Source organism: Salvia miltiorrhiza, chromosome 1 (genome assembly GCF_028751815.1).
Source record: "Salvia miltiorrhiza cultivar Shanhuang (shh) chromosome 1, IMPLAD_Smil_shh, whole genome shotgun sequence".
In the NCBI taxonomy this organism is placed as follows: domain Eukaryota; kingdom Viridiplantae; phylum Streptophyta; class Magnoliopsida; order Lamiales; family Lamiaceae; genus Salvia; species Salvia miltiorrhiza.
The window spans coordinates 40,122,000-40,177,525 of NC_080387.1; the positions used below are offsets into that span (position 1 = coordinate 40,122,000).

At 35.0% G+C, this 55,526-nt stretch overlaps 4 protein-coding genes across 12 annotated transcripts; all 4 read right to left on the reverse strand.

Annotated features, from left to right (window-relative positions):
* Positions 1–1,925: 1,925 nt before the first annotated feature.
* LOC131015278 (putative RING-H2 finger protein ATL21A) lies at positions 1,926–3,466 on the reverse strand. 2 transcript variants are annotated; one of them, XM_057943617.1, is made up of 2 exons: positions 2,636–3,466; positions 1,926–2,253 (listed from the first exon to the last, which is right to left on the reverse strand). In XM_057943617.1, exons 1-2 carry the CDS (start codon positions 3,213–3,215, stop codon positions 2,126–2,128), a joined length of 708 nt encoding a protein of 235 aa, XP_057799600.1. In that variant the 5' UTR covers positions 3,216–3,466; the 3' UTR covers positions 1,926–2,125. The 2 variants fall into 2 exon arrangements, with proteins under 2 accessions (XP_057799600.1, XP_057799610.1); XM_057943627.1 differs by having other exon boundaries at positions 1,926–2,250; positions 2,636–3,412.
* Positions 3,467–15,832: 12,366 nt separating this feature from the next.
* LOC131015286 (deSI-like protein At4g17486) lies at positions 15,833–21,523 on the reverse strand. 8 transcript variants are annotated; one of them, XM_057943686.1, is made up of 6 exons: positions 21,175–21,523; positions 20,848–20,933; positions 19,999–20,330; positions 17,808–18,095; positions 17,334–17,429; positions 15,833–16,171 (listed from the first exon to the last, which is right to left on the reverse strand). In XM_057943686.1, exons 3-6 carry the CDS (start codon positions 20,159–20,161, stop codon positions 16,032–16,034), a joined length of 687 nt encoding a protein of 228 aa, XP_057799669.1. In that variant the 5' UTR covers positions 20,162–20,330; positions 20,848–20,933; positions 21,175–21,523; the 3' UTR covers positions 15,833–16,031. The 8 variants fall into 8 exon arrangements, with proteins under 8 accessions (XP_057799669.1, XP_057799661.1, XP_057799644.1 ...); XM_057943678.1 differs by having other exon boundaries at positions 15,833–16,174; positions 19,999–20,261; positions 20,848–20,893; positions 21,175–21,515; XM_057943661.1 differs by having other exon boundaries at positions 15,833–16,174; positions 20,848–20,893; positions 21,175–21,515.
* Positions 21,524–22,918: 1,395 nt separating this feature from the next.
* On the reverse strand, positions 22,919–26,991 carry LOC131015334 (nudix hydrolase 8-like). Its single transcript, XM_057943699.1, has 9 exons — positions 26,582–26,991; positions 25,530–25,798; positions 25,318–25,383; positions 24,915–25,052; positions 24,361–24,438; positions 24,230–24,280; positions 24,102–24,136; positions 23,439–23,547; positions 22,919–23,222 (listed from the first exon to the last, which is right to left on the reverse strand). Exons 1-9 carry the CDS (start codon positions 26,700–26,702, stop codon positions 23,016–23,018), a joined length of 1,074 nt encoding a protein of 357 aa, XP_057799682.1. The 5' UTR covers positions 26,703–26,991; the 3' UTR covers positions 22,919–23,015.
* Positions 26,992–39,020: 12,029 nt separating this feature from the next.
* On the reverse strand, positions 39,021–45,055 carry LOC131015341 (ATPase 11, plasma membrane-type-like). Its single transcript, XM_057943712.1, has 17 exons — positions 45,014–45,055; positions 44,426–44,514; positions 43,992–44,111; positions 43,806–43,904; positions 43,580–43,717; positions 42,723–43,481; positions 42,493–42,615; positions 42,305–42,409; positions 42,017–42,161; positions 41,717–41,881; positions 41,401–41,639; positions 41,283–41,315; positions 41,119–41,200; positions 40,774–40,934; positions 39,879–40,088; positions 39,617–39,799; positions 39,021–39,546 (listed from the first exon to the last, which is right to left on the reverse strand). Exons 2-17 carry the CDS (start codon positions 44,483–44,485, stop codon positions 39,274–39,276), a joined length of 2,895 nt encoding a protein of 964 aa, XP_057799695.1. The 5' UTR covers positions 44,486–44,514; positions 45,014–45,055; the 3' UTR covers positions 39,021–39,273.
* Between the last annotated feature and the right edge of the window lie 10,471 nt (positions 45,056–55,526).

Consider the following 55,526-nt stretch of genomic DNA (forward strand, 5'->3'; position numbering starts at 1 on the left):
ATTAAAGGCTGCGCTACAGGGAACTCGAACCAAAGATCTTTAATTTTAGGCATTAACCCCTTACCGCTTGACCAACACACGCACATTTTTAGTTTATCATGTGCCATTCAACAACTCATGTTGACGTTGAAGAGTTGGAAAATGATTTTTGAGACACTTTCTTTGTTATTTTTTTTTATGATTTGTTGACTTTAATTGCTATTACATAATGTAGTTTTTAGAAAAAATGGAATTTGATTTAAAATTTAATGTGATATTTTTGGTATATTGTATCTCTTGAAATCATATAACTCATATATATTACTCCCTTCGGAATTACACAGATTTTAATGAAAATTAGTTGTGTATTAAATAAATGGAGAATAGATTCTACAAAAAAACAAAGATTGTAAAAGTAATAATGGGTGAAATTATTTTCAAAAATATATTAGGAAGATATTTTAGGGATGGACCAAAATAAAAAGAGACGAAGATATTTGAAGGTAACGAAAAATGGAACGTTGAAGATAATTTTATTGGACCACTACAAATACTTTTAAACGCTACTCATTTTAATTTTTGGTTTCTTAGGTAAAATATTGATGAAAAAGTACCCATCAATAATTTTGGGTATGAATCATAAACAGAGTTCAATTGTTTTTTAATTTTCTTCTCCACCCATTATAGAAGTGAAAATATTAATTTTGCCCATATTGGTATCTGCGTAATTGACTTCTTTATTGTTCGTCAAGATACACGATTTCACGAAGTTAATTTCATCAATTTCTACTAATCACGTGCTAAAGAGTAAAGAGTATTTTAGTAATAATAGCTTGTTTTCAAAATTATGATCTTTTTAGTTTTACTATATTTAAATGATTAATTTTAAAGTTGTCACTTGTTATATTTTGTAATGGGCCTTCAGTTTTGGGCCATTATTTAATGTTATGTACCAGTAATTTGTTGCATCTAAGTTTGTGCCTTTACGGATGTTACAAACTAACAAACAAAGCACACACAAAAAAAAAAAAAACATACACACACATCAATATGAATGGAACAATTTCCATGATTAATAAGAATAATAATTATTTTTAATTTGAATTTAAAAATATTTTAAATATAATTTATTTATTTTCATTATTTACTCAATAATTAAATTTATAAATTTTGGACAATTTAATAAAGTTTTCGGAGTTTTTAAAAAATTTGACAAAATATTTTAAATTATTTCTAAGCGTATACAAAAGATCGAACTATAATTTAAAAATTACTCTTTCTCATTATTTATGAATGTTTACCACTAGGCTATGTACACTTATTTTGTATTTTATCTCCTTCTATATTTTTTTAATAGAAGAAACAAATAATTTAAAGATCTAAAGCTTTTGGAGTTTCTACACTTTCTTATCACATCTTTGCTCTTTGCCATCTGGTAGTGGAGATATTATTGTAATGTCTATGTTGAGTCAAAAAAACAAGAAAGACAAAAAAGAAGAATTGTGTATTCTTTTTATATTTTTTGCTTTCTGCTTTATTTCATTTATTGATTGGTGCCTTTCCATGTCTGTTCCATTAAATCATTGTGGCTTCATTTTTGCTTGCCATCGAAGAAGCCAGAATGTTTTTGAGACGAAAGGGTGTTTGGCTAAACTTATGATTTTGGAATTTATAAGAAATCACGAAGTATTAATTGTGTTTTTCATCTTTCATATTAAAGTTGATGTAGTTTGAAGGATGCCATAATTTCTTTTAAAATGTTTTTTTTTCCTGTAATTTACACGGAACAAAATAACATCGTTTTGTGCCTGTGCCTAACTAATTGAATATTTGATGATTTTTTTCAATTAGTAAGCGTTATTTTGTGCATGTAAATTTAAAATAAAATAATTCTAAATATACTATAGCATCCGGTGAGCTAAGTCAACTTCAAATGAGGTCGGGTATTTTGGATAATATTTTTATAAGTACTATTAAAGATATACACTCCCCAAAAATAATGCATATACATGTGATTGACTACATCAACTAATGTCATCATCCTAACAACCCTTACTAGATTGACACACCCAAACGACCAATTCCAGTCTTCAAAACTACTCAAAAAACATTAAATTAGAAAAGTACCAAAATTAAATTATGTAACTCAAATCACAACCTTGAGAGCTTCATATTCTCCCAACGTCTCCTCTCCCTTTTGTTGATTAAGTTGGCCACCATATTTTGCATACAACACCATCCCAACAATCAACACCACCGCCATTACGCTTACTACTGCATAAACCATGTAACAAGGATTATATATACACATCAATTCCTTGTCATTTTTCTCTTTCATCAAAATTGGTAGAAAATACTACTTCCTCCGCGAAAAATGGGGACAATTATTTTATTTGTTGTCTACAAAAATGGGGCACTTTTCCTTTTAGTACATGAACTCACCATTTTTCCGTATATTTTATTTTTACAAACACTCTTTAATTAATTCAATTTTAACTAGTCATTTTAAATAATGATGGGACTCTTTCTCTACTAACCATCAATTTTATGCCTTATTTTTTAATGGACGGAGGGAGTATATACTTTCACATGAAAATGATTGTTTTCCAATGCAAAGACAAAATGATTTAATTGGATGTTAAATTGTGATTAATACCTGTGTAGTTATAATACTCCCGAGTGGGAGACCACGTCAAACCAAGGCCAAAGCTGCCGTCAGAGAGATAACGGCTGTAAGAGAAGGGTATGGCGACAGTTTTGACGGCGCTGCAAGAAGGCGGCAGCGGGAAAGACGGCTCCACAACGTAGACGTGATGGTTAGCGCCGCTTAAACATGGAACCTCCTCCTCAATTCCTCCGAGGAGTTTGGAGGAGCAGTTGAGATAGGTGTAGCGATGCAGAGAATGGTAGTAGGTGAAGGGGGTGAGAGAGAGATCGAGATTGAAGAAAACTTGATGAACGCAGTTGTTGGGGTCGGCGAGGGTGAGGCGGCGGGAGTGGTATGAGATGGCCTTCACGACCAGATCTCCGGTGCCGTCAAAACGGATGGTGGTTTGGTTATGAAGGTCGCAGGAGAGAGTGAATTCAGAGAGGCCGCATGGAGACCCCACGATTCGGAAGGGGGGTCGGATTTCGGGAGAGAGAAGGCTGCATTTGGTTGCTTTGCAGGAGGTTGAAGAAGCTGTTGTCAGACTCAATACAAGGAGAGAGCACAAGATTAAAGCATCCATGGCCATGGATGAGATGATGAGTGTGTTACGTTGCAGAGAGAGAGAGAGAGAGAGAGAGAGAGGATTGGAAGGAAAGAATCAGGTAACTGCTGTCTGGAAAATTGCAATGTGCCAACGACTTTGTTTTTTTGTCTCTTTATTACATAAGATAAGACTATCTAAGAAGCTACTCACCAATTGCCTAAGGCGACTTTGGAGAAAAAAGAATACTTTGGGATACCCAATTTAATCCTACTTAACTTATTTTCAGAAATCAGATTACTTTCATTAATGTTTGATTACAATTAAACCGGACATTGAAGTATTAAAATTAAAACTTGAGAATTATAGTAGTATTATTTTTATGGGGAGAATCTGCGCGTGAGATATAGTGTATAACTTTATCATATATTATAGGTTAATTACCTATAAATACACAAACTATACCCAAATTTTGATTTTTAATTAAATTTATCTTTTTGGTCAAAAAATACATAAATTTTTATTTTTTTGGAAATTTGACATGACCCCAAAAATTCGTTGGCCAATAACTTGATTGTCTGAACTCTGATGGCCAATCTGAAGGTGCAATTGGAAAGCTATTGACGTTGTCTTTCTAATGATTTTATATTGTTGGGTTTTGGTAACTGAAAGTGGTTGAAAAAAGGAAAAAATATAGAGTTTCGTGACCTCGACTTTCATGCCATTTTTTTTACTACTTCCGATTATTAAAACTCAACAATATAAGTATCATTAGAAAGATAATATTAAGAGCTTTCCAACGGTACCTTCGGATTGCCCATCAGAATTCAGATAATCAATTTATTAGCCGACGAACTTTCAGCTCCCATCAAATTCCAAAAATATAAAAGTTTATGTATTTTTTGACCAAAAAAATAGATTTGGTCAAAAACCAAATTTTGAGTATAGTTCGTGTATTTATAGGCAATTAACTCTATACTATATGACTCACCATAAATTTCTTATTTTTCTTATGCATAAATTTCTTATTTTTCATTTTCATTATCATAATATTATAATAAAATAAGGTCATTTTTTCCACTCACAACACACTCAACTAATATTTACTAAAATCTGGTCGGCCTAGCTCAAATAGCAAAATTGAAGCACCCAAAGACTCTTCTTTACGAGAGGTCTTAGGTTCAATTCCGCCTGCGTGCAAATAGTTTTTCCATATTTATGTGGTATAAAGGTTCCACCTGCCTGCGAGTTGCTTATTTAATTATATAATAAATATCTCTTGTAATTTTTTAAAAAAATATTTACTAAAACCTGTACTGGTGAAACTTGGTGTGCATATTATTTTGAAAATGAGACAGTAATAAAATAATAAATATAATACAGCGACGTCGCAAAATCTATGCCAAACAAATGGAGCAAAATCTAGATACACAAATATCTAACTTAGGGTGTGTTTGATAGCTGGAATGAGATAAGGGATGATAAATAAAACCTAGATAAATAATATAGGTTGGGTGAAATTGTTAATATTTTATAGGTGTTTGATAAATAAGATATAAATACTATGATAACTAATATTATTATTTGGTACAAAAAATACAACTATAGAATAAAGAGTAAATTACAATTTTAACCTTATATTTAAATAAATAAACTAAGCAAAAGAAAAGAAAAATAAAAAAATTATTATCTCATCGATCCCAACCCCAACACCAGTACCCACACCAGCCGCCCCCCGCCGTCCAAAACTTCTTCCTCTTCCATAACATTCCCCCCTCCCTCCCAACACGGCAGACTGCCTTTCCTTCCCATCAATTTTGCCACCCCTTCGAAAATATTTGTTGCAGTCACAAATCTACAACCAAAGAATGACCCCTCCCCTTCCCCCTGTTGTAGAACCAACGCCAGAATAATTTGTTGCAGTCATAGACAGCGGCGATTTGCCCTTCCCCTCCCAGCAGCGGCGTCCACCCACCCCAACTATTTTTTCAGCCGTTGTTTCCGCCACAATTTTATTCGTCTCCGTTCACCGCCAACTAGCACAATTTTTACTAGCTCTGAAAAGATGGAAGCAAGCTTTACCTTGTTCTTATGTATCAGAGTGAGAGTAGCTCTTCCACTCGAGAATCGATGAATTGAAAACAGAAATAGATTCTTCAAAGAATCTCAATTTTGTTTTGGGAAAAAGATCGAGGGTTAAATTTGTAAAATAAAAATTAATCAAGGTTACTGTTGGTGAGGAGTAGGGATGGCAACGGGCCGAATCTGGATCTGGCCAATACCAGATCCAGATCCGTTTTCATATACTAGATCCAGATCCAGATCCAGATTCAGATCCGTGGATCTGAAAATTTTGGATCCAGATCCAGATCCGTCAGATCCGCGGGTCCACGGGTCCAGATCCATGGATCTACTATTTTTAAATTAAATTAAAAGAAATTCACAAAATCAACAACATCTAATTTCCATCATGAAAAATATAACACAAAATTCTTTTATCTAATTACTTTTAGTTTTTATTCTTTTGAATATAATTTATTTATTATTTTTAATTTAGTTAATATTATTAGTAAACTAAAACATATATATAAAATAAAACGGATCCACGGGTCGGATCTGGGCCGGATCCGGATCTAAAATTTCAAGATCCAGATCCAGATCCGTCGGGTCCAAAAAATTGAGATCCAGATCCGTAAAAATGGATCTGGATCCACGGATCTGGACCGGGTCCAAGATCCACTGCCATCCCTAGTGAGGAGATTATTGAACTGGAGGTCTACATTGCATCATAAATCTAAGTGGAACAGTAGTTTTAGTGCGGACTTTGCATTTGCAGCGGGCCTGGGACATTACCGAATAAGGCTATCAAACAGGGAGAAATAGTGAGAAAGATTATTTATTTCACCTAATAAAGCCTATCAAACATTGCCTTAAGTTAGGTTGGATAACCTAATTAAAGTATTTCTAACTTTCATAGTTTACACAAGATGTATTATTAAAAATACTAGTATTTTTTTAAAAAAATAAATATTCTTTGAAATATTTTTTGAATTTTATCATACACATTAACCGGTAGTCATTAAATGTTAAATAATAGTATACTCCTTCCGATCACCAATTCGTGTCCCAGGAGAACATGACACAAATTTTAAGAAAAAATGTATTGTTTATTTGTTGAGTGGAGAATGAGGCACGACTTTTAAGAACAAAATGATTTATTTGTTAAGTAAATAGTAGTTACTAAAAATGGATAGGACACGAATTGATGGACGAATCAATAATGGTAAATTAGGACACGAATTGGTAGACGAAGGGAGTATTATTTAATATTATGCTTCTTCATTCTCACAAAAGTGTGCATTTTTTAATTTTAGACACTATCCCACGACAAACACCTTATTTTTTTTATCTTTATTTCTCAATTTATTTACAACTTTATAATACATGCTTCACTACAATTATTTTATTTTTTTATTCCCACTATCATAACATTACATAAAATTAGATATATTTATCCCATTCATAACACATTCCACTAACATTTATCAAAACTTGGACCGATAAATACTTCAATTATAATTCAAATAAGGAGTAATGGAAAAAAAATACACAAACTTTTAAAAAAAGTTATAATTTTCACAACTTTCAATTAAGTCAAAAAATAAATAAATTTATATTTTTGTTGCAATTTTCACCTGAGTTTGACTTTCGGTGAAATTAGAGCTAGACAGTCGAAACTTCACCTGATATTGGTTTAACTTTCTAATAATGAGAAGTATTTAGAAGTTCAGAGGTCTAAGAGAATTCACATCCGTTGAGTCCGTTGGAGGCTCATCCACGGATGAGACCACTTATGAGTCAATGCCCTGCATTGGGAGTCTTATCCAACTGACTCATATTCATTAGTTTTAATTTTTACATTTTTCATTTAATTTAAATAACATAATTGTTAAAATTACATAAAATTAAAATTGCATAATTGAAAGACATAATTAAAAATTACATAAACTTAAAACTAGATTAATCTAAATTATTAAAACTAAAGTAGTTAAGAAAATTAAAAATTAAAATAATTAAATGGAACATTTTATTGTTTAGCCAAAGCCCACTGATTTTAAAGCCATTATTTAATTAAATAATTAAATAAATTATTTAAAAGCTCAGCCCAGTAGGGAAACCCTATTTATTTCTCTACTCAACATGAGTTCCGCTTCTTCTTCTTCTTCTCTATTTATCCTCATCTCCTTTGCACGGCTGAGCCACAAGTTTGTATTTTAATTTATTTTTTTCATGTGTGTCTATTGCACGCATAGGGGAAAAAGGGCGGATGAGCCGACCTCGAGTCGACGCAGCCCTACATCGGTTGACAAATCCAACAAACCGACTTGAGTCGGCCGAATGAGCCAGTCGATGCGGGCGCTCTAAGGAGGCAAAAATTAATACTCCCTCTGTCTCACAAAAACATGAACGTTTTTCCATTTTGGGGTGTCTCACAAAAACATGAACCTTTCCATTTTAGTACATCATGGCCCACCACTACTTTTCATTAATTAATTCATTATTCTCACAACACCTTTTAAAATGGGACCCATTTTCCACTTACTTTAACTCTCAACTAACATTTCTTAAAACCCGTGCATTTCTCTTTGTTCATGTTTTTGTGAGACGGATGGAGTATATTTAACTTAATTTTGATTGTCAATTAAGCTCTAATTTCGTTGAAGGTGAAAATTGCAACAAAAATATAAATTCATGTATCTTTTTTGCATAATTGAAAGTTCAGGTGAAAATTGTAATTTTTTTCAAAGATCATGTGTTTTTTTGCCATAACCCCTTCAAATAATTAATAAATAGTTACTATAACATCTTTTTAACAAAATAGTAGTAATTAAAAAAGAGGTTATTGCCAGAAAATATATAAAGTTTGTTATTTTCTGATTTATATCAAGACCTTTTTTTATTGAAAAATATATGAATTTAAAATTGATTTTGAATCATCCACAACATGCAATTCCACTCAAATCCAATATGATATCGCAGCGAGAAATAGCAAGTCGTGGAACTATTCGGATTGGATTTAGGTAAAATTGTCTCTTTCTATTTTCACTTTCTTAAACGCGAGCTTGTATATGATCCCATGAATCAAAAAGTTACATGTATATATAATATTTTTAAATGCAATAAAAACTATATTGTGTAAAACAAGAGATAGGGCAGAAAAATATTTTATTTTGAAACATCTAATTTGTGTAAATTTCTTATTTTAAATCTATTATTTATATATTATATATTAAATTAAATCTCTTGTCACGATCTTTAATTTAATATGTATAATATATATTTTATTATTAACTAAAAAACATACTTCTTCCGTCCACGAAAGAACTTCCTATCTTTCATTTTTGGGACGTCCACAAAAGAATTTATTACCTATTTTTGGACTATACCCCACCACTTATAATCCTCTTATTAATTTTTCACTTTTCACAACTCACAATATTAATTATAACACATTTTCATCACTCCCACTCAACTACCTTTTATCCACTCTCAATACACTCAACAATATTTTTTCTTAAAACTCGTGTCACTCCCTCCTAGAAAGTTCTTTTATGGACGGAGGGAGTATTTTTTTAGAAAAAAGAAAGACAAAAATGAGAATAAAAAGAAAAAAAGAAAAAAGAAATAAAGAAAATACTACTATAATTTATAAAAAAAAATTATATGTTTACTTTTAGATTTCTATACTAAGAGAAATTTTCATGTTGAGATTTCTGCAATGAGATGTGAGATTGCATAAAAATAAAATAAAAATATTTTATCAATTCACCTAAAACCATAAATTGAGGAGAGAACAAAATTTTTTAAGTTGTACTCAAGTACTTAATTTTGAGTGAGTAAGTGTTTGCTCAAATGTAATGCAACTGTTGAAAATTTTCCATAGTAAGAAATCCAAGCATTGCCAATTGTAGTCACTTTTTTTTTACACAAACTTTTTGGTGCCAATCACTTACATATTTTAATAGAATACTTGTAAATTTTTTATTAGAATATTTTATAAAATACTTATAAGTATTTTGATTAGAACATGTGAGTGATATGCATCTTGCGAACATTCCTAAAAAAAAGCTCTTTTTTCTTACATGGGGGATTAATATTGAATCACTAGCTAGAGAATGCAAAAAAAATAAAAATAGCCTATTTTTATTTTATTTTTTGATAAGTTACACAAGTTAATAAGAAATTTTAAAATTACATAACGACATATTCGAATTCAGGACCTCAATTTTTGGGCATTAACCATCTATGACTAGGCGAAAAACCTAATTTCATTATTAGACAGAAAGAAAGTTGGTTTCTTCGAAGTAGGGCTGGCAAATCGTGCGTGTCGGGTCATTATCGGGTCGACCTGATATCGACACAACCTGATAAGACCAAACCTGAACACGACCTGTTAAGGAAGTGCTCGATCCGAACACGATACGAAGCCGACACAAATACGATAACAACACGATTTGAATCGTGTTGACACGATCTGATTAAAACCTGATTAAACACGAAACCGCCTAAAGGTTAAAGTGTAGAAAGAATTAAAAATTTAAAATACATATTTAATAAAAATAATAATATTAACTCTATCGGGTGACACGAACCTGACACGAACTCGACACGAAATTATCAGGTTGACACGATAAGGACACGAACCTGATAAGGCTTGACACTAATCCATTAATTTCGTGCGGTTTCATATCGTGCTTTTGTGTCGTGTCGAAAATTGCCAGCCCTACTTCGAAAGTCAAGAATTGTACTCCCTCAGTCCCGCTCCAAATTTCTCATTTTCTATCTTGGGTTGTCCTACTTCAAATGTCTCATTCCATTTATAGAAATAAAATTAAGCTTTTAAACTATAATTAAAAGGCCCATTAACACTAAGGCTACGTTTACTTTTATGGATAAATTTATCCATGAAAAATGATGGATAACACAAATTTATGCCTTTAAATATTTCATTCCTTTTTCAACATTTGACACAAAAGAGATGTTAACCATTTTTCCTTCCTTATTTTCACTTCAAGGATAGATAATATTTATCCATCAAAGAAATGAAATATAAAATCCCATCTCCTAATTAGGGTTTTATAACCCGCCTCCCCCATTTAGAACTCTGACTTTCTCTCGTTTCTCGATTCCCTATTTTGCCATCAAACAACATTGAACCATCTTCATTAAACATCGGCATGCATACTGCATACCGCACACATAAACATCACTTTTGTGATGAACTTCTTACTCTTGCGAGTCCTGTGTGGCTCTGTCTCTCCTGGAGCCAAGTAGAATCGATGCATGCCTTTAGTTATATAGAACAATTTTTCATCAATATAAACTGTGTTATGCATGCTCTAAGCTTGTGATGAGTTCTAAGTCAATTTGCACTCTTTTTGGTCTGTTTTTGTTTCCTATCTTTACACATTGCAAATAAATTGCTTTACCTTGATTTTTTTGGTTTGTTGCTTCAGCTCAAAGACGACTGATGATGCGGCGACACTTCGAGAACTTCACACAAGTTGCCTTCATCTTCCCCTTTGCCACTTTGCAGTTGCCTTCATCTTCTTCTTTGCCACTTTGCCATTTTTGCTGCCCTCTAAATGAAAAAGAAGTGCAGACTGCCTTTCTTGTGTAGTCATGTTTTTTTTAAGTCACTTTGGTGTTTTTGATGTTGTAAATAGTTAGGGAAGATAAAGTGTATTTATAGGAGTTAATGTATTTTGAACTTTGGGAGGGAATTTGTAATTTATGGCACAATCTTGTTTTTAGTGCCAAATTTTTGGCACCAAAATTTCGAACCTATTGAAGTTTGGCGGAATATTTATTCCAACTGTTTCAGAATTTAAGTGTGGCAGATTTTATTCCATCAGTTTTTAATTGAATTTTGCATTATTTTCTCTCTCTTAGGGCCTGTTTGATATGGGCTTATAGGTAGGATAAATTAAATTAATACAGATTAGTGTGATGTTTGATATCATGTGCAGTTAATATGGTCAACTCCTACTTAATCCTACTTCTCCATGCTATTTTGTGGGATTAACCCATACTAATAATCCACCCACCCCCTCGGATAAATTTAATACTGAGAAGTTGGATAAAAATTCTGCTACCCTTCCTCACGCATATCGATGCAAATGCCCAAGTAATGGTGGACACACATGATATTTTTAAAATTATGTGAGGATAGTTTTGGTATTAGATAATATAATCCAACATGATCCTATGAATATCAAACATAATATAAGATTAAGTAGCCATGATACCAAATACCCATGAAATAATATAAATCCACACTAATCCACACTAATTTCTCAAGATAATTTTAATCTTAATCAATCCTAAACTGCAAATCAAACGGCCCCTTAGTTGCTTTTGTTAATTAGGATTACAAAACTCATTAATAAGGTGGGTACCATCACTTTATAATTTTGCAACACATTTCTTAATCTCCGTACCAAAAAATAAGGGAGCATTTGGAGCGGGACGGAGGAAGTATTTAGAAAAGCATTTATTTTCTTGATAATGTAAAGTTAAAAAGGTGGTCTTGGGTGCAATCGGTTGCATCGTGCAATCGGGTTGCACCTTCACTTAAATCATGATCCGTACTCTAACCTGAATTCATATCATAATTCTAATTATATAAATAATATTATTGTAGATATGGGTCAACCAAATTGTGCACAGTACTACGGGTTGCACCCAAGTTTTTGTGAAAGTTAAATAGGCATATACTATGATTGAGACGTATTTGCAATGAGATCCCTTTGATTTTGGGAGTTGGAGCTATATACGTCATTGAATTAGGATTCATACGCAAAAGATTCATTTCTTACACGATAAGATTAAAAGGCGGGCAGATTGGGGTTGAACTAATTCACTTTAAGGAATACTTCATTATTAACTTTAGTCTTTAGTATAAATGAGTCTGAGCTTGAGTTTGACGCTATTAAATTCCTTTGCTTGAGAGAAAATTTGAAATATAAAATTCTAATTAGGTATAACTTATATTTTTATTTTGTAATTAGTAATAAATATATGAAATCTTTAATTAACTTTATCTTCTATAAAAAAAATACTCCCTCCATTCTATTACAAATGTCACACTTTTCATAATGAGATGTTCTATTACAAATATCACATTCCTTTTTCGGCAATATATTATCTCAATACCTTATATTTGAACAATTTTCACAAATCCACTTTATCTACTTTTTATACATTTCTTAATTTCTTTGACCAAAGTAATGATATATTTGTAATGGGACGGATGGAGTAATACTTATCTCCGTCCATCGAGAATATATTATTTTGAATTTGGCATAAATTTTAATGAAATAGTTCATAGATCTGTCTTTAGTGGAAATAGTCATATTATGTAAAAATGAGTGGTTACACTTAAATTGAGTGTGAGGTCACTATAGAATTAAAAATGAATGGTTGTGGTTAAAAAGATAAATAAGGTCACGTCCAACAAAGGAAAACAATATACTCCCTCCGTCCGTAAAAAATGGACCACTTTTACTATATTGGGCGTCCGCAAAGAGTATACCACTTTCCTTTTATAGAAATGGTTCCACCATCCATTTTAATCTTTTATCCTTACAAACACTCTTTATTTACAAAAAACCATCTCAAATTCAATCTCAATCGCATATCTCATAAAGTGGTGGGACCCTTTATCCACTACATCAAAATTATCACCAATTTTATTAAATCACATGCCCAGCCAAAGTGGTCAACTTTTGACAGACATATAGAGTATTTTTTATGAACGCCAATTAGGATAATTATTGCATGTATTTGGTGGACGGAGGTAGTAACTTTTATAAATATATTAAATTCTACACAATAAATAATGAGTTATTGAACTTTAGTTCGCTGTTTTTTCTTTTTCTTTTTCACTGTTTTTTAGTTGGACAAAGGAGATTAGTGAAAATTAAACACTAAAGCTTATTGTTAATATAGAAAGAGTCTTTATCCCATTGATGTCCCCGAAGGAACATCTTTCCTCTTAAAAGAACACTTCTTGAACTTGCACAAATGTTAAGATTCTCAAAATAATCATAAAATAGAAATTGGCCTACTCAATAATTCATGAAATAAATGTTTGAGGACTAAAAGCAATCTATACTAATAGAAAAAGAGCCTAAGGCATCCTAAGACACAAATTGTGGATTGATTATTTTATCTCTATTACATATTTTATTTTAGGGGTGATTGCCTGTAAATTCATAACGTTTACATCGAATTGGTTTTTGTTCCTAATTTTATTCTTTTACTTTTAAATACCTAACATTTCATTTTTGTCTCAAATTTGTCCGGTGATCGGTTTTTTCTTACACCGGCGCCGGAAATGCCACTGTGGCAGCCAGAATTGATGAGGTGGCAGCCGGAATTGACACCTAAATATATTTTTTACATGTGGCAAAAAAATAATAAAAAAAACAAAAAACAAAATTCCAAATCATCATCTTCCCCAACCTAATTCACCTCTCCCCCCTTCTTTCCCCTTCCCCCTACCCGCTGCCGCCGCCGCCATTCACCGCCCCCTGCCTCTCGACGCCGGCCGGATATCGCCCCACCGGTGTAGACTTTGCAGACAACCAAAAACCTCAGGTCGTGACCACCCGCTCTACCGGATCTCGCCCCACCGCCATGGTATACTCCAGCCGCCCCCTCCCCCTTCCCAGACCTCGCCGACCTTCTTCTCCCCCTCCCCAAATTTCGTCGACCTCCCTCTTTGAAATTTCGGCGACAACAGCGGCAAAGCTGCCGCCATCATCTCTCCCTCAAACCCCATCTCGGCACTGCAACCCAAAGCCCTAAATCCCCAAATCCGGCCCCCACCTCGGCACCGCCCTTTTTTTAATTTTTTTTCCTCATGTATTTTTTATTTTAAATTTTTTCAGATAGTTTTTTCATATGTCACAAAAGTGCCACCATGTTAATTTTCGGCTGCCATCTCATCAATTCCTGCTGCCATAATGGCATTTTCGGCGCCGACATAAGAAAAAACTGGTCACCGAACAAATTTGAGACAAAAATAAAAGGTTATACTCCCTTCGTCCCTAAAGTAACTTCCTCTTTTTCCATTTTGGGACGTCCCTCAAATAACTTTCTCTTTCTTTCTTTCCATTTTTGGAAACCTATCCCACCACTAACAATACTTTATTTATTCTTACTTTTCACTTTTCACCATTCCCAATACTAATTATAACACTTTTCACAACTTCCAATAATAATTATACTCCCTCCGTCCGCCAAAAGTAGACCACTTTGGTTGGGCACGAGATTTAATAAAATTGATGATGATTTTGATGTAGTGGAGAAAGGGTCCCACCACTTTATGAGATGTGTGGTTGAGATTGAATTTGGAGTGGTTTTTTTGTAAATAAAAGAGTGTTTGTAAGGATAAAAGATTAAACTGGGTGATGAGACCATTTCCATAAGAGGAAAGTGGTCTACTCTTTGCGGACGCCCAATATAGTAAAAATGGTCTACTTTTGGCGGACGGAGGGAGTATCATTTTTTCTCTACTATCAATACACTTTACAACTTTTTATTAAAACTCGTGTCGTCCCCAAAGAGGAAGTCATTTCAGGGACGGATGGAGTATATATAAGGGGTCTCATTCGAGCGGCCCCCTATATATATATATATATATATTATCTACTAAAAATAATAAATTAATAATTTTTTTAAAATAATAAATTATCAAATAAAATAACATTAATTACACATTTCCAGCTGATTACACTAAAATATGTAAAAGTCTATAATTAAATGAGTACATCGTCATCAGTCATCAGCCAACATCAACTCAACTAATTATTTTCAGAGGTACTCGGTGTCATCCAATCTTAACAAAATAATCATCAATCATATTCAAATCCCACTTGCAGGCAAAAAGTAAATCATTGTTTATCTACGTACGTATAAATTGTATGAGCCACACGTTGACGTTGAAATTCTGCCCACAGCAGAATATGGACAAACCTACGTTGTACAAAACAAAATCTGTATTATAATTACTGAAGTATTGATTTGATTTTACTATCGATCAATATTCCAATCAAACTTAGATGAAAAATTGATGTGGCAACCATATCCGACTTTTGTAACTTCTAAATACTTCCTCCGTCCTAATTATCTTGAAACTTTTTCTTTTAATACAGGAATTAAGAAAGTAATATTTTGTATGTAGATGAAAAAATAAAAAAGTGAATAAAAGGTAAAAATTTTACCAAATAAAGAAAGGTCTCAAGATAGGTTGAACACCTAAAATAAAAAAGAGTCTCAAGATAGGTGAGACGAATGGAGCAAAATACTTTGTGGCAAGATAGGCTGAAAGTCAATATTTGAGTTTTGAGTATCTGACTTGTGAAGAGAAGACTTCCAACCATATGGAGTCTAAAATACCACATATGACTTCTATGGCTTCTCATCATCTAACTTCTAACAAAAAGACTTACGATGGAAGACCATATCTGTGTGGCAACATTAAGTTAAGCCGAAAACGATAGATAACAATATCAGATCAAATCAATACTTTCAAAAATCACCGCACCAATTTTCAAGGTTATATCCAAACTCAAAATTTGACGAAAGTTCAATAATTTACAAACAATTAGCCCAAAAAATAAATAAAATTTTGAACACCAATTAGTTGTACATTATTTAAAAAACCTAATAGGTTGGGAGTATGACCTCAAAATGAGATGCCATGAACAAGTAAACCATCAAAAACTTTGAGATGTTTATATGTCTACAACTTACATCAGTTACTTGTACAAAGATAAAACAACATACATACAATTAAAGACGATCTTTTGCTAGCCTCATCGGTGGTCTATCTGAAAGTCCCACGTTACCATGCGATGAGATAAGCACATGGCGATCAACATCCTCCATCTCACTCTCTTCTGTTGCAGATGATGCATCAGAATCGCTCCCATCTACTATTTTGGTCAAAACAAAAAAAAAAAGTTCAATAAGATGAGAGCAAAACCAAAATAATACAATAATGACAACTCTTCAACTCAGGCCTTCAGCAAAACGTTGTCCAAACAATATTCTAATCACGTCAAAATTGAACTAAATACTCAAAGGATATCCGACCCTAGTAAAAGCTCATGCACAAACAGGCCCTTACGAGAAAAAACAAATAACTAACCCAACTAACAAAAAATAACTACTCTAAATTATAAGTAACCACAGCAGCATAGGCCGGGGCCCTCTCGCATATGTGTGCGCATTGGCAAATGTATGAAGACAAATGTATCCGACTAGTACTATGTTTGACAAAAGCTATTATCTTAAAAGAAGTACGAGGGTGTTTGGTTGAGCTTATAAGCTTCTTAAAACATCTTATAAGTTTTTCTCAAAAAAACATCTTATAAGTTGTTTACGAATTTATAAGCTCTTGAAAGTTTTTGGCAAAATAAACTCTTAAACATCTTATATTATATGCAGCTATTTTTTGATAATCTTATAAGAAACAATTGTATTGCAAAAACAATTCTACTATGACTTGTTACTTCCAAGTTCATTTCTCTTCAATTTTCTATCTCTAATTTATTAGCTCAATTATCCAAACATTTTGACAACTTATAAGTTCATTACATATTTTTTTAAACTCCTGAAACATCTTATAAGCTCGCTCTCTAAAATAAGCTTAGCCAAACACCCCCTACACCTCACTGACCACAAAAACTTGTGTTAGACTATCTATAAAGATCCACCGGACATATCTGAATCCAAGTTTATTTTGGTGGCATATTTTTTTGTAATTATGCTGGAATTTAATTGTGTTTGTATCTAAATATGGGTACCGCATACAGTCTGACACATATAGACCAGATATGTGTAACACTGATTATCATTGTTACTTACATCAGAATGCACTTTTCAGCTCTGTTGTTTATAGTCCTCCAAGAAAAAGTCAAGATGATAAAAGGCAAAAAACAATGAATTAAAGAAAAGAACGCCTTAAAAGATTCTAGCTTATTAGGCAACACTAGGACTAACAATAGACATTAGTACGCAGAGCCAAACACATTGGGAATTTTAAACTTTAGAAATCACATTAATATTGAAAAAACAAAATTCATTACTTGCCTGAGTACATTTGGCTTTCAGGAAAATGGCTTTCAGGAAAATGTCTCAATGGTGTGGTCTGGGCGCTTTCAGGCAGCACAGACTCAATAAAACTACCTGAATTTACAGATGAGAGAGAAGGAAAGTTTGGTAATAACGTAAACCAGTAGATAACCCAAAGACATTAGACAAATAAAGAAGCGAGACAGATAGAAGAAGAAGAAGCTCTTTTTTATCCCCCCGATCTACCTGAATTTTGGTTTTCAGCGTTTGGGAGTTATGCAAATGAGAGCTGTTGTAGAATATTTAGTGTATTTAGTATATATGTTTCCTTACTTATCTTGTAAGTTGAGCCATATATGAATCAGAAGTACCAAAAAGATGTCTTGAATAAACATGATATTTATAAAATATAAGAATTAGATGCTTACAAATAATAATTTTCCCGGACATGCATCATCCAAACAAATATAACAAAAAAGAGATTTTCATTACCTATTCGAGCCAATCTGTTCACCCAGCCGGGGATACGTTTTCCAGTTAGACAGTGGCAAACTTCATCAGTGAAATGATTGCAATTCTTATATATTAAATTGTATGTATTCCCTTGATATTGGTCAGATATAAGATCCATGAAGGAGCAAATTTCTGAACGAGACATATCAGTACTGCCCAGAAGAATTGAGCGCCTAAAGACATAACCAGGGCAATTTCTTGGTTCAACCTCAAATACTCCAGTTGTTGGTTCCACATCAGCTCCAAAGGCATACTCCAAGCCGTGTACTATTTCACAGAAGTTACAAATTTAACAACTATATATATAAATATTAGACAATTACATCTAAATTAAATATTATCACATCTAAACCACAAAACCATCAATCCAACACAGTCAGAAAGAAAGGCTTCAAATGGAACTGTCTCCATGTATTCAATTTGTATCGAGTGATTTACATTATAAGATTAAATTCCCAGGAAAAATCTTGATAACTTAGTAATCTACATTTAACCCACCTCTGTTTTTGACCTAAATTTATTTGCATTTCAATAAACAGAAGAGATTCTATGTGGCTCTTTAATGAGTACAAAATTAGAAAAGCAGCAAATAATAAGTAAACATAATAGAATGCCCAAGTAAAATTTTGAAGCTGTATATTCTTAAAGTACAAAGTAAAGAACTAGCATGCAGAGAGTTCACCACATTACAGCCAGATAATCCAACTAAAATAATGATATGGGTCATCATATAATGAGTAATAAAAATTATCAGTAATCAAAGTTTTCATTGTCATTGGTAAGTCAAAATGTCAATTAAACAAAAGATAAAGAAACCACCCAGTTCAAACCTTTTGAACTACCATCTAATTTCGATTTATTTTGCACATTCTTGTGTAAAGGATATTCCATTCCTTTTTCCCCATTCCCAGAAAAAAAATGATCCCTTAGAATTGGGAACGGAAAATTATAATGAAGTAAAAGACAATGAATTGTTGATTCTGAAAATCTAGCTACAGTTTCACATGTTAAACATGAGAAGATTGAAGAAATTTGAGCTATATTCTTAATGGACACATGTTTGTAATTCCGATCTTCCTCCATGTCCATCAAGTATAACATAGTATTTATTTAACAAAGAAATGTTGACAGTTCAGGTACAGCTTGAAATCTCACATGTCCTTAGTGAATTGGGTATTATTTTCTTTTATCCTGCTAAAAGGTTTAACAAGTGAAAATCTATGTGAAGAGATGGGAACAAAGCGAACTATAGAGCAGAAGTATAAAAGAAATGTGTCCATGGAATCTAAGATGGACATACAATATCATATAGCATCTGGCAGAAGAGAAATTTATTGGAATAAGAATATATAAGTTAACAAAAGAAGCTTGCCAACAAAATAACTGAAGGACTGGCACTATTTATACTATTTATTTCTCATTAAAAAATGCAGCGAGACTTTTTAAAATAGCCTAATTGTACAGAAAAATCATTCACAATGGTGGACATACATAGTGGCCACATAAAAAAACAGATGAACAAACACTTCTCATTGCCAAAAAGGCCAAACTTCCATTAGTTTTCCTATCCAAGGTTCTCTTGTCTTCTGATAGTCTGTAATCTGTCCTTCTGATACAACAGTTTTCAATATATATGCCCCTAAAAAGTACCTTTAAGCAAGTCTTAACCACTGAATGGATCTACTAGAACACTATAAAGATCTTCAAGGTAGAAGCATCATATGCAAGTAGGCATATCACCTTGAATGATTGTCAAGATTAGTATTGCAAATAGTTATTACTCCTAAATGTGTTATATCAACCAGTATCTCCTAGTTATACATGAAATGCGTCTCAATCTTAAAGCACAGACTATCTTTTTACTACAAAAATTTTCAATGAGGAAAAATGTTTCAGCTAAATTACATAACAGTATATCACATCGCCATCAAATGCCAGTGGTAGCATTGCGCTACTGCTAAGTGCTAAATACAGCATTATTTACAGACAACATATAGAAAATAGATCAAGAACCTACTTGTTCTAATAAGGTTTCCATCACTCATCCTCCATAAGCATCAAAAAAGCACCAGATTAGCTTCCGAATGCATCTTGCATTATGGAGGCCAACAATGACTATCGAGAAATCTTAGCTTAACAAAAGAAGGTGTACTAAGTCAACAAATTGTACCTTCTATACCCGAGTGGTAGAATCCAAGTCCAAACCAATAAAGATAGTTGTTAGCAGGAGTGAGGTCATATACATTTAGGAACAGCATCGCTTGATTTTTCTCTACATCAGTCTGTTCGGCATGTGATCTATGTAAGCAGGATGAAAATGGAAACAATTGCATTGTTCCTAGCAACCGTGCCTCATCACCGGTCAGTGCACCGAAAAGAATTATATTTTTACATGCATTTCCTAAATCTTCAGCTGATCCAGCACAAAATAACCTGAAAAGCCTCCCAAAAATGAGGAAAAAAGAACAGTATCAATTTTTCCCAGAGTTACTGGAGATTGAGCTGAAAATGGAAAGAGAAAGCCCCATTAGTGTTGTATCCATCCCAGCATGATCTAGCTAGGCACAAGACATGTGGACTGTGTCCACTTGACCTGACCTCAATGTTGAGGAAACAGGTTTTTCAAGTGATAAGACACGGAGATTGCTCAGAAAAGGATAATCAAATAGGATAACACCATTGCGAAAAACATGAACACTGGGTATGAATTCCAAAAAACATCTTTTCAAGATTTCTTTAGAGGAGGAATGAAAATAAGTAGACCTATTATGACAACAGGATGAATGAAGGAACTAAACATGAAGAGAATACATCATTATCTCTATCTCTGCTCGAGAAGCACGTAGCAAACCCCTAATTTTATACTAGTCTTTCTCATAATTGAAGGAGATTTTCAAACTCTCCAAAGGATACAAAAGCAGAGTAATTGGAGATTACATGTACTCCATTAACAATTAGTAGTAGGGCCAAAACAAATAATAAGGTTCATGAAAATAAGAAACAGAGGAAAAGAACATACTTTCAGTTTCAGCCCAGCAGCATTGCAGTGAGGAACTCTCTGAAACCTAGGAAATTCTTTTCGTTGTAATATGTAATCGTCCGAACCTTTGTTAAAGAAATATAAAGCACATTATGGGAAAACAGAGGACGTGACACAGACAATGTGACAAAGAATACTAGGGAATTAAGGGCTACCAATGAATTAAATATTACGACGAGTATGAATTAAACAAATGGAGAAGAAATGAATGATCAATGCAGATTGATGAAACAACCAAACAACGTATTACATTATTTCAAAATAGGATCGTGTCAGAAGCCCTAAAAGATGGAAAATGTTGCTCACCGTCGACAAAATCGTCTCCAAAATGCGGCATTGGACGATGGACGGCGGCAGAGGCTAAGAAGAACTCCGGGGAGAGGAAAACGGCCGCAGCAGCTGTTCTCTGCCGGAAGGCAACGACGGAAATCGGCGAGGTGAGTAGAGAGGGAATTGAAACGCAGAGACGTGTATTGAGAGGTGCATGAAGATAACTTGCGCCTGTAAAATAAACATTCATCACCATTTGTAATGGGAAATTTTATTAGCAACCTACAACTCTACCACACCCAAATCATTTTAACATAATTCTTATATTGCTTTTAGTGGAATAAAATAATTACAAATATAGGTAATTTTTGTTGGATATAATAATTCAACACAAACACGCACGAAACTATAATGAATTTATGCTCGTTTGGTTTTCAGTAAAGGATTATGTAGGATAATTTATAATTAGGATATTTAGCGTGGATAATAACAGATTATTAATACTGAGTTGGTGTTTGCTATCATGGCTAAATACAGAATATCCTGGTTTAAGTTAATCCTACGGGGGAAGTGGTATTATTAATCCTAAGAAATCTGGATTAATAATACTGGGTCGTGGGATTAAACCGGATCATCCCCATTATTATTAAATAATACCAAACACTAGACTGATCTGTACTAAATTAGCTAATACAGTGTATTAGCCAATATCAAATAGAGGTTACATATTAACATAAATAAATACTACTAATATATTGCTATTTTATATTTTTAACTCGTCAAACTAATCTTCATTTGTAAATTAAATTTAAAGTAAATGAAATTAATTTAGTGTATCGTCCCTTCCAAATAATACCAAATCCAACGTCTTATCATTACCAAATAACCCACCCTCGTCTTGGCATGATCATCAGTTTTTTCAAAAAGAACTTCTCATAATACATCACAAACCTCTTTTGGCCATCTAATCCATATTCACCGACCTTGCCAAGTATCGCAAAAAGAACCAAAAAATAAATCCTTTAGTTTTTTCAATCAGATTTTGTATGTCAAGTACGATCAAATACCTACACTTTTAATTGATCGAGATATATAATTAGATATTATATGTTGCTAATATATACTAATTCAAATAACATTTATATGTTCTTTCAGAAAAAAAAAAAACACACATTTATATGAAATGTATTTTCATACATCAGACGGATGCAACTCTGAAATAGTTTTGAACAAAGACTCGTCATCCTTAATTTCATTATCAATGTTGTGTATAAGTGGTGGAGGAATCAATTTCGTAGCGATGAATTTGTCATTTTTAATTTGCACGAACCTGAAAAAAACTCAATATTATTTATTTGTTATAATACTAAACAAATAATACTCTCTCCGTCCATAAAATTTAATCAATTTTTGTCATTTTGGAACGTCCACAAAAATTATTCTTTCTACTTTTGAAACTTTATATCACATGGTGAACCATCTTCTTTACTCACAATACAATAAATTATAATTATTAACACTATCTGTTATGTGAGACCCTTTATCTACACACAAATTCACAATAAACTTAACAATTTTGATTAAAACCGTGTCGTCCCCCTGTAGGACTATTTTTTATGGACGGAGGGAGTATACCCATAAAAAATTAAGCCCGCAGAATAAAAAGCTAAGCCCACACAAATTCGTGATATGAAAAATTAGCCCCAAGTAGCAAGCCATTATTGTTCAAAATATAAAAAGAAAGTGGTAATTAAAATGAAGTATGGTTTGAGGTTTTGGATGCATAGGAGAATTTATATTATATTATATGGTTAATGTTATGTACAAAGATGGATGTGTGTAGTTACATAAGATGGTAGAATTGAGAATTCAGTAATTCAGTCAACTCGACAGTCAGAATGATGATCTTCAATGATGTTGAAGTAGAGTGAGGATAATTTGCCGTCAAACCTAGACACCAGCTGATGCACTGATAATCCACAGTAACGCTTCCCAAGCCGCGCAATGCAGATCTCTATGATTTTCTTGAACATGCTGTCGCTTTCTATCAATGGCTGCTTCACGAACTCCTCCAAACCCATCCACTACAAATACAAAACAATCACACTTTTGTATCAGATTTCAATTCTTCTTATACCTTATCCTCTGCTTAAATGTTGAAATTCAAAATAAAATTATCCACTTCCACTTGTAAAATTTGGGAAGCAAGAAAGAATCACATGCATGCATGCACTATATATGGTGAGCTAAATGGGTATGACATAAATATGTTGCTGTATGTTCAATCAAATCTTACTTACCTTGGCTGCTTGAATTTCAAGATCATCAACCACGATTTCTGCTGACGTCGGTCTTAACATGCACACGAAAAATAGATCTGATTTCTCAAAAGAAACATTCTGCGCATGCCTGGAGTTGGAGATGTATAGTGTTAATTATCAAAACAAGATTCACATAGTTAAAAGAAATAAAAAATTTAGGGGTGTTTACTTTTGAGAATTAACCTACTCAGACAAAATTACATAGATGGATTGAAATTTTGGGATATTCCCAAGACCCTTCATAACTAATAATAAAAATACTCAGTCATCTATTGAAAGAGTGAGATTAAAAAAATCTTAGTAAATAGGATAAAAATACTCGGTCATCTATTTTTGTTGTAAATTGGTGGGCTCCAAGATACTTTTTTAGAACTTAAGACCATCCAAATCAACTTTATAAAGGTCGAGATAGAAATGAAGTCTTATTAATCATATTTGTAAATAGTAAATGATGCCAACATTAAAGATGTCGTTCAAATTCCTTATTCCTTATTTTTAGCAATCTTCTCGTTTTCTCTTTAAACCAAGGAACTCTTGAGGATGTGTTTATGCAGATTACTAATAGTTCTAAAATTATACAGAAAGCTATCTTCTCAGCATGATTAATATTATGCTTCTAAATGAGAGAAGATATCCTGGTACCTGAAAGCTACAACTTCGACAAACTCAGTGTCGATCTGGAAAAGCCAAAGAGCATTTCATCACAAAAAATTCACAAGTCTTGAAATGATAACATTCAAAGCAGAAGTTGATAAGCACTATAATCTTACCCCTGTTTCCTCCTTTACTTCTCTTACAGCTCCTGTGTAGATTTCTTCGGACTGATCAATAGATTAGTACGATATTAGCAGATACATTCAAACAATATATAGGCATGTATAATCAAGATTCTTGGTTGTACCTCAAGAATGAAACCAGTGGGTATTTTCCAAAGATGAAGAAGATCTGGAGCACAATGCTTTTCTTGTACCACTAACACCTGTATAGATTGAGGCGAATTACCGATTGTTGGTAAATTTTGCGTGATGAGGATAGAATGAACACTATGTGAAAATCATAACAAAAAAATAACAAGATGCAGAAAACAGAAGTAAGATTCTGTAATCAGGTTGTCTTTTCTGAATAAATACAGCTTTTAGCCTTTTGAGAATACTAACCTTAACTTGCCTAAAGGCCCTAAATTCATATGAAGAAATAGCTTTAAACAAGTCTCATACTAAATGTCTCCAAAAACAAAAGTTATGATGCAACTTCTGCAGGCAAAAGTTATAAGGTATAGATGATGAAGGTTTCCAAAGGAAAAAAATATGATGCAACTTCTGAAGAAAAATAAGTTATGGAAAATTCTTAGCATGTAAGATGGCTGTCACAAATAATATTCCTAACTACTAAGGTGATGATTTGTGGAAAGCATAAGATTACTGTGGGTTTGACAAAGTAGAAATATATATTTACCTCATCTTTATCATTGATCACAAAGGAACCAACTCCAACATGGTGAGAAGCATTCGAGGGAAGCAGGCTCGGTCCATCAGGAATCCAGTATGTCATCATCACATATGATCTCTCCGCATGATGGTACTCAAATCCTTCCTACATAAACCAAATCCATAACGCTCCTCACCACTCATCTACACACGAGATGCTATGGAAAGAAAACTGGACATGCATTTACAAGTATCCCGAGATTTAGAGGGTGTTTTTGGTTGATCTTATAAGCTCTTAAACAGAGTATGAATTGTTTTAAGTTGCTTATAAGATCTTGAGATGTGTTTGACAATATAAGCTACTAAACGGCTTATAAGCTCTTGAGACATTACATCTTATAAGCTCTGTAAAATAATATGTTGAAAGTCACCTGTATGGCAAGAGGCACGAGTTCAGACCTTTCGACAGGCAGTTTGAGCCAAACTCCCTTCTTCCCCTGAAGTTAATCGACTTAGAAACTATTAAAGAATACCAGAAAATGCGCACAAACTTGATCTAGCTAGCATTATTTTTTTTCATTTATAAACGAAGTCAAGCTGGAATGTACATTATATGTGAGAGGTTGGTTGCAGTGAAAACTACCTTTAGTTTCCAATGGTGTATAGATGAACGAAGTGCAGACGCGAATACATGAGGATTGGATGGGAGTTGCTCGGGATTTACTACAACTCCCTCATACTCATCATCAAATGCATCAAGAACTTTGTCTTTCTTGAGGAATGGGCTACAACTTGAGGCGCTTGCTCCATTGATTCTACGCGAATAAGAGTCTAGATGAAGATGGTTTTTGCTAGCCGAAATGGTGGCTTCATTAGGCGAAGTACTTGAGTATGAACCCTTCGGAGAAAGGCCTAAAAATTAAGGTGAAGGAGGTTCAGGGACGACCAATCTCTTTATGATAAACAAATCCATTTTGCTAGTTAGCACCATATGGTAAGGGATCACAATCAAACACATTCACCTATTGCAGACATCAAACATTTCCTTGTCCAAAATGAAATAGCACATTGCCTCAGATTCATAACTCGCGACTTGACTTTAACGAGTGTTTACTTTTCATGATGATATACAAGATTAAGTATTTTAATCCCTTTTACTGGAATTTCTCCAATCTTACCCCTTCCATTAGGATATGAATGGAGCAAGTTATTTCAAATTGCAAAGGTTATCAATTCATTCTATACTACTTTTTTCTATCTAGATTAATCATCAATAGCAAACTTCTCTAAGTAAAATAACAACACTAAACTAAAGTACTCATATACATTGCCTCACTTGATCCAACAATGGAAAAATTCAACCCCATTTGGAACATAATAAAAGCATTGAGATCAATAGAAAGAAAAATACTAAAAATTAAAAATTAAACAACTAATATCAAAATTGGACCCTTTTGCTCATTGTTTATACTTACTTTAAGTTCAAGCTCACAAATAATCCATATTATCAAATTTCAAGCTCAAAACCTTAAATAATAAGCAATAGTAAAAAGCAATAACTACCACCGACGGAAAAAAACACTACGGTGAGAAATTCCTGAAAGAGAAATTTCATAAAACAGTGAAAAAAAAAAAAAAACATATTTTAGTCAGAAATTTCAACCCTTGTGGTTTTGTTGAGCAGAGAGTGTTTACCTCTGCGAGAATGAAGCTGGGGACTGGATTTGAATAAATGCGTGGGGTTAAGAAAAGGGCGTGAAAGCATCATATCTGAGGTGGAGGACAATGACTTGGAACCCAACAGCGTCAACTCCATCGTTAATTACTACAAATTGCTTTTTATCGCTTCCGCTATAATATAAGTATATGGAGACAGTTGCGCAGATGGATTTATCCTACAGTATAATCTTTGAAAATATTCCGAAAATCCCTCGAAGTTGCTTGAAAACAAGAAATCTTCTTGGGATTCTTCACCTTTCGGGAATAACTAAGGAACACATAATAATGGGGTGTGAAAATATAGAAAATGAAGAGAATGGATGTTTTGCTCTGGTTTTTAAATATGGCAATTGGTATTGGCAAGCACAACGAAAACAGATATCTGCAATCCATGTAGAGAGAGAGAGAGTGATAGTGGGGCCGGGGTCTCTAGTTTGTGGTGTCAGATTGGAGCGCGTTGAGAGTGACAAACAATGCATAAAATCTGCTTCCGGAAAATAGTTATTTTAAAAAATAACCTCAACTTTATCTCCAATCATACTTTTTATTTCAAATTTTAAATGATTATAAATATAATTTGCATTTATCTTCATGGAAATACTCTATGAACTTTGATTTCTATATAGCTTTATCTCCAATAATAACTCTTTTATTTAAATTTGAAAGTATTATAAATATAATTTATATTTATCTTCATTAAAAGTATTAAAAGAATATGAATTTTGACTTCTATATGGCTTTTTTTTTTTATCTCCAATCATGATTTTTTTTGTTCGAATTTAAAACTATTTATATATGGTTGTATGTTTCATTTTTTATTGATTTGTTAACACATTTATGTATCTTGTAGTATAATTTATATTATGTTAAGCTGCATCATTTAAGAAAATTATGTTTAAATCATATAAACAATTTCCATTTTCACCTTAATTAGCATTCATTCGTTGAAAATGTTCATCACATATACAATTAAAAAGAAAAGAAATCGTGTATTTAAAAATAAAATTTCAAATTTATATGTAAAAAATATGAAATGTCGTGTATTTAAACACTATAAGTCAATTAAAAATTTGAGCTAAAAATTTACCATAAATTAAAAAATTGGACTATTGTTTTTAGTAGCAACTGAAAAGAAAAATATCCAAGCCTTCAAAAATAAAAATAAAAATAAAAAGAAAATATCTGAGTTAATAATGTGAGCGACAGCACGCAAAAAACGAGGTGGATATAAAAAATGGAAGTAAAGGTACGGACAAAGAGAGTGAAGTCCACATTGGATGATATTGAAATGTTTCTAAAATTGTGGACATGAGTCAGCAACTTCCTCATCTTCAACAAAAGAAGAGGCGCGTGGCCTCACCACAATTATCATTCCCTTTTTTGTTTTTTTGCTTCTTGTTCGTTTACTTAAATTTCAATTTGATCTCGCTAAGTGGATAATTGCACCCAACCTAATAATTTGGTTTGGTATATTATTATACCCAAAAAAATTCAATTATTTTCGACAAGATTATATGTTTATATTTCTTTAACATTTAGATATATTTTTATTTGTTATCTCATATCTCATATTAGGTTGGATCCTACGTCTTCTATCATTCCTCCTCCTTTCCAGGCCTATTCCAAAGAGATTTAGTACTTTTAATTTGATAGTGAATAGTTGAATTAATTGTTTGTTGTTCAAAAATTCTTATTTGGACATATCATTACTTTTAAGAGTTAATTATGTGTAAATATACAAATTATACTCAAATTCTAACTTTTACCTAAATAAACAAACAAAAAAAGAAAAGGAAAAAATGAAAAGATAAGCAAAAAAGTTGGAAAGGTGAGCCAAAAAAATAAATGTGACTTTAATTTTAATTTGAGTCAAATTTCAAAAAATGACAAGTATATGTATTAATTGACCAATAATTCATATATATAAAAAAGTCACGCAAGAAAATTCTATCAACATTGGGTTAAATGTGGCTGGAATTAATTCAGATCAAATTCCATAAAATTCAAAGTATATGTATTGATTGACCAAAAATATAGTACTCCCTTCCTTCCCAAAGTAGGAGGGGTACGAGTTTTAAGACGAAAAGATGAAAAAATGAAAAGTAATAATACTAAATTAAGTATTGAAAGTGGTAAATATGTGAAAGTAAGATTAAATGAAGAATTAATTGTAGTGAGGTAGTATTCAAAAATAGAAAAAAAAAAAGTTTTTTTCAGAACGGATCGAAAAGAAAAGGTAAAAAGTAATTTGGGGATGAATGAAGTTAGAAAATGAAGTTTATGTATTTACATACAATTAACTTATTTTTAAATTTTTTTTTAGAAAAAACCTCTACTTTTGGTCATGATTTGTTATCATTCGTTGTTTTAATCCATTTTTGATATACCAATTATCGTGGTCACGATATTGGTTAAGTAGCCAAGTGTAGAGCGAACAACTAATGAAAGCAGGTAAGAAGTGGTCATTCACTCATTCCATATTAGTGTTTTCGTATCCCAAAGCTTTCGGTAGCATGGTCGAAATATGTCATTTCTAACAGTAATTCTATTCCAATTATTTGCACCAAATTTTAACTCAAAAAAATATTCTGTAAATATTCTCTATATACTTATTTTTTGTAATTCTCCAATCATGCCTATATATATATTTCTTTCAAATTATACATTCACTCCAAAAAATTTAATTTATAATTTTATATAAAAATAAATACTATATTGAAATTAGTTTATGGAGTATTAAATAAGCAAAAAAAAAAATACAAAACTTTAAAATAAAATTCATTAAAAATTACATAACTTGATAAATAAAATACAACAAACAAACCAACATACACATAAAATTCAAGACTCGATATTAGCATATTCTCCCACAAATGTTCAATTTATATTATTAATATTGTTTCAAATATTCTTTTTATTATACTTTTTTAATATGTCATAAAATTAAAAATTGATCTATTTTTTTTTTCAGATTAAAACTCTAAATAAATAAAATTAAGGGCAAATGGTTTTTAATACCCACTTTTATAATACATCTATCAAATCTACCCACCTCTATAAAACATCTATGAAAAATACCCACTTCATAGTGAAATACCATTCCTACCCTTATACTTAATCTCTCTTAATAATTTTGATTTGGCTTAAATGGTATATCGGCTGGAAACTTTCCTCGTGCCCGATAGGTTACTTCGGTAAACTGGGTCTGGACTGTGAGACAACGCCACGTACTTTTAAGCAAAAAACAGTTTAAAACAGTTTGATCCCGCGCTTCTCAAAATGGTATCAGAGCGGGTTTTTATAGAGGAATTATATTATTTTTAATTTATTTTATAATTAACCTATGTGGGAGGAGACTCCACTGTAAAATTATGGATCTGGACGAGTGTCCGAGATGTGTACCATACAGGAATTCTCTCCAACATCTGGAGAGTGAAACCACCCGTCTACTTGACGGACTCAACTGGAACAATCGAGCCCTCGTTACCAACCTACGACGAGGAGAAGATGTCGAGATTATTCGTGATATTATCACGAGTATCCAATTCTACCATGAAAACCTCATGGGACTCGCCGCAACCAGAACGGCGATTGAACGAACCAGGGACGAGGCCCATCAGTCACACGATTGATGGAACCAAAAGACAAGGCGGGAGTAGCTTTTCCCAGATACCACAAGATCGAGCCAAGCTCTTCCGACAATGTCAACTTGCGGGAGATCCAGAAGACGGTGGAATACTATGGCGTCAAGCTGTACGATCTACCGATGGAGCTAAGCAGAATATCACTCAAACAAGAGGAGATATTAACCCTCTTGAGTGATATCCAGAAAAGAATGGAGGAGATCGAAAGGCGAAAACCATGTTCTGAAAAAATTCGGAATCAATGGTCCAAAGACCCAACGCATCTATCTCTATTTGATGCAACACCTAAGGAGTTGCAGCCGGAGGACATAATCCGAATCATGAAAGACAAATATCATGAATAGCCTTGACAGAATCGGATTAGAAGATCTACAAGAGTTAGCAGAATCTTTTGCTAACCTCAATATGGTGGATCTAAAGATGAACCAAGGAGATGAGGTTCTCAAAACCGAGCCTCAAGAAGGAGAATCGTCAAAAAAGGGGTCAGCCCAAGATGATGCAAGCCAGTTCCAACGAACCAGACGACGGAGGCCTCAGATGACGGATACTCCTGTTGAAAAGGTCACACTAGAACCAGTCCATCCATATGGATTGATTCTCAACCTCGACGAAGCCAGTTTCAAAGAATGGGAGGGTCTCATCGATGAATGGGCTTCATCATTAAAAGTTGTAATTGCCACAATAGATTACGACAAAAAAGAATTTGCCAGAGTCTTCGAAGCCAGTTTGGCAGGCATGGCAAAACAATACTGAGACAAAATTGAGGTTCCAGCAACAGAAGAAATGTTTAGTAGCACCTCAATGTATGATATCATTAAGGAAACTACTAGACAGATAAAAATCCATTTCTTGGGAATGGGTTTTTTCGAAGGATCCGCAGAGGAGAAACGCAAGAAATATCAACATGCACTTTACAATCTAAGATTGATGGTGCTAGAGCCAAAAGCTCTCGATGAATTTCTGCGTCTATACACCCTATATGTCCATATGGGGGAGGTTGAAGATCAGAAGGCCATGGACCTTTTCTTCCCAAAGTTTCCAAGTCCATGGAGGGAGATGCTCATCAATAAGTATGTTTCACCAGGAGGATATCCACTTGATAGCGCTTCAAGGAGGATGTCTTATGTCCACAAGAAGCTGTCCGAATGGTGCCAGAAGGCGGCGGACCAGAGGAATCTCAAGAGATTGAGGAGACTCAACAAGAAATCCCCATTGATGTGCGACCACATTGATCTTCCAACAGAGATTGGTGCTGAGCTGCTGTATCAAAGGAAGAGCAGAAAGAAACATAGGTACCAACCCTATGAAAGAAAGTCCAGAAGAAGTTCTTGGAAGCCAAGAACTATGTGGACCAGACAGAAGGCACGCTCCTACAAGTCAGGCCAACGGAGCGGACCATCAAGAAACCGATTCTCAAATCAAAAGAGAATCCCGGCGAGAAAAACTTTCAGGCGTACTCAGGCCAAAGCAAATGAAAGTTTCAAGGATTGCAACTGCTGGTCGTGCGGTGCAAAGGGGCATATTTCCACCAATTGCCCAGACAACGAGAAAAAGATGATAAGGAGATTCGAATCCACACCGAATATCGAAGACGCCATCTACCACCAGGAATTGATACCCGTGTATCAGTTCGAAGATATATCCTCTGATGAGAGTATATACGAGCAGGAAGAAGTCTTTAGTTCTGAAGATTCGGAGATGACCGATGGATCAACCGGAGACGAGTCAGACTAAAGAAGAACACGAGGTCCACCACATCCAGAAGGAGGATCATAATGGATTTACTAGCCAATTTCTGATTCCACAGGAAGAAGTGGTGAAGAAGCTCGTGAAGAAACTCAATAGGGAAACCGGAGAGGTACAGACATACCAAGGATTTTCCAATGGGAGATTGAATCGAGTTTTAAATAGCTTGATTCCATCCAAGAGGAAGCATCATGTCTATTTTGGTGTTACAAACCGAGAAATGACGCTTCCAATTGAGATTACAAGTAATCAGGTGGAGATCCAGCTGGTTCCTGCCGAAGATATTATGCAGGATCTTAAGAAAATGAAGCCAGAAGTCGCAAGCACGATGAAATGGATTCATATTGGAGCAATTCAGTTGGTGATCAAATCGTCCCTCTCCCCAAGGACAGACAACCAATTGATGTCGCACTTTGCGACAAAAGGATCAGAGATACAAGAGCATCAGTTCTTGGAGCCTTTTCGGGTAATCTCTATGCCAAGAGGATTATAACCGAGTTCTACCCACAAATCGCTTATAATCTGCAGGACTCATCCTTCAGCCGAGCCCTGACCCTCTATCAGGACTACAAAAAGAAGGAGCTTATGACGGGAGGAAATAGGCCATACTCACTGACTTATCAAGTCTCGTATGCCTTATCAAATTCCCATCACACGGAGTTATTTCTGGGAAAGGAATTTATTGAAATTCCAGAAATATTCAAGGAGGTAGCCAAGGCAGTCAATCCAAACCGAGTGGAGATTCCTCAGATCGGAGAAATCGACATCGACATTGGAGACAAGCAGGTGCTCAACCATACCCAGAGTCTCAGACTAGGAGCACCAAGGCTATCATTCCAAGGAAATAGGCTAACTTCAGGGCCTATAACAAGAAGCTTTTCTCATTCGTATGAGAGAAGGGCGATCCAGGAAACACCAGTTCCGGACATGAGAGTCAAGCTCAAATGTCCCGAAGGATGGAGACAAGTTTGCACAAGATTTGATACAACAGAAAGGGAAAACAAGTTTCCTTATAGTTCGTTGTATTATCTGGCAAATCCAGGAGACAACCGATATATCGGAACTCTGGAGGTTGGAGGTTTTGAAATCCAGACCGAAGGCCAAGCCGGACAAGAAGCGGATGTCCTGATCTTAGGACGAGATTTCCTTGACAAATATAAACCATGGTCATGGAAATCAGGAAGAATGGAGATCACAATCGGACGTCAAAGATTGATGATCCAATGACAAGTCCATTCTCGATATACATCTCTGTAGGGATGTTATACGAGAAATACAAAGCAGAATATTTTGCTGCTTATGTGGATTCAGGAGCAGGAATCTGTACAGCAAAACGAGGAGTCTTTCCAGCAGAAGTGGAATAAGATCTACCTCGAATTGCAGGAAGGGATTTCTCCAAAAAGATTTTGCTTCTATCAAAAGGAGTAAAACAAATGGAAATATTGATCGGCGGAGCAGGTCAAACACCTTGGTACAAGGTCAAGACTCCACCAATTTATTTCCATGATACCGGAGCAGATATATTATTTGGAAATAATTTTCTGCAAAGCTTCAAGCGGTACATACAAGACAATGAAGCCAGGAGGCTAGTGTTCACAACCAATTGTGACCACAAGATCATTGTGCAAAGGCTCAATGGAGCTTTTCATCGCTCGATGCCAATCAAATTTCGCAGCAAGCGTGGTGATGATGGCAGACTCCGGAGACCCCAAATGAAGGATCAAAGGAGATTCGGTGAGGTTTTGCTCAAATGCAGAACTGAGGGATTCCCAGATCTCTCCGAGGAAGAAACTCAAATCCTCAAAGTATCCCTGATATCACACAAAGATATCAAGGAAGAAGAACAGGTGTCCATTGCCGACGTCAAAAGGAGAATCCAGAAGTGTTACCACGAGGATCCCTTGGCATGGTGGGACAAGAACCAGCTCAGAGCAACCTTGAAAGTTAAAACTGGAAAGGAGCATGAGTTCGTAAGGTTCAGACCTATCCTGATGAACCCTAGAGATCAACAGGATATGATGAGTATAATCAAGGAACACCTTGATTTAAAGCTGATCGAAGAAGGAAGATCACCCTACAGCAGTCCTGGATTTCTGGTGAGAAATCATGGGGAGATCAAGCGAGGAAAACCAAGATTAGTCATTAATTATAAAGGGATTAATGACATTCTTGAGTTTGATGGATACTTCATCCCAAGCAGAGAACACCACATCAACTGCATCAAAAGTGCAAAGGTATTCTCAAAGTTCGATTGCAAATCAGGTTTCTACCAGATTCGCATGGAGGAAAGGAGTAAGAAGTTCACAGCCTTCTCAACTCCACAAGGACATTACGTCTGGAATGTCATGCCAATGGGGTTAGCCAACGCGCCTCAGATATTCCAAAGGAAGATGGATAATCTCTTCAAAGATTATTCTTCGTTTATGTTTGTTTATATTGATGACATCCTTATTGCATCAAAAAACATTCATGAACATATCAGACATCTGGAAATCTTTGCGGATGTTTGTCAACAAGAAGGATTAGTACTGTCTGAAAAGAAGGCAGTCATTGCTACCCAGAAGATGGAGTTTCTGGGGATCGAGATCGATGAATCTGGGATAATTCTACAAGATCATATTGTGGAAAAAGTCCAGGGATTTCCGGAGGATCTCAAGGAGAAAAAACAGCTCCAAAGCTTTCTCGGAGTTGTCAATTTTGCAGGGATGTTTATCAAAAACCTTGCAGAATACAGAAAGGTCTTCAGTCCACTACTGAAGAAAGATGTTCCATTCATTTGGAAGGAAGAGCATCAGGAGGGTATGAAGAAGTTGAAAGAGATTTGCAAAAATCTCCCGAAGCTTTCAATACCACAAGACGAGGATGACTTGGTCCTCTACACCGACGCGAGTGATTTCTGGTGGGCAGCTGTGCTCACAAAGATCACCCCTTATGGAGAAGAACCTTGCAGATATTGTAGCGGTCTTTTCTCCGACAACGAGGCTGTGCGATGGCACATCAACGAGAAAGAATTCTTTGCAGTGCGAAAGGCGTTTAAAAAATGGCCGTTTTTCCTACTTGCTAAAAAATTCGTTTTGAAAGTTGATAACACTAACGTTAAAGCTTTCTTAACAAAAAAGATTGAATCTAAACCTGAAAAGGCTAGATTGCTTAGATGGCAAGCAGAATGCCAATATTATGATTATGATATTGTCATTTTGAAATCTGACCAGAATGTTCTTGCAGATTTCCTTACAAGGGATGGAGCTCCCTGAGGTGGAGGCCATCGAGGCAAAACAAGCGCAGCTCTTTGAAAGTTTAGAGTTGCTACAACAAGAGTGGCACAAGTGTGTGCTACATACCAAACAAGCAGGGAAGATACAAGCGGCTGATGAAGCTCAAGTATCTAACCAAATCGATGCATGCTTCATGAAGATGTTCAATCTTCAGGAAGTAATCAACAAGCCGCTCTTGCGCGTTATCCGAGATAATCGGATTAAAGTAATGCTTTCCGTACAGGGCGGATTACCTGTAGCAGGGGATTCAAGTACCCCTAGCACAAGTCCTGAGGCGACGGTTTCACAGCTAGACCCTCGAGGAAAAGATGTTGTTAAGGGATCACACCCTGACTCAACATGTCAACCCTCCACCTCTGGGGTAAAAGAGGGAGAGATCAATCTTAGGCCTATGACAGGTCAAGTTAAGGTTGATACTGATTTTATTGATATTTCTCCTTCTTGGCAGATGTATCAGGACAGGTGGGAGAAACTTCTCACAAGAAAGGGCATTAATCCTGGAAATTGCCGGGTTGATGTTGCGGGGAAATATCCTCGTGTTTGGACAACTCCAGGAGCCAATCCAAATGATGTCAAGGAATGGTATGAGTTTGGGGCTTTGGCCTCAGTTTATACCACTGCTCCAGCCTTCACCGAGATCAAGGGTCTACCCAAATGGATCCAGAAAACGGTGTTTGACACATGGGAGAACAACGAGTCCCTCAAAAGGGGAGATGTTCTGGAATTGTACTGTTTCAGTGCAGCGCCAGAGCCAGTTGGAAAAGGAATCCGTGAAGCTTTCCACTTCATCAAGCTTCGGAGACCTGATACGGGAGCCCTTAACCGGATCAAAGTTCCCGACTTCCAGGCCGCAATCGTCTCAACATTCACGGATGATCAAATCTCCACTAGACGAGCATGGGGTCTATGGGTCTGTCTCACAGAGATGGACAAAATGAAGTCCAGATTCAAGTTCTACCAAAGCTCGGATCTGGGAACGTTCCTAGTTAATACTATGACAGGAACAACGACTCCTTTTGCCGAACAATCCTTCGAGAATAAACGGCAAATGTTGTGGGAAAACAAGATAGCGGGGAGCAAGGAGACTCGTCGCAAGTTTTGCAATATGGCTCATCTGGGCCATTGGATTGAGAAAGTCTGCGATCAATGCTCATCGCAGAAGGAGCCGGAATTCGGCAAAGGATTCTTTCCAAAGCCGGACAAAAGGAGGTTCCGGTCTGATGAACATGATAAGCATCAGACTCCAAAGGGAAGAACACCGAGGGCACCAAAAAAGTAAGGTGGCCGACAAAGCAAAGTGAATCATGTGATTCACAGCAAGGATCGCACCCACAAAAGAAACGACAAAAGTGGGTGGAATGACAGGAGGACCACTCACCAAAACGCTCCAGGACAAACGTGAGTGGAAAGAAAAGCAGCAGGCCCTACCAGCATTATCACAAAGCGATAAAGCAAGGGGTCCAGCACCATGTGATGACACTAACCAGTGTCGGCAATTATGGCCTACAAAAGAAGGTGGAAGTCACAATCAAAAGAGCTGGCCACGAAGAGAGAATCCGAGGCCAACAACCAAGCAATAATAGAGGGGATCAAACCTCTATATAAACTCAAGCTCTGGAGAGGAGAAGGCATCAAAAAATCAGAACACATTTTCACACACCACTTCCTCTCTCTAGAAAAATTATCTTTGCAATTTTTTAAATTTTGTTTTCAAAGTTTTTTCGTTTTAGTTTTAGTTCCTTTTTATTTTATGTACACAAGTATTGGCTACTATGAGTAGCTAAAACAAGTTAGTCTCCTCCCTTGGGGAGTTTTTATGAAATAAAATTAATTATTATATAATTCCTCTATAAACGCTTTGTTTTTGTCCAACTATTCCGATTGAGTAAAAATATTCTCTTTATTTTTTCCAACAAAGTATTTAGTCGGCACTTAGTGAAGGAGAAGGGTTGCAACCATCTCTTGCGAGTGTGTGGTTGGTGCGTGCCGGGTGGGCAGACGAGCCGTAAAACGCAACAAAACTGACTCCTGAAGAAGATCAGTCGACAAAGGTATAATGTTGGTTTAAATTAAAGATTTATTTCGAAGTATTACGGAAGCATGTTGGGCCTGATTATTAAATTTGAAACTGTTTTATAATGAATGTTTAGAGGATTTGTTAAGGGGTAGTTTTGGCATTAATTATGAGTTGGAGATGGTTTATATGTGTTTTGTGAAAGTGGGTATTTTTGATAGATAAGTTATGAAGGTGGGTATTTTAAATTTTGACCCTAAAATTAAATACCTGAATCAACAAAACAAAAACAAAAAAAAATTGTTTTGAAAACCATGATCAGCATATACAAATAGAAAATGAGATACTTCATCTGTCCCGATTCAATAGGCCACAAGCCTTAGACACATATGTTAAGAAATGAATAACTTATAATAAAATAGGAGAGAGGAAGTAACTTTTGTTGAGGATATATGTGTCCATAAAGTAGGAGAGAGAAAAAAAAAAAAAGATAAGTATGTGTGTGGTACAATGACATTTGGTGTAAATAATGAATTATATGAGAATATTTATTATGTATTAACTTTCCATTTTAATTAGTGGCCTATTGAATTGGGATGTCCGAATAAGGAAACATGGCCTATTGAATTGGACGGAAGGAGTATAATTTTTTTAAAAAAAACTAAACTATGAGATATAATATGATATATATGGTTCATTGATACAATATACTACATGGTATTTTCTACCCCCTACCTCCATTCTCCCACCCACACCCCCCTCCCCCGGTCATTTTTTTTTTTTTTGCATAACTTTGCACACAACAGAACGTTGCATATTGCACAACAGAACAATGCATATTATAAAATTGAATCATGCATCTTGTGTCAATAAATCCTGTAACATGCATGGTTCATTAACACAATATGAAGAGTTTATTAACACAATATGCATGGTTCAGTTTTATAATATTCATTGTTCTATTGAAAAAAAATGAATTTTCGATAAAAAAAATTAAAAAAAAAAAAAAAACTTGACGGGGGATGGGATGAGTCAGCAGGAAAAAGTCAGATTTGTCGAAAAATGCAATTTTTTTTTGTACAATTTAATACATTTTTGTGTGTAGTTATGTATGTTTATGTGAAATATTATGTATGAAAAATATGCTAGTTTCAGAAAATCTTAAATATATATATATTAAAAAATTAATTTTTTTTAATATCCAATTTTTGTTTTCGATTTTACCCCTGCGCGGATTTTGATTGGAAAGGCCTCTACCACGTGTCACAATCTTGATGCGCCACATGGAAAAAATGTGTGGTCTAGATTTGGATCTATATACTACCTAAGAGAACGAGATCTATAATATGATCCCTTCCAAATATATATATATATAGGGGAATGAGATTTGTAAGTGTTGATTTAATTTATCCTATGGCTGATATTTATTTGGAAGGGAATTTTTTTTTACCTAGATTCAAATCCTACAGGGAGCAAAAATTTTATTAATTTTTTTAATATCGTTATTCAACAATATATACTACCTTATTCAATAGTACTATATATTACCTTATTCATTAGTCTCACAGTCTCAGGAAAAAAAAAAATCTCACTAATTAAAACCTATCCCTATATATATATACATAAAAATATAAGAGCATCTGGATTGGTAATTTTATGGGAATCAAATTATTAAGGTGCAAAACTGCATAATTTATATATGTTTCCGCAGATTTGCACAAACAATGAAAAGCAAATATTGCAACAACGTGGTAACCAAAGTAGCTAACGCATCTTCCTAGTGTTACAACTATTAATCCATCAACTTTCGGTCCATCTCTTGCTCCAATATTACTTGACTTCACGTCTCATAAACGAACCATGAAAACGAAAACATAGCGGTCTATAATTGGATAGAAATACATATATATATGCAAGTGGAGTTGCATATGGTGTTATTGAGTGTATCTTGAATAGCATGAATGAGCAAGTAACATAAATGAAGTTGGATCAGACAGTGTAGTGTGGGTTGACATCAATGTCTAACCCCCTTAACTTTGCAAACGACTCCACCTTCCCTTTGAGTGTGTGCAGCTCCCTCAACCTCGCAACTTCTGCGCGTCTCTTGGCTTCCTCCGCCATGATGCTCATCTCCCTCGACGCGTTCTTCTCGCTGAACATTTTCGTCTCCGCCGATTGCAGCCCGTGGATGGTTCTCTGCTCCGCCGCCCATGCTGCTTCTCGAGCTTCCTTTCCGAAATCCTTTTGGGAGTTGAACGCAGTCTGATAATTCAAACCACATTAATTAGGGTTAATTATGTATAGTATTATATTATATATTGACAAACCCCACCCTTTGGTTAAGCAGGAGATTCCAAGCTCTGCCAGAGAGAGCATATCGGACTCCAAATTTGATAGGATCAAGCAGCATGTACGACAGAATATTATACAACCAGATCACACCAGTCCATCCCCACCCGATTTTCTTCACCCCAAACATGTCAGATGTCACCTCCGCAGATAACAAGGTTGCAACCTGTAATTTACCGCATCATAACTTATGTAAAATTAATTATGTTCAAGTTGGGGACATAAATGAAGAAAAATGTGCTGACCAGTTGTGCAACGATGAAGGCGGCGACGAGGAGCAGACCGGGTCGCTCGGTGTAGGACCATCCTCTGGAGCGAGTGACGAAAATCAAGGCTTGGCTGATGGTGCTCACTTGAAGGTACACAGCAGATGATAACTTGCCTTTCAATGCTTTGGAGCTCTCATCTATTAGCTCGCCAACGTGCTGGCTGAAGTCTTCTACATGGAAATGTTTCTGATCAAGAATATATAGCACACAGTTAGATCAATCATGCATGTCTGGATTAGTGCTGATCTTTTTTATTAAAGTTGCATTCTCTTTAATTGTAAATTTATCTATACCAATAGAAAAAGAGCCTTAAGCACAACTTGTGGATTGCCTATTTTACCCCTATTATAGTATTTTATTTTAAAATTATTTTACATATTACATATTTATAAGAATATATTAATTCAAGATATTACACTAAATCTATGTAATATATTTCTATAGCTATTGATAAGGCTTACAAATAAATGTATCCATTCAATAAATTATCTAATAAAAGTAATGAATTAATAATTTTTTTAAAACAATAAATTATCAAATAAAATAACATTAATTACACGTACAACGTATGTTCTTTCTGCTAGTCATAAAAAAAGAAGGAAAAGAAAGTATCTATTTTTTTTTTTATCTCATATTCTCTAGATTCGTAGAAAAGTTTATTTCATATTTTATACTTATGATAATATTATCATAAATTGAAGTAAAAAGAAGAGAAGAGTGATTGCAACGGAAAAAAATTTCTATCATATTTGAGGAAAATTATCACCTACGAAATATGTGAAAAGAGTGGAAAAAGAGTGAACATATATTTTCTATATTTTTCAATCAAAAAGAACGCACCCTGAAAAAACAATGCAAGTGGCGTATTTACCGCGAAAAAGGTTGTTTCATAGGCTAAATAGAAGAATATAACGGTCATTAGAGCAAGGTAAGCTCCTAGAACGATCCCAGTCGCGAAAATTTCACTCAGCTTCCAACAATCCGGCAATGGAGACGGCCTCACTCTGTCTTTTGATATTGTCATAATAGTACCTACAAGTAATCAAAAGTGACAGTTTTTGTAAATAAAAGTCATAATTGTTCTAAATAAAATTCATAGTTATGAATAAAAGTGACAATTTTTATGAATACACCCGCACGTGAATGTGCCTCAAAAAGAAAAAAATTAGTATTAGAGATGTGCAGAGCATATGTTGCAATATGGATACATTCTTACCATCATTAAGAATTGCAATGACAAGAACCATAAACGGAGGGAAATCGAACTTCCAAAATGCTGTGAGCAACATGAATCCCATCTGTGTGACAAATTAAAGGACACCATTACTAATATTTATAATATACATTCACATTGTTGAAGAGGAGCGTTTGTAAGCTTACCACTATGCGTATAGTAATGGACACAGCATATATCTGCAAAAATAAAAAATAAAAATAGAAATCACAAACTCATGATATGCTTGCAACTATTGAGTATTAAATTAAGTTTGATGTTAACTGTGTAGTTCTTCATCCTCTGGAAGATGGCGCGGCTCGTTAAGACGGCGCTGATGATGACACTCAGCCCCGGCTCAGTGAGTACTATGTCGGATGCACTGCGAGCAGCATCCGTCGAATCCGCAACTGCGATGCCTATGTCTGCGATCTTCAGCGCCGGCGCGTCGTTCACTCCGTCCCCTGTCATCCCGCAGATGTGCTTCCTCGTCTGCAAGATCTTTACAATCTCGTACTTGTGCTCTGCAACCACGAACGGATCATTTAAAATGATTTGTTGAATAAGCAAAAAAGAAAAAGAAAAATGATGATGATGATACCTGGGAAGACGCCGGCGAATCCATCGGCTTTCTCGATGAGTTCCTCCACCGGCAGAGCCGCAGCCGAGGAGTCTTTGTGGTCACCGAGTAATGATGATGAAGGATACATGTTGGTGCCCATTCCAAGTCGCCGTCCAGTCTCCTTAGCAATTGCTAGTTGATCACCTGAACCATTTTCCCCATCAACATTTGTAATAATTCATAATCACAATTAATTCACAATCACGATAGTAACAAAATAGATATTTGAATGTATGAAGGTGGAGATGAAAATGTGGAGTTGATGAGTAATGAAGAAACCTGTAATCATTTTAACACTAACTCCAAGATCAAGAGCTTTCCTGATAGTCTCTGCGCTGTCATGACGGGGCGGATCAAAGAGAGGGAGAAGGCCAAGAAATTCCCAGGGCCCACCGGGGCTTTCTTTGCTTCCTTCCGGGACTTCCTGAAACCAGTATAAACTTGTTATTTCAAGGATAAGATGCTCAAAATTAATCAACCAATCATAGTAAATGTGATGAATCATTAAAAGCAAACAAGCTCAACTCGTTGGGAATGAATCAATATCACAATTGCAATTCAGGTTACCTGACGAGCAACAGCAAGTGATCTGAGGCCTCTCTCAGCAAACTTATCAATGATAGAATGCACTCTCTTTGCAATGTCTGATTTGTTATATGCCAGGTTAAGAATCTTCAACAAAATTTGGAAATCATGAGTCTTCTTTTAGCTTAGTAATGTAAATTAAATGTTGGGATTAGGCAGTTGGGAGGTACCTGCTCTGGAGCACCTTTGCTGACTCTATGCATTTTTCCATGAGTGTCTAAGTAGGTGAGTGCAGTCCTCTTGTCAGTCGGGTTGAAAGGGAGGAAGTGAACTTCTGTTATCCCGGCACGTGCCTTCCCACCAACATACATCAAGTAAAGCCTAATTACTTCATTCCTTATTTAATTTCTCACCATAGATAAATTTGCAACTAATAATAGTATACATATGAAGTAGTTACCTCTTTAGGATCATCTAACATGGAAACAATGGCGCAGTCAATAGCGTCTTGATTCTCCAACCTTGAAGCTCTTGCAGCCATTAACACAACCATATCCTTGTCAACATCTTTTGCGAAGACCTCAACGATGTTCTTGTCGACCGTAAGCTTGTTGAGAGTTAGAGTGCCGGTTTTATCACTGCACAGAACATCCATCCCGGCCATTTCCTCGATGGCGGTCATCCTCTTCGTGATGGCGCCCTGTTGGGAGAGGCGGTGGGACCCGATCGCCATGGTCACCGACAGCACCGTGGGCATGGCGATGGGGATCCCACCGATCAACAGCACGAGAAGGTTCTCTATGGCGTCGCGGAATTTCCTTTTCTGGCATGCGAGCACGATGACCTCGATCACCATGCCGGTGGCGATGGAGCAGATGCAGAAGTTTCCGATGGATGTCAGGACCTGCTGAAAATGGCCAACATGTGTGGTGTTTTCAACGAGATGAGCTGCCTTTCCGAAGAAAGTATGAACTCCGGTGGCGATCACGACTGCTTCGATCTCGCCTTGCTTGCACGTGGACCCGGAGTAGACGCCGTCTCCGGGATGCTTGGTCACCGGAAGCGACTCGCCGGTTAAAGCCGACTGGTCAATCTTCAAGGGATCTCCTTGCAGTAATCTGGCGTCGGCGGGAATTATATCTCCAAGTTTGATGCTAATAATATCTCCCGGAACTAAAACTGCTGCATCTTCCTCCTTCCATTTCGAGTCGCGTAAAACCTGATCATATCGTAAATTAATTCACCTTATTTTGTCTATAATTCACAACTATGAAACTTGTTAGTTGAATTCATGACTATAAGAAGAAGTAACTAAACCTTGGCTTTGGGGGCGAGGCGAGCCATGAGAGCTGCAGCTGCATTCCCAGCATTGTTCTCCTCTATAAAACTTATAGTTGAATTGACTATAAGAAGAGCCATAATGCCAATGAAATCGCTATAATCAACACTGTTTTTCTGCAATCCAAACAATTTCCATTAGGCATACACATTTCATTTAATTTACATATAACTATATATATGCTACTGCAAAATACTTAATTACCTTTCCATGAGGAATAGCAATGGCCATAATAGCTGCTGCCTCCATAACCCACGAAAGAGGATTCCACATGAATCCTAAAAACTTGAGTATTTTACTCTCCTTCATAACATTAATTCCAAAAAAAATTAAAATTAGTTGAGGAAAAATATTGAATAATATACAACATCAAATAACATGGCGCAACACCTTTTTCTCTTCAAGTTTATTGTGACCGAACACTTCCAGCCGTCTATCCACCTCATCGGAGCTCAGACCGGCTTCTGTGCATTTCAGGTTATCAAGAACTTCTTCGATAGGGATATTCTCCTATAATATAAGACATCACACACAACTTTTAATAATAATATCATTCTTACAGATTACACTCTTCCACAAAATTAAAATTACTCTATTTTTTTGGGAATGTCATGACAAAATATAATCCGTTTTCTTAATTTGAATTGTATTAAATTTTATTTTATTAAAATAACCCTATTTAATGTTTGTGAAAAAAATAATATGTGAAGCAATAAATAAAGACAAAGTAGAACAGTTGCATATAAATTATAATTGTATTTTCTTAATTCATGTGAAAGATGAAAGGATACTACTTTGATGGGGATGGAGGGAGTATTAATTACCAGATCAATAGTTTCATTGTTAATGGCCTCTAGAGCTGCAGTGGTTTTGTCCATCTCCATTGCAGCAAGCTGGAGAAGGTGGTTGTCTTCTGCAATACCCCAAAATATACGATATTTTTACATAATCAATAAGAAGAAACATCAATCCATTCTTATGTTTGCCCACAACTTTGATCAGGTAACTAAACAAAGTTCAAATTCGAGCCCAAAATCTATATATCTGCTGCACCAAAACTTCAAATATATATTTCTCACCCTTAATTTCTTTTATCTCCATATATACAACTACAATAACCTTTAAGAGTGCGTTCTCTTTAATTAGTTCAAAATTTATTATATGAAAAGTTCGGAAAACTTGATAACATTTTCGTGGTCGTCACATTTTTATCTCATGTTCTCTAAGATGGAAAAATATGGAAACTATTATCACATCAATATCATATGGAAAAAAATTCATGTTGCCCGCAAAAACTAATCTGCCCTTCAAAATATATGAAAAAAGTGGGAAAATTGTGAAAATATATGCGTTCCTCCATTTTCCATCAAAGATAAAGCACCCTAAAATTCTTGACAATAAAATGTGCATACCTATAAACTCAAGAGAGAAATCTTCTTCTTGAAGAAGAGAAGGTGCAGCACAAGTAATTGTAGAGAAACGAGAGAATATATATATATATGTAGAAGGGGATATGGTGTTGGTTGGAAAAGATTTTGTGCATGCAAAGACAGAAGAGTGCGGTTGGCAGCAAACAGTAAGAGCCAAAGGAGGAGTGGACGAGGAGAGGGAGCGGCGCTGCCCTCTGTAACCTCCGCCAACAAAGTTAGCATGCATCCATCTTTCTTGATAATATATACATATATCTATCTGTAAATTTCTATTTTCATTTTTTCTAGGTTAATTAATTTGAGTCCTCAATTTTCAGCGTTATTTAAAAAATGTCTCAAACTCACCTTTTCACTTCAAAAATCCTCAATTTTATAAAAAATTTGGTTTATCTCCGGTCTTATAGAATTTGGAAATGGAATAATAAATTGCCTAACCATAATCTGCATTATTATTCAATTGCATAAAAATCCTTAAATTTACTTAAGAATCTGATGGGGTGACTCATCTTTCTATCGTCAAATTCTAAAAGGCAGCGAATAGATCAAAATTTTACAAGGTTGGAGATTTTTAAAATGACAATGTAAGAGTTGGGGACACTTTCTAGAAAGGATGATGTTAAACAGCCACATTATGGCCACCCATAAATTATTTAAATTGAAAAAATATTAATTTTTGTAACTTATTCTATACATTGTAACTTTTTTATTTTTATTAAAAAGATATATATAAATAAAAATGAGTTTGAGACATTTTTTATTTTAAAAAAATCCTCAATTAAATAAATCAAAAAATTCGGAATACAATGTGACTGCATAGATTTTATTGTTCAAGTACATAAAGTTCGGAATACAAATTAATTACTAGTATTAACTTTTTATAAAATTATTTAATCGAGAAAGCAAATTAAAAGGCTGTGGTGAGTGGAAGTAAAACAAATGAAGAAGAATCGTACGAAGTAGTGATATTGTCATGCATTTTATGTATACAATGTTGCAGTTTTGATATTTCAGCTCAAATATTCTTTTATTTTATTTTCTAGAAAATACGACAACAACTACCGGCTCGTGTGGAATATACTCATCCGTACGACGACACTCAAGATTGAAAGTTCTCATCTAACTTAGTACTTGAAATTTCATCAAAATTCTCATCTATCCAAGCTATGCATCGTTACATATTTTACAAATTTTGAAAGATACTATAAATTGCCAGTTATTCTTATGAAGGATGTGCGTAAAACATGATCCATATATATTTATAGTTCCAAGGTTTTGAGGACAATAATTTATAGTACTACTATTCTGGAAATTCGGATAAAAAAAATAGGACACTAAGGAGGTGATTGGTATGATGGAATGGAATGAGGGTGGAATGGAATGGAGGTAGGAATGGAATGAAGGGAGGAAAGGAATGACAAACCTTGGTGATTCCTTTGCTTGGTATGCACAAGGAATACAAAAGGAATGGAATTGTAATTCCTTGTTTGATTCCATTCCTATGATTGGTATCTAAAAATAAATTTTAGGAATGGAATGGAATTATTTTGTTTTGCTAAATTAGCATTTACATCATAATTTATCAAATTGGCATTATTTTGCATCTCTCTTCCACCTCTATTTTGTGTTATATTTGTAGGGACAATCCAAAATATGCACTGGGGTAAAATCGAAAAGAAAAAAAAAAAAGAATATTAATCAATTTTTTTTAAAAAAACTGACTTATTTTCCATGCATATTACTACTACACAGAAACATGCACCCGAAAAAAAAAAAAAAATTTCTTGCCCCCCACAACCCCACCCCCCACCCTACCCCCTATCTTTTTTTTTTTTTTCTCGTCACCCCCACCCACCCCCAACCCCCAAATTTTTGTTTATTTTACTCACCACCCCCACACCTCCCCTCCCCTCCCCTCCCCCCCCCTCAATTTATTTTTTTATTTTCTAAAAAAAATCTCGCCACCCCCACCCACCTCCCACTAACCCCCCTCCCCCACCCCCCCCCCCCCCCGTACCTCCAAATTTTTTTAGGGTAAATTTGGTTTAGAACATTAATAAATTTTCAAATTTTGGTTTTTCCCACAAACTTTCATTCTTGTTTCAAAATACATAATAAATCACTTTTTTTGAAATTTTCCATAGTGTGATTTTTCGGCGAATTTTTTAAATGACGTGGCGTCGAACTTGAATGATGTGGCATATTTAAGGGTTAAGTACCACTTTTCCCCTCAACGTTGACACCCCTGTCACCTTTAACACCCTAACGTCAGGGTTGACGTTGTTTACCTACCTCAACGTTTCAAAACTAAAGCAAAATGCCTCCACGTTTTAAAGGCCGCCCCAAGCGCTGCTCTAATGGGATCAATCACCGTTAAAACGCATGGGGCAATTCGATTGTCATGTCACATAATTTTCATGTAATTACATTGTATTGCCACGTTATTTAAATTTTTTATCGAAATATGTCATCGTGGGAAATTCCAAAAAAAATGATTTATCATGAATTTTGAAACAAGAATGAAAGATTGTGGGAAAAACTAAAATTTAGAAATTTATTATGATTTTATACCAAATTTCCTAAGAATTTGATCTTCTTGAGTTGCAATACCAATGGGGCATGTATCTTTGTCGCATTTCTGCATCATGAAGGATGGGTGGGGTAGGGTGGGGTGGGGGTGGCGAGTAAAATAAATAAATAAAAAATTGGGGGGGGGGGGGGGGGGAGAAAAATTTAAAAAAAAAAAAATAAAATTTTTGGGGGTGGGGTGTGGCGAGAAAAACTAAAAAAAGGTTAAATATTTTTTTGGGTGGGTTGGGAGGGGTGGCGAGAAAAAAAAAATGAAATGTTGGGGGTGGGGGGGGGGTGGCAGGTGGGGTGGGGAGAAAAAAAAATTGGAGGGGAGGGAGGGGTGGGTGGGGTGTGGTGGTGGCGAGAAAAATAAAAAAATAAAAAAAAAATTGAGGGTGGGGGGGTGGGGGGGTGGGGTGGCGAGAAAAATAAAAAATAAATAAAAAAAATATTTTTTTTGGGGGGGGGGGGGGGGGGGGGGCGAGAGGGGGGGGGGGGGGGGTTGGGGATGAGGGTGCAAAATATATAAGAGTAATTTTGTCAAAATCTAAATTTAGGTGGAATTAGAAATGGAATGGAATGGGTAATACCATGTTGGAGGGAAGGAATGATGATTCCTATATGTAAAGGAATGGTGATTCCCTTAAGAATGGTGATTCCTAAAATAAAACCATACCAAGCATAGGAATGGAATGGAGGTAGGAATCACCATTCCATTCCCACCTCCATTCCACCATACCAATCACCTCCTAAGTGATGTATACGTAAGACAATTTTCGACACATTTTAAGAATTTCGGGCTTACTTGAATTTAAAATAAGCAGAAAATTAAATTTTCGGGCTTGCAAATTAAAGTAGGACATTAATTAAAATGGTTGAGAATTGTCATACGGATGCATTACTTATTAATTAGTAGTGTCCTACTTTTGCAAGCTCAAAAATTCTTGTCCTAATTATAAATTATTGTCGTAAAAAATCCTCCAACTCCAATTTATGTGTATTAGATTATTCGAACCTTTGACCTATTAATTGAAAGGAAATTATCTTATCACTAATTGAGTTGTGTTTCTTCATCACGTAGCAATCAAAGAAATAGATAATATCTTATTGTGATTTTCTTTTAAATTAGAAACAATATGATTCCTATAAATTTATTATATCAAAATTTGTAAAAATATATACTTTTTTTTATAATGATAAATAGACAATTAGTAAATATATTGTACACTATTGTCCTTAAGCTATATATACTCTCTTCCATTCATTTTATTTGCATTCTTTGATTGTGCACATCTATTAATAAAAAAAAATTATATTCAACCTCATTTTATTTATATAATGATAATTTATTGTTAATGACATTCGTTATTTTGGCGTAAAAAATAAAAAGTACAAGTGCTGAATAGACTTAGCCAAAACACGTTCACTACAAAAAAACCTTATTTTTGTGACGGAATTAGAGACGGATCCCCAACACGGGTCGTCACGTACGACGGATTTTATGACAGAAATATGGGTTCGGTCGGATATGCTTTTGAGACGGAATTTAAGAAGGAATTTCCGTCTCAAAATTCTAAAGACGGATATTTTCCGTCTTAAATTTTAATTTCGAATTAATAATAATAAATTTAAAAGTTAACGACAGATAACTTCTGTCTCAAAATTTATTTTAGAATTAATAATAATAATAATAAAATTAACGACAGATTATTTCCGTCTCAAAGATTAATTTAAAATTTATAATAATTAAATTGAAATCTAACGACAGATTTATTCCGTCTCAAAATTTAATTTCAGCGCCAAATTTCTTTCTCCCTTTTCTCCACTTCTTTTTCCCTAAAATCCTAAATCTCTAAATTAATGGTGAACCCAACCGCCTCCAGCCACTCCACCGCCGTCCATTGCCTTCACCGTTCGCCGTCCTCCGCCTCCACCGGCTATTGCCGCTGAGGAACACCTTCGCAGCTCGCGCCGTCAACCTCTACCTCCGCAACGTCTGCAATCTACAATTCAAGGCCAGGGGATCTACGAGAAGAAGAACCGAAAGCGCCCCTCCGCCGCCGCCGCCGCAGCCTATTCTGTTTCGGCAGAAGTTAGAGGTATGGCTTATTCCGTTCAATTTCTGTTTTGCCGCAGCCTATTCTGTTTCGCTGCAGCCTATTTACAATTTCTGTTGCTTAAAGTTCAAATATGGCTTATTCCGTTCAATTTCTGTTTTTCGTGGTCGTCACATTTTTATCTCATGTTCTCTAAGATGGAAAAATATGGAAAATATTATTACATCAATATCATATGGAAAAAAATTCATGTTGCCCGCAAAAACTAATCTGCCCTTCAAAATATATGAAAAAAGTGGGAAAATTGTGAAAATATATGCGTTCCTCCATTTTCCATCAAAGATAAAGCACCCTAAAATTCTTGACAATAAAATGTGCATACCTATAAACTCAAGAGAGAAATCTTCTTCTTGAAGAAGAGAAGGTGCAGCACAAGTAATTGTAGAGAAACGAGAGAATATATATATATATGTAGAAGGGGATATGGTGTTGGTTGGAAAAGATTTTGTGCATGCAAAGACAGAAGAGTGCGGTTGGCAGCAAACAGTAAGAGCCAAAGGAGGAGTGGACGAGGAGAGGGAGCGGCGCTGCCCTCTGTAACCTCCGCCAACAAAGTTAGCATGCATCCATCTTTCTTGATAATATATACATATATCTATCTGTAAATTTCTATTTTCATTTTTTCTAGGTTAATTAATTTGAGTCCTCAATTTTCAGCGTTATTTAAAGAATGTCTCAAACTCACCTTTTCACTTCAAAAATCCTCAATTTTATAAAAAATTTGGTTTATCTTATAGAATTTGGAAATGGAATAATAAATTGCCTAACCATAATCTGCATTATTATTCAATTGCATAAAAATCCTTAAATTTACTTAAGAATCTGATGGGGTGACTCATCTTTCTGTCGTCAAATTCTAAAAGGCAGCGAATAGATCAAAATTTTACAAGGTTGAAGATTTTTAAAATGAAAATGTAAGAGTTGGGGACACTTTCTAGAAAGGATGATGATAAACAGCCACATTATGGCCACCCATAAATTATTTAAATTGAAAAAATATTAATTTTTGTAACTTATTCTATACATTGTAACTTTTTTATTTTTATTAAAAAAATATATATAAATAAAAATGAGTTTGAGACATTTTTTATTTTAAAAAAATCCACAATTAAATAAATCAAAAAATTCAATCTAAGTAATTTGTGGTTGACCACAATGTGACTGCATAGATTTTATTGTTCAAGTACATAAAGTGCGGAATACAGTTAAGTCCGCGTATAATATTGCCCAAATGCTGGTACTGATCTCCCTATTTGGCATTATTCTGCTAGTGGTTGTTATACAGTTAAGTCCGCGTATAATATTGCTTAGCTAAAGCTGCGAGAGATGTTGGCACGTTGCGTGTTTGGAATGAACCCCCGTTGTTTGTGGAGGGTCATCTCCATGTTCCATGTACGTGTGATGAATAATATATCTCTTTCTTCCTCAAAAAAAAAAAAAAAAAGTGCGGAATACAAATTAATTACTAGTATTAACTTTTTATAAAATTATTTAATCGAGAAAGCAAATTAAAAGGCTGTGGTGAGTGAAGTAAAACAAATGAAGAAGAATCGTACGAAGTAGTGATACTGTCATGCATTTTATGTATACAATGTTGCAGTTTTGATATTTCAGCTCAAATATTCTTTTATTTTATTTTCTAGAAAATACGACAACAACTACCGGCTCGTGTGGAATATACTCATCCGTACGAAGATTGAAAGTTCTCATCTAACTTAGTACTTGAAATTTCATCAAAATTCCCATCTATCCAAGCTATGCATCGTAACATATTTTACAAATTTTGAAAGATACTATAAATTGCCAGTTATTCTTATGAAGGATGTGCGTAAAACATGATCCATATTTATAGTTCCAAGGTTTTGAGGACAATAATTTATAGTACTACTATTCTGGAAATTCGGATAAAAAAATTTTGAGTTCCAAAATAGGACACTAAGTGATGTATACGTAAGACAATTTTCGACACATTTTAAGAATTTCGGGATTACTTGAATTTAAAATAGGCAGAAAATTAAATTTTCGGGCTTGCAAATTAAAGTAGGACATTAATTAAAATGGTTGAGAATTGTCATACGGATGCATTACTTATTAATTAGTAGTGTTCTACTTTTGCAAGCTCAAAAATTCTTGTCCTAATTTTAAATTATTGTCGTAAAAAATCCTCCAACTCCAATTTATGTGGATTAGATTGTTCGAACCTTTGACCTATTAATTGAAAGGAAATTATCTTATCACCAATTGAGTTGTGTTTCTTCATCACGTAGCAATCAAAGAAATAGAAAATATCTTATTGTGATTTTCTTTTAAATTAGAAACAATATGATTCCTATAAATTTATTATATCAAAATTTGTAAAAATATATACTTTTTTTTATAATGATAAATAGACAATTAGTAAATATATTGTACACTATTGTCCTTAAGCTATATATACTCTTCCATTCATTTTATTTGCATTCTTTGATTGTGCACATCTATTAATAAAAAAAAATTATATTCAACCTCATTTTATTTATATAATGATAATTTATTGTTAATGACATTCGTTATTTTGGCGTAAAAAATAAAAAGTACAAGTGCTGAATAGACTTAGCCAAAACACGTTGTTGTATGCGAACTAAGATTTCTTAGGATTTAACACAACTTAATGATATAAATAAGAAACAGCTGGTTGGATGCCAAGATATTTATATATAAAAGGAGATTACTGTATACTTGTCGGATTTAATGACTTGTGTTATATTGCCAAAATTACTTTCCTATTTTTAGAAATAAACACAATTCATTGTTATTTTATTAAATATAGGGTAAATATCACTTTAAACCTCAAATTATTTTCGCACTATTAATTATATTTTGAACTGTCAAAAATAATTTTTTAAACCTTGAACTTTCAATTTTGTATCACTTGTACCATTCATCCATTTTTTTTAGCTTCAAAATTTTGACGTGGCTCACCGAATGCCACGATGTATTTAGAATTATTCTTTTTTTTACATATATTATATAAAACGACATGATTATATGCCTTACTAATTAAAATTTTAAAGGATGAAAAGTGGATAAAAGGTACAAGTTGTTATTGAAGGGTGTAGAAATGCGGACAGAATAACGTCGTGAATGTAGGAACCGAGGCAAGAGTTGGACTCTTTCTCCGTAAGACAAAATTGCCCCGCACAGTACACACGGTTCGATGGCAAATGTCCCCAAGATACAACGGTTTTAATGAGTACGAGACCTTGTACCAGGTACTCGAACTTCCAGCGAACTACTAAATGCTCGGGACTTGAGTATGAACTAGAAGGGAGATAATGAGTAAAATTAATTATCTGAATTAATTTTGATGTGTTTAATCTCATTCTGCAGGGATGTATTTATAGGAGAAGGAGGGGTGCTATGAAGAGGTGTCTGCCAGGGGGTGTCTGTTCGAACCAAACAATGGTCCGAACCATCGCATTGATTCGGTTCAAAGGGTTGCGAACCAACCACCCCCACCTTACCAGTTTGATCCAAACGCTGCCACGTTAGCAACCTCATCCACCCAAATTCTCCACGCGGTGCCACCGTTTCATTTATCAAAACTAAAGGCTCCTCAAAACTTCTCGCGACGACGCTCAATGAAAGAGCCAAATTCGCTCCAGAACAGATGTCGTTGTGCCAGAGCAGAGAAGTCCGCAGAGCAGACCAGAGGAGTCGAGACGCCAGAGGAGTCGAGACGCCAAAGGAGTCGAGACGCCAGCGGAGTCGAGGTGCCAGAGGAATCGTTTCGCCAGAGGAGACTTGATTCCTCTGCGCCAGACTCCTTATCTTTCCAATTGGCATTTAATTACTCATTCAAATTAAGCCATTTATTCCAACAATCCCCCACATGAATGATGATTAATGCAAATGCAAAAAAACTAAGTCCCGACGATCCATTAATGCATTAGGATAGGTAGTTGTTAGCTTTGAACCTTCCTTAGTGTAATGCCATCGGATTTACTCGTTGCTCGGTGAACATGATGTCTTGAACCGGTCAACTTTTGTGTAAATCTAGTCAACAACATACACACAATAATAGATCTAATATCTTTCGTTCTCACGTTGTGTCCATTTCGGCCTTGGACCATTTCTTGGATTCACAAGTGTTTATTGACAATTTGAAGCGGCCCCACTTCTTCACTTGTATAGGTGATCTCCTATAAAGAGTATCCTGCCATACTCCACCTAATAAGGCTATAGGAATCATTAAAAGCTTTTTATGGCTTACCCTTTACCACAAGCTGCAGGCTTTGCACTTGAGCAGCTATGAGAATGGATTTTGAAAGTTTCAAGTGCTCAACTTGAACTTCCATAATTTAGTTGTCTCATTGAACCATGTTCTTGGGATCTCCAGTCATCATGGTTGAGTTACCACTATGAAAGTTCTTAATGTGTGGATTTTAATCTCATTCCCTTCACTGCGTTATACAATTGATCACGATTAATACCTTTAGTAAACGGATCCGCAATATTGTCTTTTAACTTTACATAGTCAATGCACATTATTCCTGTAGTGATCAATTGTCTAACGGTATTATGTCTTCGACGAATGTGTCGAGATTTACCGTTATACAAACTATTCTTTGCTCTTCCTATGGCAGCCATGCTATCGCAATGTATCATAACAGGAGGCAAATGTTTTTCCCAACAGGGAATATCTTCTAAGAAGTTTCTTAACCATTCGGCTTCTTCGCCGGCTTTGTCTAAAGCAATAAATTCCGATTACATTGTAGATCGGGCTATACATGTTTGCTTAGAAGATTTTCATGATATTGCTCCTCCACCAATGGTAAATACAAACCCACTTGTTGATTTAGAGTCTTTAGTGTCGGATATCCAATTGACATCACAATTGAAGGAATATTAAATTGAATTAACGTTCCGTTTGCCCGATGATCGTTTCTTGGTTATTATTAATTTACCATACAACGATTAAATCCTAACATGCTCCTATGAATTTAACAGCTGCACGTTGGAGTTCAGAAATACCTGAAGAATTCAGAAGAATTCGTCAATCTGTCGCTGAACAGGTCAGCCAACTTCAACGCTCCGTTTGACCCCTCAAACGACCTCCAATCGTAGTTTGTGCAGAAATACGACTTCTTCGTCTTCGAAAGAGCTTTCCGTGGCCGCCTAATTCGTCTGAATCGGAGTTCTGTGGAGGAAGTTATGGCCGTTTTACGGAGACTACCAGAACTTGTTTCCTGCGAAAAACTGACTCCAGCTCTGATCTTCTCGACTGTATCCCGCTCAGCTTTCACACCGTTGGATGGACAACGAGCTGTGAAAGTCCCAGAGAGAATTATGCCTATCACGTCTGGTGCCACTCTAATCTGCTCTCTCAAAACCCTAATTAATTAGTGTGTATTTCCTGAGAGCTGACAGCTGTATTTAAATAAAAAAATAAGCTGTGGGACGCCAGAATCCTTGTGATAGGCGTGTTCTCTCTTTGCTAGGGCAAGGAGACATTGGGCCAGTCCAGGGACCAAATACAAGGAATAAAGATGGGCCTCAAATAAATTAATTATCTATGGTCAGCCCAGACCATAATTAATTTATAAATATCAGTTCATTCCACTAGAGAACCGATACTGACTTACCCCTTTATTGCCGGTGATGAGTCGGGGGCTTGTATTTAGACTTATTAAATCTCCGTATTTAAAATATCCGACATCCATTAATTAATTAGAGCTCTGACAGCTTAAATTAATTAATCTCTTAATAATTCCTTAAGCAGTACCACTCAAACTTTATTATTACGCCTGAACTTAATCAACCTGCAGGGT

What these genes read in the sequence shown, in the direction of transcription:
- LOC131015341 (XM_057943712.1), bottom strand. Translation starts at nt 44,485, where the DNA reads ATGGAGATGGACAAAACCACTGCAGCTCTAGAGGCCATTAACAATGAA. An exon ending in TGTTAGATGATCCTAAAGAG is followed by an intron (nt 42,616 to 42,722) that starts GTAACTACTTCA and finishes GTTGGTGGGAAG; the next exon opens with GCACGTGCCGGGATAACAGA. An exon ending in ATGAAACAACCTTTTTCGCG is followed by an intron (nt 40,089 to 40,773) that starts GTAAATACGCCA and finishes ATTCTTGATCAG; the next exon opens with AAACATTTCCATGTAGAAGA.
- LOC131015286 (XM_057943674.1), bottom strand. Translation starts at nt 20,161, where the DNA reads ATGCAATTGTTTCCATTTTCATCCTGCTTACATAGATCACATGCCGAA. An exon ending in CTACCACTCGGGTATAGAAG is followed by an intron (nt 18,096 to 19,998) that starts GTACAATTTGTT and finishes TCTGTGAAATAG; the next exon opens with TACACGGCTTGGAGTATGCC. An exon ending in GAACAGATTGGCTCGAATAG is followed by an intron (nt 17,430 to 17,807) that starts GTAATGAAAATC and finishes CTGTAAATTCAG; the next exon opens with GTAGTTTTATTGAGTCTGTG.
- LOC131015334 (XM_057943699.1), bottom strand. Translation starts at nt 26,702, where the DNA reads ATGGAGTTGACGCTGTTGGGTTCCAAGTCATTGTCCTCCACCTCAGAT. An exon ending in TCGTGCCTCTTGCCATACAG is followed by an intron (nt 25,053 to 25,317) that starts GTGACTTTCAAC and finishes TGGTTTATGTAG; the next exon opens with GAAGGATTTGAGTACCATCA. An exon ending in TGATCAATGATAAAGATGAG is followed by an intron (nt 24,439 to 24,914) that starts GTAAATATATAT and finishes CAATCTATACAG; the next exon opens with GTGTTAGTGGTACAAGAAAA.
- LOC131015278 (XM_057943617.1), bottom strand. Translation starts at nt 3,215, where the DNA reads ATGGCCATGGATGCTTTAATCTTGTGCTCTCTCCTTGTATTGAGTCTG. An exon ending in GGAGTATTATAACTACACAG is followed by an intron (nt 2,254 to 2,635) that starts GTATTAATCACA and finishes TGGTTTATGCAG; the next exon opens with TAGTAAGCGTAATGGCGGTG.